This window comes from Hyla sarda, chromosome 4 (assembly GCF_029499605.1).
Source record: "Hyla sarda isolate aHylSar1 chromosome 4, aHylSar1.hap1, whole genome shotgun sequence".
Taxonomy (NCBI): Eukaryota; Metazoa; Chordata; class Amphibia; order Anura; family Hylidae; genus Hyla; species Hyla sarda.
In genome coordinates this window covers 65118921-65191009 of record NC_079192.1, presented here as the reverse complement: position 1 = coordinate 65191009, position 72089 = coordinate 65118921, and the positions used below count along the sequence as shown (strand labels likewise).

Here is a 72089-nt window from a genome sequence, read left to right as displayed (position 1 = left end):
CGAGCTGCTGCTGGCTGATGGTCCTGCTGTTGCCCTGGACCCGTTGGCCAATCCCCTGCTTCCCCTCGGGGTCGCAGGCACGGAGGTTAGCGGGGGCCGGAGTTCTTCCTGTGATGTTGCCGCTGTTGGGGGTGATTTGACCGGTGTTGCTGCAATCCGCATGGAGGGGGTTCTTCGGGTCCAGCCTCCTGTCGTCGATGTGAGCCAAGTCTGTGATGTCCGGAGCCGTCCCGCAGCTGGAGTTACGCCCGCTGGTCCAGAGCCGGTGAGGTCGGGTGAGTACACCACTGTCTCCACCGCTGCGGGTTCAGGGGGGGGGGGGGGGGGTTGGGGGGTTTGCAATATTTTGTAGATGGGTTGCAAGCGTTGCTGCGCAGTAGCGGGTTGTCTGCGGGTGGGTCGCCGGTACCTGTGTGGGGCGCAGCGTCCTTGTCCAAGGGGCTGGTGGATCGAAGGGGTGCCGTGGGGGTGGATATAGTCGGGGGTCCTGGGGTTGCTCGGGCGAGCTCACCCCCGGTGGTGGGGGCGTCGGGATCCGGTGGGGGGGGTTCGTTTGGCTGATTCTGCTCGGGGGGAGGTGTATGTGTGTTTCGAGGGCCCCTTGGGCGCGCACCTTAAGGCTGAGGTGCGGGAAAAGATTTGGAAGCGGGAGTATGTGGATATTTTTTCGCTACTCCCGCTTGAAAAATTTAATCTGGACAGGGTTAGGCCGGATGAGTCGAAGCGTCTGGAGAAGGTTGAGGAGGAGGAGCACCGGCGGTATCGGCTGATACCGCGGACTTTCTCCAACTGGCTCCAGGCGTTCGCTATTTTGGCCAGCGTAGTGGGGGAGAAGTCGCCGGAGCATTGCTCTGGTCTCTTTTGTTATTTGGACGCTGTGGCAGAGGCGTTTCGGGTGTATGGGGGTTCGGCGTGGCTTCGGTCCGACGAACAGTTTAGGCAGCGGATGGCGGTGCGCCCTGATTTGAGGTGGGACCATAAGGACATAGGGCTGTGGATGCGGCTTATGGCGGCTCCACGCAGTGGGGGTGGCCTGTAGTCCTTTCGGGACAGCGCCGGAAGTGCAGGGCCGGGGTCAGGGCGGTCCGGGGGGGCTGTTAAGGGTGTTTGCTGGCAATTCAATGAAGGGAATTGCAAGTTCGGAGCAGAGTGACGTTTTAAGCACGAATGCTCCGGGTGCGGAGTGGGAGGCCACGGGATGTCGCGCTGTTTCCGGCGGGGTAAAGGCAAATTGAGGGAGGTTGACGCGAAGAAGGGTGACCCCGGTACAGGTGGCAAGGATGGAGCCTTTCCTCGCCAAGTACCCAATAGGGCGGCGGCGGAATTTTTGAGGGCGGGGTTTACGGACGGATTCCGTATCCCCTTTGAAGGGGTTCTGGATGGGAATGGGGAGGTTAGGAATTTGGTCTCGGCTCTTGCCCGGCCGGATTTGGTGGAGGAGAAACTGATGAAAGAGGTGTCTTTGGGTCGGATGGCTGGTCCTTTTGACTCGCCTCCGTTGGTGGGCTTGAGGGTTTCCCCACTGGGTTTGGTTCCTAAAAAGGAGCCTAATAAGTTCCGCCTGATTCACCACCTTTCACATCCTTCTGGAGGGTCGGTGAATGACGGCATTGACCCAGCTATTTGTGCTGTGTCTTATACTTCTTTTGATGCAGCGTTGGCGTGGGTCCGGAGGTACGGCCAGGGGGCCTTGTTGGCCAAGACGGACATTGAGGCCGCTTTTCGTCTGTTGCCGGTACACCCGGACAGTTTTGCGTTATTGGGGTGCTGTTTGGGAGGGCGTTTTTTTGTAGACATGTGTTTGCCCATGGGCTGCTCAGTTTCATGTGCGTTTTTTGAGCAGTTTAGCTCCTTTTTGGAGTGGGTGGTGCAAGTAGAATCGGGTTTGGATTCGGTTTTGCACTACCTTGATGACTTCCTGTTTTTGGGCCCGGCGGGGTCTAGGGTGTGTGCTATTTTACTACAGGAAATGGAGAGGGTGTCGGGCTGGTTTGGCGTTCCGTTGGCGCCTGACAAGACTGAGGGCCCGTCTACGTCGGTGAAGTTTTTGGGCATAGTGATCGACACTGTGGCCATGGAGTGCCGGCTGCCTGAGGATAATCTCGGCGAGCTGAGGGAGGAGGTGGCAAGGGCGTGTCGGGTTCGGAAGCTGAAGCTGCGGGAGGTCCAGTCTTTGCTGGGGCATCTCAATTATGGGGAGGGTTTTTTGCAGACGTCTCGCGGCGGTCATGGTGGGTGTTTCTCGGCCTAATCACTATGTGCGGTTGCCGGTGGGGTTGCGTGAGGACCTGAGGGTGTGGCAGGATTTTTTGGGTCGGTATAATGGGAGCTCTGTGGTGATGGGGAGGCCGGTATCGAGCGTTGATCTGGATCTGTATACCGACGCGGCTGGGACCTGCGGGTTTGGGGCTTACCTTCGGGGTCAGTGGTGTGTGGGGCAATGGCCGGAGGTATGGCGGGAGTCGGGGCTGACTAGGAACCTTGCGTTCCTGGAATTGTTCCCGATCGTGGTTGCGGTGTTTGTATGGGGGGAGCTGTTTCGCAATAGGAAGGTGTGCTTCCATTGTGACAACCTGAGGGTGGTTTTGGCTATCAACAACCAGACGGCGAGTTCTCCGCCGGTGGTCACGTTGCTGAGGCGATTAGTGTTGAGGGTGCTAGAGCGTAATTCTCAGGTGGTGGCGTTGCATGTGCCGGGGGTGGACAATTCGGTGGCTGACGCTCTCTCTCGCTTACAGTGGGACCGTGTCCGGGAACTGGCGACGGAGGCCGAGGTGACCGGCCTTCCGTGTCCGGAATGGCTGTGGCGTCTGGTTTAGAGGTGGCGCTCGCTTTAGTCTATCGGTCAGTAAGCCAGGCTACTTGGGCTTCTTATCGACGCTGGTGGTCGGACTGGGAGACGCTACTGGGACAGTTGTCGTTTACGGGCGCCCCTGCTGATTGGGAGGCGGCCCTATTGTATTATGTGGGTAGGGCGTTTTGCAAGGGCGTGTCTCCGGGGGGGATTAGCCGTCGGATGTCGGCTTTTGCATTCTGTTCAAAGTTCGTGGTTTGCCAGACGTCTCTAAGTCGTTTTTGGTGCGTCAGGCACTGCGAGGGTTTCGGAGGGGGGGGGGTGTCCAGGGATTCGAGGCGTCCGGTGACTTTTCCGCTTTTGTGTCGGCTGGGGACGGCGTTGGTAGGGATTTGTTTTTCGGATTACGAGCGTTGGTTGTTTCGATTGGCGTTTGTTTTGGCGTTTTTTGGGGCATTTTGGATTTCGGAGTTGGTGGCCCCCAGTAGGCAGCGTGTTGGGGGCTTGCTTTTTTCGGATGTTAGTTTGGAAGGCGGGGTTTTGCGTTGTTTGCTGCGCCGTTCCAAAACTGATCAGGAGGGTCGTGGGGTTACTGTGCGTTTGGCGGCCTTACGGGATTCGGATATGTGTCCGTTTTTTTGCTATACGGCTTTTTTGGAGGTGAGGGTGGGGGTTATGGGTCCTTTATTGGTACATGCAGACGGGAGTTTTTTGTCGCGTTTTCAATTCGTGGGGGTTTTTCGGAAATGTTTGGCGGCGGTGGGTTGTGTGGCGCGGGATTATAGCTCGCATTCGTTCCGCATTGGGGCGGCTACCGAGGCGTCTCGTTGGGGCTTGGGACCCGAGATCATTAGGCGGATTGGGAGGTGGGAATCGGAAAGGTTTCAGTTGTATGTTCGTCCTCATTTGCTGTGATTGTTGTGTGTTGGGGGAGAGCGGTTTGTATTTTGTTATTGTTTTTTGTCTTTCAGGTGGCGGCCCGGGACTTGTGTGGATTATCGTCCACTCCTATGTGGTGAGGGGTGGGGTGCGGGCTGGTGTTCGTCCGGCGGGCCGGCAGTTGGGATTGGCGAGTTCGGCAGGTCAGGTCCACTGGTTGGGGAAGAGCGGAATGCGGTGGGCGGAATTGTTGGCCAGGGTTCAGTTTTTTCTACACTTGGACAGAGCCCCCAACGTCCTTGTCATACACCTAGGGGGGAATGATTTGGGTGTGAGGAGATCCCAGGATCTGACCCGGGACATCAAGCTGGACTTGATGCGATTGTGGTCGTCCTTTCCTGGCCTGATCATCGTGTGGTCTGAAATGGTGGCCAGGAGGAAATGGAGGCAGGCCAGGTCTGTGGTTGCCATAAATAGAGCACGGATTAAACTCAATAAGGTGGTGGGCAAGTTCGTGGCCCGTAATGGTGGCCTGGTGGTGCGTCATAGAGAATTGGAGGGGAGCTCTTCGGAGTTCTTGGATGATGATGGCGTTCATCTGAATATATTTGGTATGGATCTGTGGATCTTGGAGATTCTGGAGGTAGTGGAGCGAGCACTTAGTCTGTGGCGGAACGGGGACAAGTGAGGAGTCACTTGTCGCCGTTGTGGCGGTGGCAGGAGAGAGACCTGGAGGTACAAGAGGATGGCATGGAGGTGATGGGATACAGTGTGGAGGTGGGCTGGGAGCGGTCCCAGCCCGATGGAATATTCTGCAAGGGCACATGGGTTCCCAGGATGGTTGGGGGGCCTCACAAAATGGTGCTCCTGTGCAGGCGCTAACGGCTAGGAGCAAGTGAGGCCCCATTCTAGCTTGGGCTCGGCAACAGTGCCTTCAGGTCCTCCTCCTGTATTAGGGACATGTTAATTGGTTAACTTATGTTAAGAATGTTTTATTCAATGTTATGTATGATGTTCATACAAGGTTGCCTTACAATGTTTTATTGTTATTTATGGTTTGATATTTAATAAAGGGGCTGCTGTGGCATTGTTACCACCAACACTGTGTCTGTCATGTTTAAGGTAAGGGATTCCTCGTTAAAAGGGGGGTTTTGGGGGGTTGGTGGATGGTAGGCCTTAGCAGCTATAATATCCCCTAGTCAAGGGGTATCCAACGGGGTGCCTCGGCACACTGTGGTGCTGTGAAATCCCACCAGGGGGGGCTGTAGCAGTCCAGCGGGCAAAATGGTGACTGGACATGCTAGGACGGCTGCCTGTGGCCTAGAAAGTAGAAGTAGAAGATGGTGGTGACTGCAGAGAAGACAAGGGGGGGGGGGGGGGCTAGGGGTCTTTGCAAATTATCTTTATGGTGGTCCTCTCTACAGGAGGTTAAACTGCCTACAGGCAAAAAACTTCCTACTTACAGGGAGAAACCTACCTACAGGGGGCCTACCTACAGTGTGCAAGCTGCCTACAGTGGGAACAATACCTAATGGAGGATAACATATATATACTGTATATGTATATATATATATATATATATATATATATATATATATATATATATATATTCTGTTCTGTTTCCAAGCCAACACTGTGTCTGTTTGGTAATTGCGGCGGATAGCTGGTGAGTGGAGCGGTCCTCTCTCTTTTTTTTATTGTTTTTAATTTATTTAACACTGTTGCACATGATTTGGATTGTGGGATAATATAAAAATTACTGTATACAATGTTCACATGCAGCAATCGGCACTTTAGACAGGGCAGTATATATTATTATTTGTATGCCCTGTGATTGTTTTAATTAATTTTTGCACTATTTATATATTTATATAATGTTTTCATGAATTTTATCACTAATTACTTTATTGATGAATTAATTACTATGTGAAGTTTTGCACCATATAAATGTGTGGCACTTATATGCTTGAAAAAGCAGGTGAGAGACCGGTTAAACCCCCAATTGTAAAGGCAGCAACAGGACCAACTAAGACTGGATTCTCACTTTCTGAAAGGCCCCATAGCAGCTCTCTGGGCTTTTTTTTATCTAATTTCAGCTCATCACTGGGTTAGTGTGATGTATGGATTTATATAACTGTATACTGGGACACTGTGCAATTTACTATTAATATACTTTGTTTCAGTTCATCATACTATTTGACATATCTGCTTGCTGTGAGTGAACAGCAGAGCCCCTGTACTGACATATTAGAGTCTGTTGCAATTTAATCTAGGATATAGGGTGAGCCAAATAGTCTGGACTCCTGGCTAATACATTGTAGTTACATTGTTACATTGGATAACTCTCAAGACTGGAGAGAGCTTTAGCTGGCCAAACGTTGCCTAGACTTGATCCATTGTTGCAAACCTTGGTTTATTTGAAGTATTTTAGCCACTTAGCCATAGTTTTAGCCATTTGATGTAAATAATTATACTTCCATTTAGTGACAACATGGCCATAGAGACCAGTAGTCTAGTGATGATGAATGGACTTCTATAGGAGAGTTTTCTAGGCATGCTCTGTGAACTGTGCAGAAGAACATTGTGCAGGAAGGAGGATATAGGTATTACCTTTCATTGTAGTCCTGTCTGTGATGATAAAGAGGAGTCTGCTGAGATGTGATCAAACCAAGAATAAGGCAAAATCAAGAAAAATATTATATGTACTGAAAATAGAGAGGGAAAGTTATACAGTTCCCTCATTTGTTTCATAGATTAAAGGGTTACTATAATAAAAAAAAAACTTTTGACATGTTGCTCAGAAACAGTGGAGTCACCAAGGGGGGCCATGCCCCACCCCTACATCTTGCTGTGCCCCCCCCCCCCCCCCCAATTGAAAAGCAGGCATCCATACTATCCATCGTCAGGATGAGATAAAAAGGCCCACAGATTAAGAGATCTCCCCTGACAGGCCCTGCTACGATGTTTATACAGCAGCAGCTGCCTGAGTCCCAACATACATAGAGCAGCTGTCAGTGTGTCAGCCGGTCAGGACTGACAGCTGACACACTGACTCCTCCTTTCTGTGCTGGCTCCTGTTAACTGTCAAGTCAGCGTGGTCTGCATTCAATTGTCCAGTACTACTACAAGTTCCAGCAAGCCCTTAAGGTCTTTGCGTCACTGGCCACCTCCTTGGGCCCTGGCTGAACTGTATAGACTTTGCCAACTGTCTACCCTCAGTAAAGCTACCATCTGCCATGCACCACACACCCCGCTACCACATTATTATATCCTTGCAGCACAGAGTGGGGCACTATTATATCCTTGCAGCACAGTATAGGGCACTATTATATCCTTGCAGCACAGTATGTGGCATTATTGTATCCAAGCAGCACAATGTGTCAGCTTTCTTGGCAGAATTTCGCAATGTCTTTGAGGAACCTGCACGTGCCTCTTCTGCTGAGACAGCGTTGCTGAACCTCTGTCAGGGGAATTCTTCCGTTGGTGACTACGTGGTTCAATTCCGCACTCTAGCCTTGGAACTTGCATGGAAGGATGAGGCCTTGTGTGCCACATTCAAAAAAGGACTGTCAAGCAGGATTAAAGATGCCCTCGCAGCACATGGGAGAGGTATCCCTGGGTGTGAATACTACTTCTCCACGCTTAACTATCTCTAAACTATTTCTGTACAAGTCTTCCCCTTACTCGGCTTGCCAAGCTCTTGTTCATCTCCTCTGTTAATGGACAAAATCTGGACTGTAAGGTTCACTTCCGTACAGAATCTCTCATCATGCAAGTGGGAGTATTGCATACAGAAAAGATTGAATTCTATGTTCTCCGACACTGTACTTGTGAGATTCTTTTTGGCCTTCCTTGGCTGCAACGTCATTCTCCACAACTGGATTGTAAAACTGGAGAAATAATTCGCTGGAGACAATCCTGTCAAGATCTTTGCCTCCAACCAGTTCAGCCTAAAGTTGTTTCTCGTCTTTCTCCTTTACCTGGCCTGCCACCACCGTACCAAGATTTCTCTTACATATTCTGCAAGAAACAGGCTGAGTCTCTGCCTCCACATCGTCCTTACGACTTCCTCATTGATCTTCAGCCTGGTACCACTCCTCCTCGTGGAAGGATATACCCTCTATCGGTTCCTGAGACCAAAGCTATGGCTGAGTATATCCAGCAGAATCTCCAAAAGGTATTTATCCATAAGTCCTCTTCTCCTGCTGGAGCAGGTTTCTTCTTTGTAGGGAAGAAGGATGCCTCACTCTGTCCATGCATTGACAACAGGGGACTTAACAAAATCACAGTCAAGATCCGTTACCCACTACCTCTTATCTCAGAACTTTTTGACCGTCTACGTGGTGCCAAGGTCTTCTCCAAGTTGGAATATACTTGTGACGGACATTTTGAGTATCTCGTAATGCCTTTTGGTCTCTGCAATGCTCCAGCCGTTTTTGAAGAGTTTGTCAATGATATCTACCGTGATCTTCTCTACACCTGTGTTGTCATATACCTAGATGACATCCTGATCTTCTCTTCCAACTTAGAGGAACACCGTACTCATGTTCGTCTGGTTCTTCAGCGACTATGGAAGAATCATCTCTATGCCAAACTGGAGAAATGCATTGTCTGCAGTATTGGATTGGCCTTGTCCTTCGGGCCTACGTGCTATTCAATGCTTTCTGGGATTCGCTAACTATTATCGTCAGTTTATCCCACATTTTTCATCCTTTGTTGCTCCTATTCTGGCTCTCACTAAGAAGACTTCTAATCCTAAGTCTTGGCCTCAAGAGGCTGAAGAGGCCTTCTCCCGTTTAAAGTCTGTGTTTGCCTCTGCTCCCGTGCTTACAAGACCTGATCCGGAGAGGCCCTCTGCTTTGGAGGTTGATGCCTCATCTATTGGAGCGGGTGCCGTTCTTACTCAGAAAAACGCCAAGGGCAAGACTGTAACTTGTGGGTTCTTCTCCAAGACCTTCTCTCATGCTGAGAGGAATTACACCATTGGAGATCATGAACTGCTCGCTATCAAGCTAGCTTTGGAGGAATGGCGACATTTATTGGAAGGTTCTTCTCATCCAGTCAGCATCTACTCTGACCATAAGAATCTTCTATACCTTCAGTTTGCTCAGCGTTTGAACCTCTGCCAGGCAAGGTGGTAACTGTTCTTTTCTAGGTTCAACTTCTTCATTCACTTCCACCCAGCAGACAAGAACATCAGGGCTGATACTCTCTCCAGGTCCTCTGACATCATTGGTTTGGACTCCACCCCTAGGCATATTATTCCTCCAGAACATTTGATTCCTGCCGCTCCTGCTGAAATTCAGCAAGTTCCTCCGGGAAAATCCTTTGTGCCCGCCAGATTGAGATGCAAGGTACTGAAATGGGGTCATTCTTCCTTGACAGCAGGACATCCTGGTATACGCAAGACTCTACATTCGAATCTCCCGGCACTACTGGTGGCCCCATCTTGAACGTGATGTTTCTGATTTTGTTCGTCCCTGTGAAACTTGTGCCCATGACAAAACTCCTCGACAGAGACCTGCAGGACTCTTACAGCCTTTACCCATTCTGGAGACTCCCTGGTCCCATATTGCCATGGATTTCATCAACGATTTGCCACCATCTCATAATAACACTGTCATTTGGGTCGTTGTAGGCCGGTTTTCCAAGATGGCTCATTTCATTCCTCTACCAGGTCTTTCTTCTGCCCTACAGCTGACGAAGTACTTCTTGTTGCATGTCTTTCGTTTACATGGTCTTCCTCAGCATATCGTTTCAGATCGTGGTGTGCAGTTTGTCTCCAAGTTCTGGTGAGCCCTTTGTAACTCTCTGGACATTAATCTGGACTTCTCCTCGGCCTACCACCCTCAGTCCAAAGGTCAGGTGGAGAGGGTTAATCAAATTCTTGAGACTTATCTTCAGCATTTTGTTTCAGCTCGCCAAGACGATTGGGTCGACCTTCTTCCCTGGGCTGAATTCTCATATAATCATAAGAATTCCGAGTCCACAAGGTCGTCTCCCTTTTTTGTTGTCTACAGACTCCATCTCTGTTCTCCTCTTCCTCTCGCAGTTTCGTCCAGTGTACCTGCTGTTGATGAGCTGGTCTGTGACTTCTCCACCATGTGGCAAAGACCCAACAGTCGTTATTCCAAGCTACTTCACGCATGAAGGTACAAGCTGATAAGAGTAGAAGACCTCCTCCGACCTTCTCTCCTGGTGACATGGTGTGGCTTTCATCCAAGTACATCCACTTCAAGATACCCTGTTACAAGCTTGGTCCTCACTACCTTGGTCCCTTCCAGATTCTACAAAAAATGAATCCTGTCTCCTACAAACTCCATCTACCTGCTACATTACGTATTTCCAATTCCTTTTACGTCTCTCTCCTCAAGCCCCTTGTCATTAACCGGTTTTCTCAAAAGAATCTTGTCCCCACACCTGTCTCCAGCTCTTCTGACTTCTACAAAGTTAAAGAGATTCTTGCCAGTAAAACCGTGAGAGGTAAACAATTTTTCTGGTCAATGGGAGGGTTACGATCCTGAGGAGAGATCTTGGGAGCCTGAGGAGAATATCCTGGACCGTGACCTTCTCAGGAGTTTTCTGAATCGTAAAAGGAGGGAGAGACCAAAGGGGGGGGGGTACTGTTCTGTTATGCGCTCCAGCCGCACACACTGGCCGTGAGCACACGGTCCCGTTACCTGTTGCTGCCGGCAGGGCTGGGATTGGCATTGCGGGATGCGCCCGCATACGAATCCCAGCCCGTCACTCACCTGGTGCTTCCCCTGCCTCTTTGCTCCGGCACGCACTTCCCCGTCCCCTAGGGCTCCCTCGCCGGAGCTTTAAGATTTAAATGGCCAGTGCACCCATTAGTGAAGAAACACCTGTGGCTCATTGATAAATTCCTTCACCTCCCACACTTCCCTGCCGGATCTTTGTTGCCCTAGAGCCTTAGAGAAAGCATTCCTGTGTATTGCCTTACCGTGTATCATACCTTTTGCTCTATGACCTGACCTTGCTACTTTGCCACCTGCCTACTGACCATTTGCTACATTCCTGACTATGCTACTGTGCCGCCTGCCCTGACCTCCTGCTATCCAGACCACGCGTTCCCTAATCCCACCTGTGCTCGAATCTCCTCAGCCGCCTGTGTGATCGAGCCGTGCCAGGGGTAGCGACCTGGGTGCCGCCTGCCGCAGCAAGTCCGTCTAGCTTTGCGGCGGGCTCTGGTGAAAACTAGCGGCACCTTAGACTACGCTCCCTGGTACGGTCCGAGTCATCTGCCACACAGGTCCTGCGGATCCACTATCATCTGTGTTCCAGTCTACTGAAATGTGAGTGTTACATATATCCTTGCAGCACAGTGTATGGCATTATTATATCCAGGCAGCACAGTGTGGGGCATTATTATATCCATGCAGCACAGTGTGGGGCACTATCATATCCAGGCAGCACAGTGTGGGGCACTATTATATCCTTGCAACACAGTGTGTGGCACTATTATGTCATGGCAGCATAGTGTGTGACTTCATTATACCCTTGCAGCAAAGCGTGTGATATAATTATTTCCTGGCAGCACAGTGTGTGGCATAGTATGCAGCACTATTATACCCTGACGGGATATAAAGTACGTAGCGTTTTTTCATTGCCCAGGCAGCACAGTGTGGGGCACTATTATATCCTTGCAGCACAGTGTGTGGCACTATTATATTCTTGCAGCACAGTGTGGGGCACTATTATATCCTTGCAGCACAGTGTGAGACATTATTATATCCAGGCAGCACAGTGTGGGGCACTATTATATCCTTGCAGCACAGTGTGTGGCACTATTATGTCATGGCAGCACAATGTGTGACTTCACTATAGCCTTGCGGCAAAGGGTGTGACATTATTATATCCAGGCAGCCCATTGTGGGGCACTATTATGTCATGGCAGCACAGTGTGTGACTTCACTATAGCCTTGTGGCAATGCGTATGACTATTATATCCAGGCAGCCCAGTGTGTGACATTATTATATCCAGGCAGCACAATGTGGGGCACTATTATGTCATACAGGAGTAACAATAGAGAAAAAAGATCAGCTCACCCAGTCGTCTCCAAGGTATATGGAAAATAGCACAATACACCTGCACCAGCGGGAGCTTCGGATGGTCTCTGAGGCCAAGTCCTCAGGTGAAGCAATCAGGAAGGAGAAAAGGAAGTTCCGGCTCCCAAGGCTGGATAAAACATTCAAGTTTATTTCTTCATATTAAAATCCAGTGCATGAGCAAGCAATAAAAGCAATGTAAGGGAGAACAACACCAAAAGCACCGACGCGTTTCGACTTAACGCTAAGTCTTAGTCATGGCAACTACAAAGCCCAGTATGACTTCCTTTTATATCGTCATATCCCATAGGAGGGGAAGAAACACCCATGGGTGTGTACCCACAGGTGAGGAATACAATGCAATACAGTCCCATTAAATGTAACAACCGTAATCTAGTGTTAGAACATGAATGCAAAAATATATATATATATAAATATACATCTATACACACTTGACATCATGAGAGATGTATCATAACTAATATATATATGACAAATCATGTCTATAATTGAGTCCGGACGGGAAGCGTGAATCCATGCATGGATGCACTCAATTATAGACATGATTTGTCATATATATATTAGTTATGATACAGCTCTCATGATGTCAAGTGTGTATAGATGTATATTTATATATATATATATATTTTTGCATTCATGTTCTAACACTAGATTACGGTTGTTACATTTAATGGGACTGTATTGCATTGTATTCCTCACCTGTGGGTACACACCCATGGGTGTTTCTTCCCCTCCTATGGGATATGACGATATTAAAGGAAGTCATGCTGGGCTTTGTAGTTGCCATGACTAAGACTTAGCGTTAAGTCGAAACGCGTCGGTGCGTTTGGTGTTGTTCTCCCTTACATTGCTTTTATTGCTTGCTCATGCACTGGATTTTAATATGAAGAAATAAACTTGAATGTTTTATCCAGCCTTGGGAGCCGGAACTTCCTTTTCTCCTTCCTGACTATTATGTCATGGCAGCACAGTGTGTGACTTCACTATAGCCTTGTGGCAATGCGTGTGACTATTATATCCAGGCAGCCCAGTGTGTGACATTATTATATCCAGGCAGCACAATGTGGGGCACTATTATGTCATGGCAGCACAGTGTGGGGCACTGTTATGTCATGACAGCACAGTGTCGGGCACTATTATGTCACGGCAGCACAGTGTGTGGCACTATGATATCCTTGCAGCACAGTGTGTGGCATTGTTGTATCCAGGCAGCACAGTGTGGGGCACTATTATATCCAGGCAGCACAGTGTGGGGCACTATTATATCCAGGCAGCACAGTGTGGGGCACTATTATATCCAGGCAGCACAGTGTGGGGCACTATTATATCCTTGCAGCACAGTGTGGGGCACTGTTATGTCATGGCAGCACAGTGCCTGACATCACTATACCCTTTCGGCAAAGCGTGTGACGTTATTATATCCTGGCAGCACAGTGTGTGGCACAGTATGCAGCACTATTATATCCTGGAAGCATATACAGTATGTAGTGTTTTTTAATCCCCCCCCCCCCCCCTACTTTTGTCCTGGCTCCCCAAAATATATAAGCTGGAGACACCACTGCTCTGACATGTCAAAAGTTTTGAACGCCAACGGCTGTTCGGGCATGCTGGGAGTTGTAGTTTTGCAACAGCTGGAGGCAGCCTGGTTAGGAAGCACTGGCATATACCTATAAAACGAAAAGACCGGACTTGATTGACAGCCCTCCTGATCGCAGTTGAACTCAGGAGTGAGACCCAGAGCGATCATAACTTTTGTCTGAGCAACATGTCAACTGTTTAAACTTTGGGAGTAACCCTATAACCCTAGGACGTGTAGCAACACAACATGACCATATTGACTTTAATCATGATATTATCTGTATTCTCAGAATTTCATTGAACGATGGATAAACATGGAGATCTATGGCTTGTGGCTGACAATAGACAATAATGAGGGTATGGGAAATCCCTTTGGAGAGATATACAATCTTATACCTCGGGAAGAGGCTTACAATGTAGAAATAATAATATTAATAATGCTTTTCTTCTTGGTAATGCTGCCTTCATGGCCTTTCCAATACATGCTGTCATTGTGACCGGCTGTACATCTCACATCTACGTAGTAAACATATAAGGAACACAACAGCATCATGGATATATCATTATTTCAGCATTTTATTTATAAGTTTAAACATCAAATAAACATTAAATAAGAAAGAACCCTGAGATGGGTCTCCCAGACGTAAACAGTAGACTCGCAACGTATTGCTCCTCGTACGGCGAGAGGGAGGGAGTAAGAAGGCTATGGTGTTTCTTTAGCGACATGCTTGTATGTAAGTCCTATATGCAAATGCAGTCAAAACAATGAGGCGCTATTCACATTATATAAATGGTAGCCATTACACAGTGCCACATCAGTTACACAATAGACACCATGGCAACCGAAGGATGCAGTAACTGTGATGGATAAAATAGCGGCATATGCAGCACTTTTCTTCTCATCTGCGATGTAGCCTTCAGATGCAGATGTGAACATAGCCTAATAGATATGTAAATAAGCAAAGTAATGGGAGTATTGAATGACTACTATATGATGTGCTGCATTTTATTAAGGCTGCTATGGCTCTGAGCAGTAGGGGGCAGTAGTGGGTAATGCCATTGATAATGGTAAAGCTACAGTGTTCAGTAGAATGAGATAATAATGAGTTCAAGCCACATTAGGACACATGGCAACGAGAGGGGCATGTGTTGTTAAGAGGCACCATGGTCAGCTCTTTTACATGTCCAGGGCTACATGAGGTTCAATGGATGGTTGTTAAGCTGTGGGGGCCTCTTCTAGAACCCCACAATCAGCAATAACAATCTTCTTGCTGGTCTTTCCACTGTTGGAGCCATAACTTTCCATCTTCTTTACCACCTCCATCCCTTCCACTACGCTGCCAAACACCACATGTTTACCATTCAGCCTGCGGGCAAGAAGAGAAGGATGGATTAGGGCAAAAAATACCGGAACAAAATATGAGGAAGAAGTTAGAACAATCCACTTAATGTAAATCAGGTGGATCTAGTATTTCATTATGTTCTAGTCTTTTCTTTTTACCAGTCAGCTTTGATGGTTGAGATGAAGAATTGAGAGCCATTACAATTGGGTCCTGCGTTGGCCATGGAAAGCGTGCCTGGAGTGCTGTGCTTCAAGTTGAAGTTCTCATCTTCAAACTTACCGCCGTATATCGACTTGCCGCCTGTGCCATTATGATTGGTGAAGTCTCCACCCTGGAGTGTGGGGCAGAAGAAGAAAAGGGTGAGAGGGAGATATATGTAATGGCTGATCCTAAAATCAGAACTCTGGGAACCACATTTTGACCAACAATATATAACAAAATTAGTCTGTAACTGGGCACCCTGCTAACCATGTGCCATGTATAACACATCTTACAATGTGGGCTCCTTTGTACACCAGGGCTGGGTGCAGCTGCTACCTCTGTACCGATCAGCCATAACAATAAAGCCTAATACTATGTAGGTCACCTACATGCTACCAAAACAGTTCCAGATCATCGAGATATGGTATATGGCACCAAGACAATAGCAGCAGATCCTTTAAAGTGAGCCTGTCATTTATATGTCATATTTATATGTGTAATATACATTGGTTAAAAATTTGGGTAAAAAAAAATCCTCACTTGTCCCCACAGCTATTGTCTGTGTGTCTCTGTGCAGAGACAAAATACAGGAATTGTAGGTGGAGAAGCAGGGCTCTGTACACTGAGGACAAGCAGGGCTCTGTACACTGAGAACAAGCAGGGCTCTGTACACTGAGGACAAGCAGGGCTCTGTGCACTGAGGACAAGCAGGGCTCTGTACACTGAGGACAAGCGGGGCTCTGTACACTGATGACAAGCAGGGCTCTTTGCACTGAGGACAAGCAGGGCTTTGTACACTGAGAACAAGCAGGGCTCTGTACACTGAGGACAAGCAGGGATCTGTACACTGAGGACAAGCAGGGCTCTGTGCACTGAGGACAAGCAGGGCTCTGTATACTGAGGACAAGCAGGGTTCTGTACCCTGAGGACAAGCAGGGCTCTGTACACTGAGAACAAGCAGGGCTCTGTACACTGAGGAAAAGCGGGGCTCTGTACACTGAGGACAAGCAGGGCTCTGTGCACTGAGGACAAGCAGGGCTCTGTACACTCAGAACAAGCAGGGCTCTGTACACTGAGGACAAGCAGGGCTCTGTGCACTGAGGACAAGCAGGGCTCTGTGCACTGAGGACAAGCAGGGCTCTGTACACTTAGGACAAGCAGGGCTCTGTGCACCGAGGACAAGCAGGGCTCTGTACACTGAGGACAAGCAGGGCTCTGTACACTAAGGACAAGCAGGGCTCTGTGTACTGAGGCCAAGCAGGGCTCTGTGCACTGAGGACAAGCAGGGCTCTGTGTACTGAGGACAAGCTGGGCTCTGTGCACTGAGGACAAGCAGGGCTCTGTGTACTGAGGAAAAGCAGAGCTCTGTGTACTGAGGACAAGCAGGACTCTGTGCACTGAGGACAAGCAGGGCTCTGTGTACTGAGGACAAGCAGGGCTCTGTGTACTGAGGACATGCAGGGCTCTGTACACTGAGGACAAGAAGGGCTCTGTACACTGAGGACAAGCAGGGCTCTGTACACTGAGGACAAGCAGGGCTCTGTACACTGAGGATAAGCAGGGCTCTGTACACTGAGGACAAGTGGGGCTCTGTGTACTGAAGACAAGCAGGACTCTGTGTACTGAAGACAAGCAGGACTCTGTTCAGTGAGGCTCTGAGACACACCCCGGCTCACACAGCAGGATGAGCCAGGAGCCTACACAGAGCCCTGCTTGTCCTGCCCTCACTTTCTGCATTTTGTCTACAAACGAAACACACAGGCATTAGCTACAGGGACAGGATTTTTTTTTTGCCAAAAATATTACAAATACAGTGGTCCCTCAACATACGATGGTAATCCGTTCCAAATGAACCATCGTTAGTTGAAACCATCATATGTTGAGGGATCCCTGCAATGTAAAGTATAGGAAGTTGTACTCACCTCTCGCCACCGCTGCCCTGGATGTCACCATCCACCTCTGTCGTGGCATCCCCGTGGTGTCCCCGACGCTCCGGACGTCTCTGCTTCTCCGGGATCGTCGCTCTCACGTCACCGCCATCACGTCACTACGCACTCTGCTCCTATTGGATGACGGGACAGTGTGCGCGGTGACGTGATGATGACGATCGAGAGCGCCGGCGATGCAGGGAATCCCGAAGAGGAGCTCCGGAGCCCCGAGGACAGGTATGAGACCATCACCGGAGCACACGGTGCACCGTAAACGGCTATCCGGCGGCAGCTGAAGCAGTCTGCGCTGCCAGATATCCATTTATGCGATGGCCCTGACATACAAAAGCATCGTCTGTTGATGCTGCCTTCAACATGCGATGGTCTCTGAGAGGCCATCGTATGTTGAAATGATCGTATGTCGGGGATATCGTAGGTCGGGGGGGGGGTCACTGTATACATATAATGGTATTATGTTATTATCTACATTATTTAAAACTCTTTTGCAAAAAAACAGGCACACTTTAAAGGATACCTCTTATTTTTGACTGGTGAGGGTCTGGGCGCTAAGACCTATGCCATCACTAAAAGGAAGGGACATGTGCGCTCAGTGGAGTACTGTGCACCATCGTTTTTGATCAGCTTAGCTTTCCTCCTTGGGCATATTCCTGTTGTAAACTAGAGGATATCTTTTGGAGCTGTGCCCCTCCTGCTAAGTCCCACCTGCTCTTAAAGAAAGTGTTGTGAGTGGCACAAGTGTGAAAAAATTCACACATTTCATCCTGATCCTTACACTCCCATTTTTTCTGCTGCCAACACATCAACTTCAAGAACTGAATGTTCACTGACTGCTTTATATATCCTACCTCCGACAGGTGTCATTGCTACTAAAGAAAAAAATTATTTTAAAGGAGTATACCAAGATTTTTTTTTATTTGACTATGCTACAGGGGCTGTAAAGTTAGTGTAGTTCATAATATAGTGTCTGTACCTGTGTGTGACGGTGGTCTCGCAATTCTTATGTGATTTTCCATATTTATTTTTGACAGCATAAGAAATTACTCATGTCTCGGGATTTCCCAGGTTGCAGTGCGTCAAGACCTGACATCACTAGCCAGTTGTGCATAGGGAGCCTGTTCTGCTTCAATGGGTCGAGCGACAGAGAGATAATTTTGCAACAGCTGTAGGCACCTTGATTATGAAACATTGGGTCTTTTGAGTTTATTTGTGGTGCAATGGGTGGGGGTGGCTGATGTGTGGGAGGGAGGAATGTAACTTTACACTTACAAGCATGGAATTATGGGATGTGTAGTTTAAGAGTCCAACAGGAAATACTCAGATAGCCTGGCAGGTATGTACTAAAATCCCCTTATGATGTATAACCCCTTTAATTTAAAACATATCCCCTATCTGCAGGATATGGGAGCACTGGAGATACACTAGTAAAGCGCTTTTGTGTATTTGTGTATTTCTGGCGCACCCTTAGGCAGTGCATGGACCATGTGCACAGGGAGAGACAGGCCCTTGTTCTGGAGATTACGGGGGGTCTGGATGGGTGTTAGCATTTAAAGTTCTGAAGTACCCCTTTAAGGCTGATTGGTGTGTACAAACACTATAGGTAATATAGTAAAAACAAGGTAATATATGGAGGTTAAGACGTGGAAGAGACATACAAGTATAGAGAACCAGTAGAAATGGCTCAAAGACCATAAGCCAAGCCACTCAATTTCTATGGAAATGATGACTATTTCCCATGTGACGTTCCCCGGCCGGCAGCATTACCATTACAGACTATAGTGCTATCAGCCATGTGGGAGAAGAGGTAACAATGTAAGAAGGAAACCCCATTCTAATTTGGTTATGCTCAACGCTGCCGTCATCGATGTATGCCCCTTCGTATACACGGAAACTAAATATGGAAAAGGTCCATAATATAAGACGCATTAAGCCACAGTAAATACCTGGCACATGAAGTTAGGGATGATGCGGTGGAAAGTGCAGCCCTTGTACCCATAGCCAACTTCTCCTGTACAGAGTTTAAGGAAATTTTCTGCAAGGAAACACAACAAAATCAAATAAGAAAAACATACTACAACATATTGAAATGTGTACATCTTGTGAGTAGCATGGTGGCTCTGTGGCTAGCACTGAGGCTTAAAGGGGTATTCCAGGATATTTTTTTTATTTGACTATGCTACAGGGGCTGTAAAGTTAGTGTATTTCATAATATAGTGTCTGTACCTGTGTGTGACGGTTTTCTCACAATTCTTATGTGATTATTGCCCCAATATTTATTTTTAACAGCATACAAAATTACTCATGTCTCGGGATTTCCCAGGTTGCAGTGCGTCGAGACCTGACATCACTAGTCAGGTGAACAGAGGGAGCCTGTCCTGCTTCAATTTTGCAACAGCTGTAGGCCCCCTGGTTAAAAAACATTGGGGAGAATTTATCAAGGGATTTACACAGGATTTTTGGTGTATATTTGGCGCAAAAAAAGTCACATGTGCGACTTTTGTGTGACTTTTAGTGGTACACCGGGCTGCATGATTTCTCACAATCCAGTTGTTTTACACAAGATCTGTTTTTTACTTAGCTGTAGGCAGGGATTTACTTACTGCAACTTTTGTTAAAAAGTCACAAAAAAAATCACAAACGGACTAAAACGTCGCAAATCTACACCAAAAAAAAGTTGGCTCACAAAAAGTAGCAAAGTCCTAACACCCACTGCCCGCATCTATCACTGGCTCCCCGCATATACCACCCACTGTTGTAAGATTACAAATCCTAGCATGTCCTTACAGTAAGGACATGCTGGGAGTTGTAGTTGTGAGGTGCGCGCAGGTGACAAGTGCTCAGCTCCCCCGCCGGCTCCCAGGAATATGATACTACAGCACTGTAGTTTCATTTTTCCTTCCTAAAGCTGTGATTGGCCGAGACCCCTCAGCCAATCACAGCTCCAGGCGGGGAATATGAAATTACAGTGCTGTAGTATTATATTCAAGGTTCCCAGTCGGCTCCACTCCCCACTGCCCGCCCGCATCTATCACCCACCGCCCGCACACCACAAAACTACAACTTGTGGCATGCGGCATGCAGGTGGGAGATGTGCGAGTGGGTGACAAGCTTCCCTGTCACCCGACTGCACATTTCCCACCTGCCCGTGCCTCACAACTAAAACTCCAAGCATGCCTTTAGTGAGGACATGCTGGGAGCTGTAGTCAGGCAGTGGGAGATAAGCGGGCTTCCCTGGCTGTTGCTAAACTACATCTCCCATGATGGGAGTTGTAGTTTAGGAACAGGGTGCCTCCAGCTGTTGCTTAACTGGAGGCTCGCTGTTGCTAAATTACAACTCCAGTCATGGGATGGGGGTTGTAGTTTAGCAACCGTTGGAGGCACCATAAATGTATTAACATATTTTCCGTGTTTTTTTCTTCTCATTTCAGATCCGTGTATGCAGAGGACTTCTTCGGATTCTGTGGACAACGTCGATGACCAGCGTTTTTTTTTTTTGTTTAATATTCTTAAAATGGTTAAGGAGGGCTTGTGGGGGAGTGTTTTTTGGAATAAAACGTGTGGTGTTCTTTTTTTTTTGTTTTCTTAACAAGATTAGTAGTGTAAGCCATCTTATAGACAGAGTCCATTACTAAGCCGGGCTTAGCGTTAGCCACAAAAACAGCTAGCACTGACCTCCAATTATTACCTTGGTACCCACTGCCACAGGGGTACCGGGAAGAGCCGGTACTAACAGGCCTGGAGTGTCAGAAATGGCGCTCCTGGGCCTAGGCGGTAACAGGCTGGTGTTATTTAGGCTGGGGAGGGCCAGTAACAATTTTGCATTTTTAAAAAAAATTATTATTTATGCAAATTTATCAACCCCCCCTGTGATAGTATGATAAACGTGTCACACGTAAGAAACACTTACACCATGGAAAACAGCGTGTGTAAGTCGTGTACGTAACTAAGCACAGCTTGATGAATTCCCCCCACTGTATTTCAATGGGTGGGGTGGCTGATGTGTGGGAGGAAGGAAAGTGATCTCAAACTTTCAAGCATGGAACTATGGGATGTGTAGTTCAGAGAACAAAATCCAACAGGAAATACCCAATTCTGGCAGGTAAGTACTAAAATCACCTTATGGTGGATAATGCCTTTAAAGTTGTATCACCAACTTCAACTCTGTATATCATGAACTAGAACTGGGACTATGTGATCTGGAGACAGTATGCTTGGACAATGTACCGAGAGATCCATTCATGTCTGACCGAGCCATTTACCTGCAGTCTTGGGCACTACATCAAACCGGAGCTAAGGAAAGATAAGAACACATGTTATTTATGGCATACACAGATTTACAACTAGAAGAACACAGAAGACATTCTTTACGCATTGTTCTCTCTACAATGTGCAGCGCTAAAGAAAGTTACATGTTACTCTTACTACCCTTAAAGGGGTACTCCGTTGCTAGACATCTTATCACCTATCCCCCTTTGGATAGGGGATAAGATTTTTAGGGGCGTAGTACCCCTTTAAGGCCCTTTTACATGGGTAAATTATCAGGTGAATGAGTGTCCCTAGGAATGCTTGTACCCAATAATAGACTCATGTAAAAGCGCCAGCAATCAGCTGACAAATGATCAAATACTTGTTCACCATCTTTTGTGTAGTCAATAAAATTCTTATTATTATCAGCCGGCATATTGCTCTGTATAAAGGGCCACACAATTCATTCCCCCATATAAAGGCTCAGCAAATGAGCACCGATCACTGGCATGTGTAAAAGTGTCACAGTGTTTTGGCAATTACCACAACTGATCAAGACCAGTATATGGAGGGTTAATTTAGCATTTTAACCTAAAGATTCCCCTTGGGGTAATCCAAAAATACCCTTTCTTCCCATATACCCTATTTAAAAACTTCCCATGAACTTTATTTGATTTTTCTACACCCAATTTAAAAGCATCAGTGTATTATGCCCTTCTATATATTTGTGCACCCTGTATATGAGGGAGTCACTATCCTCAATGTGTTGCTGTTATTGATCGGTACCTGAGTGCGTCGATCTCCAACCTCATGATCGGGCCTTCTGTATGGATGGTCATTGATTGCTAGGACAGTCCTGTAATCAGATCCCCTCTTTGTTTTCTAAACACTCCTTTATTTCCGTTCATCCGCACTAATGTATGTCCGCCCAATCATCTGAATTGTTTACAACTGACGTCACCTGCGCATTCTCGGGTGCGCGAACACTTTACCTTCATGATGTAGATCTCGTCTGAGTACTCACATATGCTCTTAGATGGAGATGTCATCCAACATCTTCAGAGTAGGTGTTACGCCTAGCGCTCCGGGTCCCCGCTCCTCCCCGGAGCGCTCACGGCGTCCTTCTCCCTGCAGCTCCCCGGTCAGCGCTGACCGGGAGCGCTGCTCTGCCATGGCCGTTGGGGATGCGATTCGCACAGCGGGACGCGCCCGCTCGCGAATCGCATCCCAGGTCACTTACCCGTTCCCGTCTCCTGCGGTCATGTGCTGGCGCGCGCGGCTCCGCTCTCTAGGGCGCGCGCGCGTCAGCTCCCTGAGACTTAAAGGGCCAGTGCACCAATGATTGGTGCCTGGCCCAATTAGCTTAATTGGTTCCCACCTGTTCCCTGGCTATATCTAGTCTCCTCCCTTGCACTCCCTTGCCGGATCTTGTTGCCTTAGTGCCAGTGAAAGCGTTCCTTGTGTGTTCAATAGCCTGTGTACCAGTACCTTTGCTATCTCCCCTGACTACGAACCTTGCCGCCTGCCCCCGACCTTCTGCTACGTCCGACCTTGCTACTGCCTACTCCCTTGTACCTCGCCTATCTTCAGTATCTTCAGCAGCCAGAGAGGTGAGCCGTTGCTAGTGGATACGACCTGGTCACTACCGCCGCAGCAAGACCATCCCGCTTTGCGGCGGGCTCTGGTGAAAACCAGTAGTGGCTTAGAACCGGTCCACTAGCACGGTCCACGCCAATCCCTCTCTGGCACAGAGGGTCCACTACCTGCCAGCCGGCATCGTGACAGTAGATCCGGCCATGGATCCCGCTGAAGTTCCTCTGCCAGCTGCCGCCGACCTCCCTACATTGGTCGCCCGACAAGAGCACCAGCTGTCGTACTTGACCTCCATGACACAGCAACTCCAGTCGCAGCTACAGCAGCTCCAGTCACAGCAACAGCAGCAACAGTCGCAGCTACAGCAAGTTCAGTCTCAGCTACAGCAGCAACAACCATCTCCTCCGCCAGCTCCTGCACCCCTTCCGCAGCGAGTGGCCACTCCTAGCCTCCGCCTGTCTTTGCCGGACAAATTTAATGGGGACTCTAAGTTTTGCCGTGGCTTTCTTTCCCAATGTTCCCTGCATCTGGAGATGATGTCGGACCTGTTTCCCACTGAAAGGTCTAAGGTGGCTTTCGTAGTCAGCCTTCTGTCCGGAAAAGCCCTGTCATGGGCCACACCGCTCTGGGACCGCAATGACCCCGTCACTGCCTCTGTACACTCCTTCTTCTCGGAAATCCGAAGTGTCTTTGAGGAACCTGCCCGAGCCTCTTCTGCTGAGACTGCCCTGTTGAACCTGGTCCAGGGTAATTCTTCCGTTGGCGAGTATGCCGTACAATTCCGTACTCTTGCTTCAGAATTGTCCTGGAATAATGAGGCTCTCTGCGCGACCTTTAAAAAAGGCCTATCCAGCAACATTAAAGATGTTCTGGCCGCACGAGAGACTCCTGCTAACCTGCATGAACTCATTCATCTAGCCACTCGCATTGACATGCGTTTTTCTGAGAGGCATCAAGAGCTCCGCCAGGAAAAAGACTTAGATCTCTGGCCACCTCTCCCACAGTCTCCACTGCAATCTGCGCCTAGGCCTCCCGCCGAGGAGGCCATGCAAGTGGATCGGTCTCGCCTGACCCTGGAAGAGAGGAATCGCCGTAAGGAAGAGAATCTCTGTCTGTACTGTGCCAGTACTGAACATTTTTTGGTGGATTGCCCAATCCGTCCTCCACGTCTGGGAAACGCACGCTCGCACTCAGCTCTCGTGGGTGTGGCGTCTCTTGATGCCAAGTCGGCTTCTCCACGTCTCACGGTACCTGTTCGGATTTCCACTTCAGCCAGCTCTCCCCTCTCAGCCGTGGCCTGCCTGGACTCTGGAGCTTCTGGGAATTTTATTCGGGAGTCCTTTGTGAATAAATTCCGTATTCCGGTGACCCGTCTTGTCAAGCCACTCCACATTTCCGCGGTCAACGGAGCCAGGTTGGACTGTACCATACGTTTCCGCACGGAGCCCCTTCTTATGAGCATCGGATCTCATCACGAGAGGATTGAACTTTTGGTCCTCCCCAATTGCACCTCGGAAATTCTCCTTGGACTTCCCTGGCTTCAACTTCATTCCCCAATCCTGGATTGGTCCACTGGGGAGATCAAGAGTTGGGGGTCCTTTTGTGCCAAGAACTGTCTAAAACCGGTTCCCAGTAACCCTTGCCGTAACTCTGTGGTTCCTCCTGTATTCGGTCCCCCTAAGGTCTTTAAGGACTCTGCCTGCCACAGGAAATGCCCCTCCCCTCCTCCCAGTTCCATCAGGCAAGCTTCTGTGTCCCCTCATGGCCCTCGTCCTGGTGTCACACTGCCCCGTGCCAGGTCTCGCCCTCTGCCCTCTCTCCCCATTCCTACTCCTGCGGTTCTGCCTGCCGTTGAGGAATCCCTCCATCCTTTCCCGGTGTCCTCATCCCAGGGGAGGCAGTTACCCGATAAAGAGAAGGGGAGACCTAAGGGGGGGGGTACTGTTACGCCTAGCGCTCCGGGTCCCCGCTCCTCCCCGGAGCGCTCACGGCGTCCTTCTCCCTGCAGCTCCCCGGTCAGCGCTGACCGGGAGTGCTGCTCTGCCATGGCCGTTGGGGATGCGATTCGCACAGCGGGACGCGCCCGCTCGCGAATCGCATCCCAGGTCACTTACCCGTTCCCGTCTCCTGCGGTCATGTGCTGGCGCGCGCGGCTCCGCTCTCTAGGGCGCGCGCGCGTCAGCTCCCTGAGACTTAAAGGGCCAGTGCACCAATGATTGGTGCCTGGCCCAATTAGCTTAATTGGTTCCCACCTGTTCCCTGGCTATATCTAGTCTCCTCCCTTGCACTCCCTTGCCGGATCTTGTTGCCTTAGTGCCAGTGAAAGCGTTCCTTGTGTGTTCAATAGCCTGTGTACCAGTACCTTTGCTATCTCCCCTGACTACGAACCTTGCCGCCTGCCCCCGACCTTCTGCTACGTCCGACCTTGCTACTGCCTACTCCCTTGTACCTCGCCTATCTTCAGTATCTTCAGCAGCCAGAGAGGTGAGCCGTTGCTAGTGGATACGACCTGGTCACTACCGCCGCAGCAAGACCATCCCGCTTTGCGGCGGGCTCTGGTGAAAACCAGTAGTGGCTTAGAACCGGTCCACTAGCACGGTCCACGCCAATCCCTCTCTGGCACAGAGGGTCCACTACCTGCCAGCCGGCATCGTGACAGTAGATCCGGCCATGGATCCCGCTGAAGTTCCTCTGCCAGCTGCCGCCGACCTCCCTACATTGGTCGCCCGACAAGAGCACCAGCTGTCGTACTTGACCTCCATGACACAGCAACTCCAGTCGCAGCTACAGCAGCTCCAGTCACAGCAACAGCAGCAACAGTCGCAGCTACAGCAAGTTCAGTCTCAGCTACAGCAGCAACAACCATCTCCTCCGCCAGCTCCTGCACCCCTTCCGCAGCGAGTGGCCACTCCTAGCCTCCGCCTGTCTTTGCCGGACAAATTTAATGGGGACTCTAAGTTTTGCCGTGGCTTTCTTTCCCAATGTTCCCTGCATCTGGAGATGATGTCGGACCTGTTTCCCACTGAAAGGTCTAAGGTGGCTTTCGTAGTCAGCCTTCTGTCCGGAAAAGCCCTGTCATGGGCCACACCGCTCTGGGACCGCAATGACCCCGTCACTGCCTCTGTACACTCCTTCTTCTCGGAAATCCGAAGTGTCTTTGAGGAACCTGCCCGAGCCTCTTCTGCTGAGACTGCCCTGTTGAACCTGGTCCAGGGTAATTCTTCCGTTGGCGAGTATGCCGTACAATTCCGTACTCTTGCTTCAGAATTGTCCTGGAATAATGAGGCTCTCTGCGCGACCTTTAAAAAAGGCCTATCCAGCAACATTAAAGATGTTCTGGCCGCACGAGAGACTCCTGCTAACCTGCATGAACTCATTCATCTAGCCACTCGCATTGACATGCGTTTTTCTGAGAGGCATCAAGAGCTCCGCCAGGAAAAAGACTTAGATCTCTGGCCACCTCTCCCACAGTCTCCACTGCAATCTGCGCCTAGGCCTCCCGCCGAGGAGGCCATGCAAGTGGATCGGTCTCGCCTGACCCTGGAAGAGAGGAATCGCCGTAAGGAAGAGAATCTCTGTCTGTACTGTGCCAGTACTGAACATTTTTTGGTGGATTGCCCAATCCGTCCTCCACGTCTGGGAAACGCACGCTCGCACTCAGCTCTCGTGGGTGTGGCGTCTCTTGATGCCAAGTCGGCTTCTCCACGTCTCACGGTACCTGTTCGGATTTCCACTTCAGCCAGCTCTCCCCTCTCAGCCGTGGCCTGCCTGGACTCTGGAGCTTCTGGGAATTTTATTCGGGAGTCCTTTGTGAATAAATTCCGTATTCCGGTGACCCGTCTTGTCAAGCCACTCCACATTTCCGCGGTCAACGGAGCCAGGTTGGACTGTACCATACGTTTCCGCACGGAGCCCCTTCTTATGAGCATCGGATCTCATCACGAGAGGATTGAACTTTTGGTCCTCCCCAATTGCACCTCGGAAATTCTCCTTGGACTTCCCTGGCTTCAACTTCATTCCCCAATCCTGGATTGGTCCACTGGGGAGATCAAGAGTTGGGGGTCCTTTTGTGCCAAGAACTGTCTAAAACCGGTTCCCAGTAACCCTTGCCGTAACTCTGTGGTTCCTCCTGTATTCGGTCCCCCTAAGGTCTTTAAGGACTCTGCCTGCCACAGGAAATGCCCCTCCCCTCCTCCCAGTTCCATCAGGCAAGCTTCTGTGTCCCCTCATGGCCCTCGTCCTGGTGTCACACTGCCCCGTGCCAGGTCTCGCCCTCTGCCCTCTCTCCCCATTCCTACTCCTGCGGTTCTGCCTGCCGTTGAGGAATCCCTCCATCCTTTCCCGGTGTCCTCATCCCAGGGGAGGCAGTTACCCGATAAAGAGAAGGGGAGACCTAAGGGGGGGGGGGTACTGTTACGCCTAGCGCTCCGGGTCCCCGCTCCTCCCCGGAGCGCTCACGGCGTCCTTCTCCCTGCAGCTCCCCGGTCAGCGCTGACCGGGAGCGCTGCTCTGCCATGGCCGTTGGGGATGCGATTCGCACAGCGGGACGCGCCCGCTCGCGAATCGCATCCCAGGTCACTTACCCGTTCCCGTCTCCTGCGGTCATGTGCTGGCGCGCGCGGCTCCGCTCTCTAGGGCGCGCGCGCGTCAGCTCCCTGAGACTTAAAGGGCCAGTGCACCAATGATTGGTGCCTGGCCCAATTAGCTTAATTGGTTCCCACCTGTTCCCTGGCTATATCTAGTCTCCTCCCTTGCACTCCCTTGCCGGATCTTGTTGCCTTAGTGCCAGTGAAAGCGTTCCTTGTGTGTTCAATAGCCTGTGTACCAGTACCTTTGCTATCTCCCCTGACTACGAACCTTGCCGCCTGCCCCCGACCTTCTGCTACGTCCGACCTTGCTACTGCCTACTCCCTTGTACCTCGCCTATCTTCAGTATCTTCAGCAGCCAGAGAGGTGAGCCGTTGCTAGTGGATACGACCTGGTCACTACCGCCGCAGCAAGACCATCCCGCTTTGCGGCGGGCTCTGGTGAAAACCAGTAGTGGCTTAGAACCGGTCCACTAGCACGGTCCACGCCAATCCCTCTCTGGCACAGAGGGTCCACTACCTGCCAGCCGGCATCGTGACAGTAGGACCTAACCTATCTGCACATATGTATAAAGAACTTTGGAGGTATACAGGTATTCTCCCGGGGGTTATTGCCTCTACCTTTGTTGATTATTTCATTTATATTCCTGTGTCTTGGGGAGTTCATTACAAATACCCTACCTATGTTTTTGTTATTACTGATAGGAATATTTTGCCTCATATTTCTGTGGTGTCCCAGTACCGCATTTCATTCGGTACTTATTTATCTTGGGTCCCCATAGCCAGAGTCCCTAGGACTTAGTAGTCTTTATTGGTCAGTTCGCCCCTAGTCGCCTCCATTATAGTATATAGATTACTAATTTATCTATAAAATAATGTATATAGTGTTATTTCAGTATGTAAATGGTTAATTACTTGTTTCTACGGCATTGCAGGGCCTTCGGGTCATGTGGTGCGTTCCAAGCCTCACTCTGGATGCGTTCCAGGCCTCGTTCTGGTATCTGTAGCCTCGTTCTGGTTTTACAGTGTACATAGAGCCTGTGATGTAAGCAATCCCATCTCACCATGTAAAGTGAGTGGCAGACGTTCGGACCAATCAAAATCGCCATGTCCCCTGCCCATATAAGGGAGCGGCGGCCATCTTATCTCTCTCTTGATCCTGTGCAAGCAAACTAGCAACACCTCTCTTGTTCCCGGGATAGCAAGTAAGCAAGACCTGTATTACAGTAATCGCAGTGAGTTAGGCCTGAGCCTTGCGGCAACAGCCGAACGATATAAATTATAGTGTGTCATCCCCTAAGCACTCTGCAGCATCACCGGACTCAATATTTCCCCTAAATCCGGACGGATCTGCACATCATTCCCTAAATTCAGAGACTATAGGTCTTATGCAAGGTCCGCAACTTCTACCAATCGCTAAGCAACCAAAGAACTGTATTAAGAGACTGTTATTGCGTATTGGATATTGCAAGCACTGCAGTAAAGTTATTGAAGTTCAAGTTAAATCTGCTTGTGGACCTTCAGTCATTTCATTGCACCTATCGCTTCTGGGAAGGGCGGCGATAGGCCGGAACATAGATTCAGCATACCAGCCCTCACCCTGGCGTCATGAGTGACTGGGTTAATATTAACCCCTCATATACCAACATCCTACCATCCCTACCATACACCCCCCCAAGGGCTACCACATTTCTGCATGGGATATTACAAGGATGTAGATTTATCATGCCTTGTTTTTTTCATTTATCTTATTTGTTATTTTTATTATTAACTCTTATTTATCTTTTGTTGTTATTTCTCTCTTTTCTTTTCCTTTTTCTTTTACTCCTTTTTAGCTTTCTTTTGAATTTTTAACTTTTTTTTTTGGTATTTTGTTCTTCCATTTCCTTGATTCTTCTTCTTTCTAAGATCCTTTTTATTTATATTTTCCTATTTCAATATTTACCATTTTTTGTTGTTATTAGAGTATCAATGTCCCACTCCAGGGGCTCATCCCACCTCCATGGATCCATATCACACTCTGGTAAGTATTCCCATATTATTTGTAGACTTAAACCTATGCGCAGATTAATTATTATGTTTTATGCCTCTGCACAATTTCAGGGACGGATGGCGATTAGTATTCTTAGAGGGGTATACTATCAAAGGACTACATTTTTATGTTCTTAATGGTTCCATTTTGCCCAATTTTATATTGATTGTTTTTATCTCTTGTCACTATCATCTTATAAAACTTGACACACACGCCACTGTGTAGGTATATATTCATTCTGCCACAATTAATCATATTCCTGGCAGGCTTCAATGAAGGTAAATCCCTCATTTAGGCCTTGAGGTTTTAAGGTGTTTAACCTGTGTATCCATGTTGCTTCTTCCCTCAATAGTTTTTTGTCCAGGTTGCCTCCTCCTGGGCCAATGAACCCCCAAAATTTCAAGCTCATAGTTTCTCCTTTATGTGCATCACGGATGTGCCTCACCAACGAGGTATCTGACTCCGTCCTTATTGTGCTCAGCTGTTTCGACACTCTTCTTCTCAATTGATGGGTTGTCTTACCCACATACAATTTGGGACATCTGCAATCTGCAATGTAGACAGTGGCATCTCCAACATTCATATTTAGGGGGGGCACATGGGGGGCCAGTGACAAAAGTGGGGGGGGGGGGCAATTTTAAAACGTGTGTATGTGTGTGTGTGTATATATATATATATATATATATATATATATATTTTTTTTTTTAATATATATATATATATATATATATCATAAATAAATACACACACACTGTGCAGAACATGTTTGATTTAATAAAAAATGTAAAAAAAATTTAACTTAAAATCTTCATACATTCTTGTTGCACAATGATTTTTTATTTCCGTTTTTGCCGTAGATTTTTTGGTAAAATTACTGATGTCACTACAAAGTAGAATTGGTGGCGCAAAAAATAAGCTATCATATGGATTTTTAGGTGAAAAATTAAAAGGGTTATGATTTTTAAAAGGTGAGGAAAAAACAAAAGTGCAAAAACAGAAAAATGCTATGTCCTTAAGGCGTTAAAACTTTTGGACACTACCATCAACTTTGATAGCGGCATCTAAAGTGTTAATGTCAAACATCAGCCTAATTGGTGATGTCTGGCATTAGCCGAGGGTTCTAGCTAATGATTTATACAACACAGTGGGAGCAGGCACTGTGCGTACACACACGCCTTGTGTCCTCATTTACACGGATGGATCCCCAGCATATTTTACGTTGCGGATCCCCCGACAATGGACCCTACAGTGCTGCCTCCATCTGTGCCTGCTCATAACGGCAATCCTCTGTAGCGGACACGCTTTCATGTGTATACTCGCACACATCGCGGCTGCTCTCGGCCTAGCTCAGGGAGCAGGAGGACCGGCCATGATGTGTGCGAGTATACACATCAAAGCATGTCTGCTCGTAGCGGAGGATTGCTGTTATGATCAGGCACAGATGGAGGCAGCGCTGTAGGGTCCATTGTCGGTGGATCTGCAGCGTAAAATATGCTGGGGATCCACCCCTGAATGAGCCCTTAGGGTACGTTCACACGTACAGGATCTGCTGTATATTTTCTGCAGCTGATTTTGCTACCTATTAAAGCTAATGGGTTGCAAAATCAGCTGCACAAAATATGCAGCAAAAATATGCAGCTGATCCTGTACATGTGAATGTACCTTTAAGGAGGTTAATGATAAACGAGCAGCGTGTTCACATGTTCCTTCCAGTGGGGTCACTTTCCCTCCTCCAGTGTCCACAGGTCACCAACAGGTCACATTACCAGAACAATTTATGGAAAAATCGCGACAAAAAACGCGCAATTTTGCCACGATTTTTCCCAAAAATTGTTCTGATAATGTGACCTGTGGACACTGAAGGAGGGAAAGGGACCCCTCTGGACTGCTACTATACACATGACCCAGCCCCAGGATAGACTGCTGATCAGGGGGGAGAGAGGGAGGACACAGGACATCACTCACCTCACATGAAGCTGCTCTGTGTTCCGGAGGCCTGTCAGCTCTCACCCCGTCCTCTCCTGTGCTGGGGGCGGAGCCATCATCAGGTACCTTCATCCCTGCTCTGCCTGTCTCTGCTAATGATACGCAGACCAGGAGCAGCGCAGGGATATCCTCAGCAGCTGCAGCGGGCTCTTTACCCAGCCGGTCAGTCCGCCCATGGCCCCGGACATCACTATTTATTTTAAATTGGGAGGGCACAAGGGGGGGCACGGCCTGATCTGACCCCCCCCCCCCCCCCCCCCTAGCGATGCCACTCAATGTAGATAACTCCAGACGTCTGACAATTTATAAAGTCTCTTCAATTTTTAAGACATAAAAATTGATAAAAATAATCAATATAAAATCGGGCAAAATGGAACCATTAAGAACATTAAAATTCCTCTGATAGTAAATATAGTAGAATACTAAGAATACTAATCTCCATCCGTCCCTAAAAAAATGATTGTGCAGAGGCATAATACATAATAATAAATCTGTGCATAGGTTTTATTTATATCTACAAATAATATGGGAATACTTTCCAGAGTGTGATATGGATCCATGGAGGTGGGATGAGCCCCTGGAGTGGGACATTGATACTCTAATAACAACAACAAAATGCAAAATATTGAAATAGGAAAATATAAATAAAAGGGATCTTGGAAAGAAGAAGAATCAAGGAAAAGGAAGAACAAAATACCAAAAAGAGTTAAAAATTCAAAAGGAAGTTAAAAAGGAGTAAAAGGAAAAGAGAAGAGAGAAATAACAACAAAAGGAAAATTAGAGTTAATAACAAAAATAACAAATAAGAAATGAAAAAAACAAGGCATGATAAATATCAGCAATCTACATCCTTGTAATATCCCATGCAGGAATATGAGGCAAAATATTCTTATAAGTAGTAACAAAAACAAAAAATTGTGATGTCCCAGTACGGGATATAGTCCCGTACAGTACTTAAGCCCTGTCAGGTTGAGTCCCTCTGTGTCCTAGGGGCTCTCCTGCAGTGTCTCTCCCATTGTGTTATCTGTATATTAGGTGTATTAGGTATAAAAGACCTTTAAGGAGTTGAGTTAGTCACATGATGTTGTTGTCACATGTTTGTTACCCAGAGAGCACCAGCTAACCAGATGACCCGCAGCTTGACCTATGAGCTCCTTGCACAGCCCCCCTTTATAAGGAGGGGAGGAGCTGAAATCTGGTTCTTTTGCTCTTAGCTTCTGCTGGGGTCAAGTTCAGTCCAGATGTTTCAGTGTCCAGCACACCTGGAGGCCTCAAGCCTAACCTACAGCCACATGTCAGTAAGTCAAGTCATCTATGTCTGCTGTCACTACCCTCAGTCAAGTCAAGTCTATAGTCAAGTCTATTATAGTCAGCGTGGCTATCCTAAAGTCTGTCAAGTCATTGCAAGTCCCAGCAAGCTGCAAGGTCCCCTCCATGTTACTGGCCAGCTCTCTGGGATCCTGGCCTAGCTGTAAAGACTATTACCATCTGTATGCCCTGGCGTCACAAACATTTAGGGGTTAATACCATCTGCCCCATACACCTCACCTTCACACCCCATGGCTCACCACAAAATAAAATAATCAACATAGGTAGAGGCAATAACCCCGGGAGAAAACCTGTATAAAGTTCTTTATACATATGTGCAGATAGGTTAGGTCCTACTCTGAAGATGTTGGATCACATGTCCATCTAAGATATGTGAGTACACGTACACAGACGAGATCTACATCATGAAGTTAAAGTGTTAGCGCACCCGAGAATGCGCATGTGACGTCGGTGTCAACAATGGAGATGATATCTTCTTCTAAGAGTCCGCGCACACAGAATGCGCAGACGAGATCTGCGACTATTCGCATCACGAAGGTAAAGTGTTCACACATCCGAGAATGCGCAGGTGACGTCAGTTGTAAACAATTCAGATGATTGGGCGGACATACATTAGGGTGGATGAACGGAAATAAAGGAGTGTTTAGAAAACAAAGAGGGGATCTGATTACAGGACTGTCCTAGCAATCAAAAATGACCCTCCATACAGAAGGCCCGATCATGAGGTTGGAGATCTTTTTGGATAATGAGCATTCACGAGTTTTCAGTGATGTCACAAACAGAGTCTATATAACTTGTTCCAAGCTCCGATGCCGCTACCTCTTGATAAAGCTACTTACATAGCGAAACATGTTGAGAGGGGCAGAGTAGGAAGCTTTTACAATACAGGGCTGAGCCCTTACTTACACTGAGTATGAGCGGCAGACACACTCAGGTACCGATCAATAACAGCAACACATTGAGGATAGTGACTCCCTCATATACAGGGAGCACAAATATATAGAAGGGCATAATACACTGATGCTTTTAAATAGTGTGTAGAAAAACCAAATAAAGCTCATGGGAAGTTTTTAAATAGCGTATATGGGAAGAAAGGGTATTTTGGATTACCCCAAGAGGAATCTATAGGTTAAAAGTGTTTCGGCAATGACCCATGAAAGTGGTACTCCAGTTTATTTTTTTATATTTGGGCAGATTTGTTTAGACCAGGCCGTCTGATAATGCGCCAAAGTTATCAGGATTTATATTTATCACAGTGGCTCAAGTTGTTGTCTAATTTATACCATCCATTGGTTTGCTTACTTTTTGTCAATTTTTTTATTTGGTTACAAAGTGTCACATTTCCAGCCATGCCCCATTTGCTCTAAGCTAAACCCCTTATCAAGTAAGAGTCAAAAAGTGTCGAAAACACAAGATAAGTGTAACACAAGGGGGCTATGCTTATCCATTACCTGAGCACCTTTAAAATTTATTATTCAACTGCATATTAGTCTCTTGTGGAAGCAATAGGGATTATCCAGAATTGATGAGCTATTTTATTGATATTTTAATTATTTAGTGGCTTCATACATAATAAACTTAAAGGGGTATTCCATAATTTTTTTTATTTTTTTTTTATTTGACTATGCTACAGGGGCTGTAAAGTTAGTGTAGTTCATAATATAGTGTCTGTACCTGTGTGTGACGGTTTTCTCACAATTCTTATGTGATTTTCACCCCAATATTTATTTTTAACAGAATACAAAATGACTGTTGTCTCAGATTTTTCCCAGGTTGCAATGCGGCTGAGACCTGACTCGCTAGTCAGCTGATGACAGGGAGCCTGTCTGCTTCAATGGGTGGAGGGATCGCTTGGTGGGAGAGAGAGCAATCTGCAACTAATGCAACAGCTGTAGGCACCCTGATTGAAAACCACAGGTGTTTTGAATCGATGCAGCTCATTTATGTTTCAATGGGTGGGGTGGCTGATGTGTAGGAGGGAGGAAAATGAAATTATGGGATTTGTAGGCAAAAAGGAAACACAAACAGGAAATACCAGTTCACAAAAAGCTAGCTGCAGTATTATGGTAATCTCACAACATAGCCATTTAGCCCAAAGACAAGCACAGACCCTTCCCAAGCATGTCCAGAGCCCTGGTTGTCCTCAGTGTACAGAGCACTGCTTGTCCTCAGTGACGGCACCTAATGTGGGGGACTATACTGCACCTAATGTGGGGAACTATACTGCACCTAATATGGGGAACTATACTGCACCTAATGTGGGGGAACTATACTGCACCTAATGTGGGGGAACTATACTGCACCTAATGTGGGGGAACTATACTGCACCTAATGTGGGGAACTATACTGCACCTAATGTGGGGGAACTATACTGCACCTAATGTGGGGGAACTATACTGCACCTAATGTGGGGAAGCTTTACTGCACCTAATGTGGGAGGAACTATACTGCACCTAATGTGGGGGGGAACTATACTGCACCTAATGTGGGGGGAAACTATACTGCACCTAATGTGGGGGGGAACTATACTGCACCTAATGTGGGGGGAACTATACTGCACCTAATGTGGGGAAACTAATATGCTTTAAAATGCATGATTTTACCTTTTATGAACAAGAAAATGACGACGTGCTGGTATAATGACGCAACACTCTGGGGCTGGTATGTCATTTTTTCCAGGGCTGGTTTTCACACCCAGTCCGGCCCTGGTTATAGTCAGTGACCACATTCTGCTGGTGACTTGGGAAGAGCTGCAGTGAAGTATGTGGTTGTTGTGCGGCCTTGCAAGCTTCTTATTGGACTAAGGGGTCATCATTGGGTTATTGCATATAATGCAATTCCCCATTATAGTGTTTAATATGCTCCACTTTAATCTGACCCTGCGCACATGAAGGGTCTTGTTGTCTCCCTGGTGGTGATGACATATTCCGGGTGTCTCTTTTTTTTTTGTCTTAGTCAGACGCTCGCACATCTTGCAGTCCTGCGTTCTGCTCCCACACAGTGATGTCATATCTCCTCCCACCGACAGCTTTCGTGCTATGGCAGCAGCATCCCTGGGGCGACTGCTTAAATCCTGCAGTAAACTAAAGAGGCAGCAACCAGCTCACTGCAGAGATATTTCACACTGTCATTTATTTATTTCATTATTTCCTAGGATCTCGGTATATTCTGCAGCCCCCTTGGAGATACATTCCCTCTCACCGGTCCCTGCTGTGCCGCCATCACCCTTCCCACCAAGACCCCCCATAGGAAACCATAGGAAGCCAACTGACCTATCAGTATGTCTTTGAACTATAGGTGGAAACCGGAGAAACTCAGATTAAAGCTGCACAAACAGAGACGTATAGAAAAACGTATGCCGCCTAGCTACACGCAGCTGTAGGGAGTAGCTAGGATTTAACCCCTAATCGGCTAGCCCGCTAATCCTAGGATTGTAATGAGGCATGCTGAAGGCAGTAAGAGTTTAAAGCGGCTCCAATGCGGCTGGTTGAGGATTAGTCAGATTTGGGACGTACTTCTTTTGTCCCTGTTTTTTTATTAATCAGTTGACATCTGCTCCTATACGATTACGTGATATTGAGCAGAAAACACCAACAATAGGCTGCCGGTCCTCTTCTTGAAGCCTTCTAAAAAAAAATTATACATAATGGTAATACTTAAAGGGGTACTCCAGTGGAAAACAATTGTTTTCAGATCAATTGGTGCCAGAAAGTTAAACAGATTTGTAAATGACTTCTATTTAAAAATCGTAATCCTTCCAGTACTTATCAGCTGCTGTATACTCCAGAGGAAATTGTGTAGTTCTTTCCAGTCTGACCACAGTGCTCTCTGCTGCCACCTCTGCCCATGTCAGTTACTGTCTGAAGCAGGAGAGGTTTGCTATGGGGATTTTCTCCTGCTCTGGACAGTTCCTGACGTGGACAGAGGTGTCAGCAGAGAGCACTGTGGTCAGACTGGAAAGGACCACACAACTTCCTTTGGAGCATAGAGCAGATGATAAGTACTGGAAGGATTAAGATTTTTTAATAGAAGTTATTTACAAATCTGTTTAACTTTCTGGCACCAGTTGATTTTAAAAATAAAATTGTTTTCCACCGGAGTACCCCTGGGATCGTCTATAAATTGTGTCAGTCGAGACGAAGAAGTGTTCCTAATTCATTCTTTAAAGGGGTTATCAAGGAAAAAACTTTTTATATATATATATATATATATATATATATATATATATATATATATATCAACTGGCTCCAGAAAGTTAAACAGATTTGTAAATGACTTCTATTAAAAAAAAACGTAATCCTTTCAGTACTTATGAGCTTCTGAAGTAAAGGTTGTTCTTTTCTATCTAAGTGCTCTCTGATGACACCTGTCTCAGGAAACGCTCAGTTTAGAAGAGGTTTGCTATGAGGATTTGCTTCTAAACTGGGCAGTTCCCGAGAAACGTGTCATCAGAGAGCACTTAGACAGAAAAGAACAACCTTCACTTCAGAAGCTCATAAGTACTGAAAGGATTAAGATTTTTTAATAGAAGTCATTTACAAATCTGTTTAACTTTCTGGAGCCAGTTGATATATATAAAAAAAAAGTTTTTTCCTGGATAACCCCTTTAACCCCTTAAGGACGCAGGACGTAAATGTACGTCCTGGTGAGGTGGTACTTAACGCACCAGGACGTACATTTACGTCCTAAGCATAACCGCGGGCATCGGAGCGATGCCCGTGTCATGCGCGGCTGATCCCGGCTGCTAATCGCAGCCAGGGACCCGCCGGCAATGGCCGACGCCCGCGATCTCGCGGGCGTCCGTCATTAACCCCTCAGGTGCCGGGATCAATACAGATCCCGGCATCTGCGGGAGTTCGCGATTAAAATGAACGATCGGATCGCCCGCAGCGCTGCTGCGGGGATGCGATCATTCATAACGCCGCACGGAGGTCCCCTCACCTTCCTCCGTGCGGCTCCCGGCGTCTCCTGCTCTGGTCTGTGATCGAGCAGACCAGAGCAGGAGATGACCGATAATACTGATCTGTTCTATGTCCTATACATAGAACAGATCAGTATTAGCAATCATGGTATTGCTATGAATAGTCCCCTATGGGGACTATTCAAGTGTAAAAAAAAATGTAAAAAAATGTAAAAGTAAAAGTAAAAAAAAAGTGAAAAATCCCCTCCCCCAATAAAAAAGTAAAACGTCCGTTTTTTCCTATTTTACCCCCAAAAAGCGTAAAAAACATTTTTTATAGACATATTTGGTATCGCCGCGTGCGTAAATGTCCGAACTATTAAAATAAAATGTTAATGATCCCGTACGGTGAACGGCGTGAACGAAAAAAATTTTAAAAAGTCCAAAATTCCTACTTTTTTAATACATTTTATTAAAAAAAAAATTATAAAAAATTTATTAAAAGTTTTTTATATACAAATGTGGTATCAAAAAAAAGTACAGATCATGGCGCATAAAATGAGCCCCCATACCGCCGCTTATACTGAAAAATAAAAAAGTTATAGGTCATCAAAATAAAGGGATTATAAACGTACTAATTTGGTTAAAAAGTTTGTGATTTTTTTTAAGCGCAACAATAATATAAAAGTATATAATAATGGGTATCATTTTAATCGTATTGACCCTCAGAATAAAGAACACATGTCATTTTTACCATAAATTGTACGGCGTGAAAACAAAACCTTCCAAAATTAGCAAAATTGCGTTTTTCGTTTTAATTTCCCCACAAAAATAGTGTTTTTTGGTTGCGCCATACATTTTATGATATAATGAGTGATGTCATTACAAAGGACAACTGGTCACGCAAAAAATAAGCCCTCATACTAGTCTGTGGATGAAAATATAAAAGAGTTATGATTTTTAGAAGGCGAGGAGGAAAAAATGAAAACGTAAAAATTAAATTGTCTGAGTCCTTAAGGCCAAAATGGGCTGAGTCCTTAAGGGGTTAAATTGACATATACCCTGTACCCTATGCATTTCATGTAGCCACATATGTGACACAATCCTGTTGCGTCACGAGACAACACATGCCAGTGTTTCCCAACCAGTGTGCCTCCAGCTGTTGCAAAACTTGCTAAACTACAATTCTCAGCATGCCCGGACAGCCAAAGGCTGTCCGGGCATGCTGGGAGTTGTAGTTTTGCAACAGCTGGAGGCACACTGGTTGGAAAACAGTGACCTATACAGATCCCATCCAGTCGCTATTCTGCACCCACTTGCATTGTCTACAAATGCATAGAAGACACATTTAGATTAAAGGGTACCTCTCATCAAAAAAACTTTTGATATATTGTAGATTAATGTATGCAGAATAACTTTACAATTGCATGTTATTAAAAAATATGCTTCTTTCTATTTAATTTTCCACTTTGAAGAAATGACCACTAGGGGTCTCCCTACCAGTCCTGGCAGCAAGCATTTCAGACTCATGCTGGAGTCCTAAACACTACGAGCTGCCAGTCTGCTTTGTTCACAAAGGAGAACACTCAGAGCTGCCAGCCTGCTTTGTTCACAGCCTGTTTGGCTGTGAACAAAGCAGGCCGGCAGCTCAGAGTGTTTAGGACTCCAGCATGAGTCAGAAATGCTTGCTGACAGGACTGATCAGGAAAAATACAATAGAAAGAAGCATATTTTTCATTAACATGCTATTGGAAAGTTATTCAACATTCATTAATCTAAAATATATCAAAAAGTGTATTTGATGAGAGGTACCCTTTAAAAAGAGAGAGGGGTCGGATTCCTGTCCCCAGGAGCTTACAATTTATTAGCACCGTGTATATGACAGCAGAGGTGGAGGTATGCTGCAGCTCACACTGACATGCCTTTGATCCCTGAAAAGAATGTATTTCCATTATTTCAAGGCTTAACCCTCCGTGGGGATATCCCCGAGAAAGGTTAGCTGAGCCGAAAGGATGGAATTTATTTGTCTTCTGAAGCGTTATAGGAATTAGAGCACTGGCATTGTCTACATTACACATATGGCTCTGTAATAAGTCCTGCCGCTATGGATCACTGTCCCAGACACGGCAACTATTATTAGATAATGCCTCTATTGGCCTAGAACCTTGCCTAATTTCCTTTTTTTATATTTGGGTACCATGTGGTCTGGAGTCCCGTCGTCTACATGTGGAGTGAATACAATCCTATACTGCCATAGCGTGTTGAGGTACAGACATATTGGCTTTGTATATAAGACCTGTGGAGCTGTGAATGCTGAAATGACATCACAGTCATGGTTTATGAAGTCACATGTCCAGAACCGTTATAATTGGTCCATAAAGTACAGGTTCTCTATCAGGTAAGTTGATGCTACTAACTATAAAATATAAAAGTCCACCACTAAAATACAGTGATCCCTCAACTTACAATGGCCTCAACATACAATAGTTTCAACATACAATGGTCTTTTCTGGACCATTGTAACTTGAAACCAGACTCAACATACAATGTACAGACAGTGCAGATCTGCAAAATATGTCAATGGCTGGAAGAACTGGCCAATCAGAATGGGCATTCACTGGTAAAACCCCTGTATTACTGAAGTGTATGCACTGACTGGCTGTCTGGTAGCGCCCCCTACAGTACAGGGAGGTATTACATGTTCTGTACTCCTTACCTGTATTACTGAAGTGCATGCACTGATTTCCTGTCTGGTAGCGCCCCCTACAGTACTGGGAGGTATTACATGTTCTGTACACTTTACCTGTACCAGGGTTAGCTGCTCCTTCGGAAACCAGGTGAGGGTGGCTCCATTTTACTTTTTTAGGACATTGCGTGTCCTGTACAGGACCTTTCCTTTACTTAGACCAGCGTTTCCCAACCAGGGTGCCTTCAGCTGTTGCAAAACTACAACTCCCAGCATGCCCGGACAGCCAAAGGCTGTCCGGGCATGCTGGGAGTTGTAGTTTTGCAACAGCTGGAGGCACCCTGGTTGGGAAACACTGACATAGACAGTGATTTACAGCTCCCAGCAGATCTTTCTTACTTTTATATGTAAGGATTTGCTTTATCTATATTAATTATCTACTTCTTTTTCTTTTTCCTATTTCTGGCTGACATTTTGGTGGCTTCAGAACCAATTACCAGGTTTCCATAGAGTTCTGGTCTCAACATACAATGGTATCAAGATACAATGGCCGTCCCAGAACCAATTAATATTGTAACTTGAGGGACCACTGTATATCTGCCATTGCCAATTTTGTCTCCTTATGGTATGTTCCCACCTGGCGTATTTTGCTGCGTATTTGCTGCTGCGTATTTTCTAACCCATTGACTTCAATGGGGAAAAAAATACGCAGCAGCAAATACGCAGCAAAATACGCCAGGTGGGAATGCACCCTTATGGTGTATTCACACGTACAGTATCTTGCGCATATTTGATGCACACGATTTGAAGCTGCAGATTTCAATGTAAACTAATTGACTGAACGCAGCTTCAAATCCTGCGCATCAAATATGTGCAGGATACTGTACGTGTGAAAACATCCTTAGGGTAGGATCAAACGTGCCATATTTTGCTGTTGCGGATTTTTCTTACCCATTGAAGTGAGAGTAGCAAAATACGCAGCTGATTTTGCTACCCATTGGCAACAATGGGTAGAAAAATACGCCGCAGCAAATATGCAGCAATATAAGGCACGTGTGACCCTATCCTTAATTAAAGGGGTTCCTGGCATGCTGGAAAGAATATAGATGACTTGCAAATCAAATACAGTGGTCCCTCAAGTTAAAATATTAATTGGTTCCGGGACGACCATTGTATGTTGAAACCATTGTTTGTTGAGACCTGAACTCAATGGAAACCTGGTAATTGGTTCTAAAGGCACCAAAATGTCATCCGAAAAAGTGAGAATTAAAGAAAAATAAGTAGATAACTAATATAGATAAAGCAAATCCTTACATATAAAAGTAAGAAAGATCTGCTGGGAGCTGTAAATCCCTGTCTGTGTTAGTGTTTCCCAAGCATGGAGCCTCCAGCTGTTGCAAAACTACAACTCCCAGCATGCCCGGACAGCCAAAGGCTGTCCGGGCATGCTGGGAGTTGTAGTTTTGCAACAGCTGGGGGCACCCTGCTTGGGAAACACTGGTCTATGAAGAGGACAGGAGATTCTTCGGAGGCCTGTACCGTACACGCAATGTCCTAAAAAAGTAACATGGAGTCGCCCTCACCTGGTGTCCAGAGGAGCAGGTAACCCTGGTACAGGTAAAGTGTACAGAACATGTAATACCTCCCTGTACTGTAGGGGGCGCTACCAGACACCAGTCAGTGCATACCCTTCAGTAATACAGGGGTTTAACCAGGGAATGCCCATTCTGATTGGTCAGTTCTTCCGGCCATTGACACGTTTTACAGATCTGGACTGTCTGTAGCATTGTATGTAGAGTATAGTTTCAACTTACAATGGTCCAGAAAAGACCATTGTATGTTGAAACTATTGTATATTGAGGCCATTGTAAGTTGAGGGATTACTGTATATGCAAAAAGAGAAACCATTTAATGGTCCATGTACTCTATCTTCTGTATTGGGTGCCAAACAACCTTCACTTTGTGTGTACACCTCAAAAGATCAACATTTTTGCCAGTAGAGAAGGGACAGTCAGGAGTCCCTAACCTTTGCTGATGCGTATGGTGTCCTAATGGAGCTGACACATATCCCGGTAGTGAGCTGAACAAAGAAGTGTGGGATGGAATTTTTATTACTGTGTTGTATGCTGGTCTGGTATGCGATTACAGTTTTGGCCAATATTGGACACAGATTAGGGTGGGCAGCTACAGTGTCATCTGAGCCTAATAGTGAGATTTCCCCCATGGTATGTCATCTGTTACATTAGACATAGATTATAGTGGACTAAATGGTGCTGTGGAATGAGCAATGACGTGTGGTGAACTCAGTTACCTCAGTAGACCCAGTAATAGACCTTACTGGTTCTGCTGGCACATGGTAACATCCGAAATGTACCCAGGACCAGAATGTCTCCAGGCCATACTTAAATGCTCTTTCAGTACCTACCGTTGGCTGTCTGTCTATATGTTCATAGTGATATAGTTTTATGCATTGATAGGGTCGGTGCAGACATTATTCACGCCCGACTTTGACGTCTACACCGGGAAAAGCATCTGGTGTGTAAGGAAGACCATGTCCTCATTACATTTTCCCCGTATGTTCAGGCTATACATCAGCAGCCTGTCAAAAAAAGTTGCCAATGTATACCATGGTATATTGACAGTGGGACTATTAAAGAAGAGCTCTGACAAAAATTAACTTATCCCCTATTTACAGGATTGGGGATAAGTAGCTGATCGTGGGGGGGGGGGCGACCTCTGGAGCCCCCCTGTGATCCCCGGGACGGGACCCTGGCACTCTCAGTGAGGAGCGCATGTTGTCCGAGTCGTATGCCCGAGTGCTGTACTTGGGTCACTTTGGCACCCCCAGAGAGATGGGGTCGGATCCCCCACAATCAGCTGCTTATCTCTTATCCTGTGGATAGGGGTTAAGTTAATCTTTGCCAGAGATCTCCTTTAAAGGGGTTATCCAGTCATTTAAAAACTAAAATCATTTCTTAAAAGACCTCTCCCTCTCTGTCTCCAGGTTGGGTGTGGTTCTTCAGCTAAGTTCCATTGAAGAGAATGGAGCCAAGTTGTTAATACCACACCCAAAGTGGAGACAGACCGGGAGACGTCTTTGAAAGAAATTAAGCCTGCTTTTTGAATCCTTGATAACCCCTTTAAGTTTAATAGACTATAATGGTCAACTAGTAAGTCATTATCCATTATTCATATGTTATTTTGCAGGACTGAACAGCATAGTCAGCTGCACCCTGCAAAGTGAATGTATATGTTTAGAAACTGAACCTATGTATCAATAATGGTGTGGCAAAGTGTTATTTTATGTATGGTTTTTTTTTTTTTGCATCAAATGGAACGCAGTTGCGCCAAAATTATCAATTGTTGCATGCAAGTTTGTAATTTCGCCAAAAATGCAGCCCTACAAAAGGCGCAGACTCCTGCCCCAGAATTCCAGGCAGAACTTTCTGACTGTGAGGCAGTTAAATTTGACCTTGGGACTTTGTCTGGTTTACAGAGGTAAAGCCCGCACAGCCAGGGCCTTTTTTGTTGTTTTTGAATTGTGCATTAGGGGGGATATTCATCCAGACCTCTGCCTTAGATAAGTGTTTCCCCTAGCAACCAATCAGGTTGCTTCTTTTATTGTTCAGGGTCCTTTTTCCACTTCTTGTTTGGGCGTTGTTTAAATGTTCTACATTCTATTGTTGTAGCTATTTTCTCGGTCATTTTATTTTTGGTGTGGACTAGCGCCTTAATGAAGGTATTTGCACCAAAATTTGCGCCAAATTGAAAAGTTACAATTAACAAATTCCAAACCAATGCATGATTTTAAGTGAAATCACGACTAACACCGTCAATTCAGTGATAATGTTCTAAACCATTTGGCGCAACTGTTTGTTACAAAGAGTAACATATGAACTAAATAGCAACAAAACACAGTATAAAAAATAAAATAAAATAAAAAACTGTGTAAAAGCCTTCATACATACCCTTCATAGTGACTAGTTGACTACATTCAGTGTATAAAACTTAGTGGAACCACTGTCAGTACAATGTGGTATATGTCAGTAACCTTTTCTGACAAATTGCCAACATACAGCCTGAGCATACAGGGAAAAAATTGTGAGAACATAACCTTAAATGGGCACTCAATGGTGCGGAGAGGTGTGCACCCCTCGCTGGTGTGGATCGCAGTTCAGCGCTGCAGGGTGGCTGCTTGTTACAGATGCACAGAAGGCAGCAGAGGTAAAACCAAATGGGTTTTATTGGGTAAAATACACATACAGAGACAACACGTTTCGCAAGGCTCCCCTTGCTTCGTCAGCTCTCGCGACCTGACGAAGCAAGGGGAGCCTTGCAAAACGCGTTGTCTCTGTATGTGTATTTTACTCAATAAAACCTGTTTGGTTTTACCTCTGCTGCCTTCTGTGCATCTGTGACAAGCAGCCACCCTGCAGCACTGAACTGCGATCCACACCAGCGAGGGGTGCACACCTCTCCGCACCATTGATTCCCCAGACCGCCATCCTCGATGACCGGGACCAGGACGCAAGGCCGCCACAAGCTTCTACTTTGAGTATATATACTCATATATGCACATAACAGTGTTGTACCTGCAGCATAACACTGAAAGGTGAGTGTGCACCCTCACCGTGTATCTGCTAACTCAGATCAGCCATTCCTGCATTATTCTGACAACCATTGAAAACTGTTCCACTTAGAGAGCGCCTCTCTTTTTTCTGTTCCCTTTCTATACATGTATTCCTTAAATGGGCACTGTCACTTTAAAAAAGATATATCAAAAGTTTTGATCAGTTGGGGTCAGACTGAGTCTATCTATAATCTGGTTTAAAATATAGTGAGTGGGGCATTGTACAACAATATAAAACAGTATACCAACCAACAGAACACTGTTTTGGCTTCCATTGGGTGAATAGAGCCCTAAAGGGCTCCATTCACCCAATGGAAACTAAACAGTGTTCTTTTGGCCTCCATGAGGCTGATGTATTTCAGTATACTGTTTTATATTGTTGTCCACAGCTCCACACACTATATTTTAAACCAGATTATAGATAGACTCAGTAGAGAGACTTGCACTCAGTATAAAGACTACATTGTGCTTATAATCAGAACCAAACAAGCTGCCTCTATGAGCCTTTCCTCCCTTTACTGCTTATGCATTCCACATGGGATGCTTTCACAATGAGTCGTAGCACAGGGGGATGGACAATCCGGCTCTGGACAGCTGCTTCATGAGTTAACATGGGCCAAGAAGCTATCCCTGTTATCCCCTGTCACTTATGATGGGATCACCCAACGTCTTTCCTATGTAAACAGTAAAGCTCTATTGGTACTGCAGCCAGACTCCACGAGATCCGGGGACAGTGTCCATTGGTGATCTGTCTTATTTGTGATATTGGATAGCAGGTGAAGGCAAATGTGTATGTATCATTAGCATCCTAGTGTAGACCATGTGGCTAGAGGTGAGGGAATCGATTTGTTGGGAATTGATTGATTCTATTCTGTAAAATCCTAAACTTTTCAGGTTATATTCCATACTGAACTATACTACTTATACTACTATTACGACTACTAGTCCTACAGAGCCCCACATCTCCAGCCTTGTCCATCATGTTCCCTACTGTACTACTACTACTACTACTACTACTACTACTAGTCCTACACAGCCGCACATCTCCTGCCTTGTCCATCATATTCCATACTGTACTACTACTACTAGTTCTACACAGCCACACATCTCCAGCCTTGTCCATTAAGTTCCATACTGTACTACTACTACTACTACTACTCCTACACAGCCACACATCTCCTGCCTTGTCCATCATATTCCATACTGTACTACTACTACTACTACTAGTCCTACACAGCCACACATCTCCAGCCTTGTCCATTAAGTTCCATACTGTACTACTATTACTACTACTACTACTACTACTACTACTTCTACTACTAGTCCTACACAGCCACACATCTCCAGCCTTGTCCATTAAGTTCCATACTGTACTACTACTACTACTACTACTAATCCTACACAGCCGCACATCTCCTGCCTTGTCCATCATATTCCATACTGTACTACTACTACTACTACTACTACTACTAGTCCTACACAGCCACACATCTCCAGCCTTGTCCATTAAGTTCCATACTGTACTACTATTACTACTACTACTACTACTACTACTACTACTACTAGTCCTACACAGCCACACATCTCCAGTCTTGTCCATTAAGTTCCATACTGTACTACTACTACTACTACTACTACTCCTCCTACACAGCCACACATCTCCTGCCTTGTCCATCATGTTCCATACTGTACTACTACTACTACTACTAGTCCTACACAGCCACACATCTGCTGCCTTGTCCATCATGTTCCATACTGTACTACTACTACTACTACTACTACTAGTCCTACACAGCCCCACATCTCCAGCCTTGTCCATCATGTTCCATACTGTATACCGTACTACTACTACTACTACTACTAGTTCTACACAGCCACACATCTCCAGCCTTGTCCATTAAGTTCCATACTGTACTACTACTACTACTCCTACACAGCCACACATCTCCTGCCTTGTCCATGTTCCATACTGTACTACTACTACTACTACTACTACTACTACTACTAGTCCTACACAGCCGCACATCTCCTGCCTTGTCCATCATATTCCATACTGTACTACTACTACTACTACTACTAGTCCTACACAGCCACACATCTCCAGCCTTGTCCATTAAGTTCCATACTGTACTACTATTACTACTACTACTACTACTACTCCTACACAGCCACACATCTCCTGCCTTGTCCATCATGTTCCATACTGTACTACTACTACTAGTTCTACACAGCCACACATCTCCAGCCTTGTCCATCATGTTCCATACTGTACTACTACTACTACTACTACTACTAGTCCTACACAGCCCCACATCTCCAGCCTTGTCCATCATGTTCCATACTGTACTGCTGCTGTAGTGACCCATTGTGACTTTTGGAAAATGTGCTCATCTCTCCATGTGGCAGCTATAGGGATCAAAGGAAGGAACTGCATATAGGAAGGCCATATGGCAAATGATAGGCCTGAAGGGAAAAAGCTTCAGTTCATGCAAGCTCCATTATTCAGGGAGCAGTAAATGGAAAGGTAGGCCCTCCAGTCCTTGGGTTGTTGTGATGTAAAACAGCACAAGTATGTGTTCCCTCACTTACTTGTTGAGATCTGTAACATTATAGAAGTTTGTTTAGATGGAACATAGTAACATAGTTCATAAGGTTGAAAAAAGACCAGAGTCCATCAAGTTCAACCTATATCCCTAATGAGTCCCTACTGAGTTGATCCAGAGGAAGGCAAAAAACCCTCATACTAGAGGTAAAAATTCCTTCCTGACTCAGAATATGGCATCAGAATAAATCCCTGGATCAACGTTCTGTCCCTATAAATCTAGTATACATAACCAGCAATGTTATTATTCTCCAAAAATGCATCCAGACCCCTTTTACAGAGTTCCCCATGACCACCTCCTCCGGGAGAGAATTCCACAGTCTCACTGCTCTTACAGTAAAGAACCCCCGTTTTTGCTGGTGTACAAACCTTCTTTCCTCTAGACATAGAGGATGCCCCCTTGTTATAGATACAGTCCTGGGTATAAATAGATCATGGGAGAGATCTCTGTACGATCCCCTGATATATTTATACATAGTTATTAGGTCGCCCCTAAGCCTTCTTTTTTTCTAAACTAAATAACCCTAATTCTGATAATCTTTCTGGGTACTGTAGTCCTCCCATTCCCCGTATTGCCCTGGTTGCCTGTCTTTGAACCCTCTCCAGCTCCACTATATCTTTCTTGTACACTGGTGCCCAGTCCTGTGCACAGTATTCTATGTGTGGTCTGACTAGTGATTTCTACAGCGGTAGAATAATTTCCTTGTTGTGGGCATCTATGCCCCTATTGATGCACCCCATGATTTTATTTGCCTTGGCAGCAGCTGCCCGACACTGGTCACTACAGCTAAATTTACTGTTAACTAAAACTCCTTTTCCACGTCAGTCGTCCCAAGTGTTCTCCCATTTAATACATAATCCCAGCCCGGATTTTTGTACCTTACATTTATCAGTGTTGAACCTCATCTACCACTTCCCAGCCCAAACCTCCAACCTATCGAGATCCATTTGTAACAGTGCACTGTCCTCTATTGTGTTTACCACTTTACAGAGTTTAGTATCATCTGCAAAGATTGCAAATTATACTAAACCCCTTTTTACATGAACATAAATATATGACCTTAAAATTGCTATACTTCTATATGGAATAAAAGGATATTGGAAGGTACAGATGATCTATGCCCACAACATATAGTATCTATAAATATATACATGATACATATTCTGTATATGTAGTTAGCATTCATCTGATTTTAGGTATTTTGCTGGTTTCACACATTTTGGTCAGTATTTTCACCAAAACCAGGGGTGGGTCCAAAACACAGATAAAGGTGCTCCTGGCTAAACTGACCAAATGCTATGTGGCTTAGAAGCTAATGCCTGGTGTAGATTTCTCTTGTCAATAATATTAACAGTATAATTCAAATATGTTTATAATTGTTGGATGTGAAATAAATTTTGGCGCAGAGTTCTATTGAAATATGCATCCGAGCAAATGGGGGGAGGACTGCCACAGATATAAGTAAAATGCTACATATTTGCAGTGATTTTAAATCCCAAGGATTAGCGCCATTGAATAACAGTATGTCAAAATGTTGTGCAAATCTGCAGCACTCCAAACTACAATCCTGTTGACAGAAATCCAAAGCCTCAAGTTTCTGCTGTGGAAATATTGGATTTGAAAGCGAGGTGTGAACATACCCTAAAGCGCAGAAGTAGTGTAATCCTTAAAGGGGTTATCCAGGAAAAAAACTTATATATATATATATCTCAATATCAACTGGCTCCAGAAAGTTAAACAGATATGTAGATTACTTCTATAAAAAAAATCTTAATCCTTTCAGTACCATAGCAAACCTCTTCTAAACTGGGCGGTTCCCGAGACACGTGTCATTAGAGAGCACTTAGACAGAAAACAACAAACTTAACTTCAGAAGCTCATAAGTACTGAAAGGATTAAGATTTTTTAATAGAAGTAATTTACAAATCTGTTTAACTTTCTGGAGCCAGTTGATATATATATATATATATATATATATAAAAAGTTTTTTCCTGGATAACCCCTTTAAAGAAGTGCCAAGGCTATGCAAGGCAGGCAGATAAGCTGATGAAGAATGTATGTAGTACATACCTGCTTTTAAATGAGTATTGCTTACTTCATACTAAGGACGCCAGGAGTTTTTAGAAAAATACTACATGCAGAACCGCAGACTGAGTATACAAAACATATACAAAACACAGTAAAATATACAGAGCGGTATCCACACTTTCAAGTGAACAGCACTACAAAGCATATCCAGACTTATTGGATCTATGTCCGACTTGCCCTACATAGTATATACACACATCGTACCTCCATCACCACTCGGCCCAGGGGGATCTCATCTGCCGTTATATCAAAGAATACCCGTTTATTCTCCATTATGAGGTCTGGCACCTGGTGAAGTCTCTAAGACGCTGAATTGAGGTCTGAGCGTCCACTGCCTTATATACATAGACATACTAGTGCCGGCATTGTCAATCACACACAATAACATGTAATACCTCCCTCCCCTCCCCCTGGAGCAATGATCCCAGGAATATTTGATACGCGCCCAGTATATTCCCCTTCTAATCCTTTTGGATATATTGTGGGTAGCACCAAATGCTGTGTGATTAGGACAGGGGGGAGCAAACACAATGAACACAGAGCTATTTCAGTAACCTCAGAAGCATCTGACACATAAACTTGCATTGTTCAAGCTCCAAATAGCCCCCCAGAGTCCATTGTTTCAAGGGGCAACCCCTGATTCCACTCAATCCCTATCCCTCTTGTATTACACATTTGCCGTCTGCAATACAAAGTTTTAATGGGTTTACATTTTGACTGTGTAGACCCTGCAAATTTTGGAACTTTATTATGCTATAGCATGTTTCGTGTTGGCCGGGTTCTGCATGGATTTGGGTAAGATAACCTAAATGTAAATGTCTGCCAAGATCTTTTCTACATCTCTATATATAGATTCAATCCTCCAGGAAGGGAGACATGGCCATTTTTCTTGCCTAATGTTTTTGATACCCATAATCCAAGATTATGTGCTTCCTTAGACAAGTCCCATGAAATGTCCCCCATCCAACACTAATAAATCTGTCATCTAAACTAGTAAAGAGCTCCCACCATAAAAAGCAACACCTCCTCTCAAAAGAGTTAGAAGTCTTATAAAGGTATTGTACTTCCACCACTAGGAAACCATTATCTAAGTAACACAGAACCCCCTAAAAATATATATTTTTTAAACCAGATAACCTCTTAAACAGGAACTGTATCATTTGAACAAACTTTGCAAAGATCAACAGTACAAGCAAATATAAGAAACTTTGTAATACAGTCATTGCCGTAAATGTTGGCACCCCTGAAACATTTTTTGCTATACACACATTTATTCCCTCTGTGTGTTTTGGAACTAAACCAAAAATGGGAGGAAAAAAAAGCAAATTGGACATAATGTCACACCAAACTCCAAAAATGGGCTGGACAAAATTATAGGCACCCTTTCAAAATTGTGGAAAAATAAGATTGTTTCTAGCATGTGATGCTCCTTTAAATGAGCAATATAAAAATCACACTTGAAAGCAGATAAAAAGGAGAGAAGTTCACTTAGTCTTTGCATGGTGTATCTATGTGTGTCACACTAAGCATGGACAACAGAAAGAGGAGAAGAGAACTGTCTGAAGACCTGAGAACCAAAATTGTGGAAAAATATCAATAATCTCAAGGTTACAAGTCCATCTCCAGAGATCTAGATTTGTCTTTGTTCACAGTGGGCAACATTATCAAGAAGTTTGCAACCCATGGCACTGTAGCTAATCTCCCTGGGCGTGGACGGAAGAGAAAAATTTATGAAAGGTGTCAACGCAGGATAATCCGGATGGTGGATAAGCAGCCCCAAACAAGTTCCAAAGATATTCTAGCTGTCCTGCAGGCTCAGGGAGCATCAGTGTCAACGCAAACTATCCGTCGACATTTAAATGAAATGAAATGCTATGGCAGGAGACCCAGGAGGACCCATCTGCTGACACAGAGACAAGCAATACAAGTCTATAGAGGGGGGTGGAGGGAGCTCCGCCTACCAGCTCTGCAAATTATAGATAAAGTCTGCAGAGCAGAAATCTTCAGAAAAAATACCATATACATGTTATATAATGGCCAGAAATAGTGCGGCTCCTCATGTACACACACAGGGCAGCTTATCCTAAAAAGTCATCTGAAATGACAATTAGGCTTTAAAGCTCAGTACACACTATCATTGGTGGCTCCTCAGGGTGCCTCTGTTACAGGTTCCATACAAAATACCGACAACCCCAACAGATCCCATTAATATTGGATAATGTGGATTATGGCATACCATTTTGGAAACTACACCCCTCAAGGAACGTAACAAGGGGTACAGTGAGCCTTAACACCCGACAGGTGTTTGACGACTTTGGATGTGTTAATTAATTTTTTTTAACAAAAATGCTGGTTTTTCCCCAAATTTTACATTTTTACAAGGGGAAATAGGAGAAAATGCCCCCCGACAATTTGTAAATTCATTTCTTTGGAGTAAGGACATACCTCATATTGGAATGTAAACAGCTCTGAGGGTGCACACCAGGTCTCGGAAGAGCAGGAGCACAGTCAGGGACCTTGAACATTTACATAGCTGCCTATGGAGCCGGAACAGCGGGACCCCCCCCTCAAGGAGCCTTACATGGGTTACACTGAGTTAATAAGGTGGGGTACAGTGGGACGTAAAATAATAAAATAGGTTATGTTCCCAAAATGGTGACCCAGAGCATAGCCAAAACTAAAAAATATGCCCACCCCAAACCCTATGCTCTGAATCATCATTCTGGGAATGTGATGTGTGTGGCCGTCCCTAACCTGTTGCCTCAAATGCGCACCCCGCTCAGGTGGAGAGAGAGCGCTGCGCATCTGAGGCAACATAAAAAGTCCCCGATGATAGTGACTCAGTGACCCATGACCCAGAGAAAAAAATACCCCCAGAGGTCTTATCATTTTTTTTTGTCCAGGTTTTTGGGGGCAATTTAGTGGTTTATGGGGTTAAAATTTGGAATGTAAACAACTACATTCATGTGGTCCAAAATGGCAGATGATCCTCAACCCCAAGTGCAGTTGTGCACTTAAGCTGGGGTGGAGGTCCTGCATTTGTGGACCACAATATAGAATTAAAGGGGTTCTCCGGTGCTTACACATCTTATCCCCTATCCAAAGTATAGGGGATAAGATGCCTGATCGCCAGGGGCGTACCTAGAGCATTTGGCACCCGGGGCGGACCCTTTGTTTGGCACCCCCCCCCCCCCCACACACACACACACATACACACGCACCCCCCCTTAATTACACCCCCTCCCTCCCCTCCCCCCAGGGGAGAACTGACAACACTCGGGCCCCCGGACCAAAAAAAGGCAAGGGCCCCTGCTAGGCTCTGCAGCTCGTCAATCTTCTGCCACGCCCCTATTCCACCGAAATCCCACACACAATAAACTAAAATTTATATATGTTAGAAACACTTTAACGTAGGTAAATTTCCATGACCAATAATACTGGTATACAAGGAGTAAAAATATACCACCACACAATAATTGGATAATACCGCCATACTGTACTGAATAAAACCACTATATACAGACCAGTATACTATAAAGAATCTGTATACAATATAAGTGATTATATACAGGATCATATGGCGGTAGATATCAGCTGTACACAGGATGTGTATACCATATAAGTGATTACAGTTACAATTTGGGACTCACAATTACGTATTTTCTGATCAGTGGCGTCCTCTTTCCTTTTCTTCTCCGTCCGGATAAGACCGCCATGTGGATCTCTTAACATCTGCAGGAAAAACATGTCAGACTCTGCATATTTTCAGTGCCCTCCCCTCCTCTACACAATCTTTCCATCTATAGGCCCACAAACTGTAATAATGCCCTCCTTGGTGTCCTGCCCAGTAAAAGGGCAGGTAGGTAGGTAGCCAGGTAACCCCCTCTTTCCCATAGGTATATGCAGTTACACCCCCCCCCCTCTTTCCCACAGGTATATGCAAAGTTACACCTCCCTCTCTTTCCCATTGGTATATGCAGAGATACGCTACACCCCCCTCTTTCCCATAGGTATATGCAGAGGTACACCCCCCTCTTTCCATTAGGTATATGCAGAGCTAAACCCCCCACCCTCTCTTCCCCATAGGTATATGCAGAGCTACACCCCCCCCCCTCTTTCCCATAGGTATATGCATAGCTACTCCCCCCCCCCCCTCTTTCCCATAGGTATATCTAGGGCTGGGCGGTATACCGGTTCATACCGAATAACAAATTTTTTCGGCTGCACAATATGAATTTTCCCCCATACCACAATACCGGTTGGGCCCCTCCCCCTCGGGAATGTATTATCAGCCTAGCACAGCGCTGTCCCCACATCGGGGAACTAATCCTATGTTACCCGCCAGCACTGTTCTGCTCCCCCCAATTAATGATCAGCCCAGCGGGGTACTACTCATATGTGTCAAGCACTGCCCTCCTCCTCCGGGCGCTGGAACTCTATACTGTACGCCAGTGGTCTCCAACCTGCAGACCTCCAGATGTTGCAAAACTACAACTCCCAGCATGCCCGGACAGCCAACGGCTGTCTGGGCATGCTGGGAGTTGTAGTTCTGCAACTGCTGGAGGTCCACAGGTTTGAGACCACTGCTGTCCGCTGTATACCTATGCCCGGGCTGCAAAAGATACAGAAAATAAACTTTGAACTCACCCACCTCGGCTGCACGCTGGGGACAGGAACGCCGGACAGCCGTCAGCCTATCACCGGCCGGAGCGATGCGATGCCCCGCCCAGGCCAGTGATAGGCTGAGCCCACTGTCATGTATGAAGCCGGCTTCTTACCTGACAGCGGGCTCAGCCTATCACTGGCTGGGGCGGGGCATCGCTCTGGCCGGTGATAGGCTGACGGCTGTCTGTCCGGGCATGCTGGGAGTTGTATTTTGGCAACAACTGGAGGTCCGCAGGTTGGAGACCACTGGCGTACAGTGAGTTTCATCGCCGGTGGCCCCCAACAAAGAGGAGGAGGGCAGTGCTTGACATATGTGAGTAGTACCCCACTGGGCTGATCATTAATTGGGGGGAGCAGAACAGTGCTGGCGGGTCACATGATTTTTTTTTTTGGGGGGGGGAGCCGAACACCGTGCGCGGGTCACATGATTGGGGCGGGGGGGGGGGGGGGTTGAACAGCGCTGGCTGGTCACATGATTTTGGGGGGAGGGGGGAAATATTGTTATATACCATGGAACTGCCGTAAGTTAAAAAAATACCGTGACACACATATTTGGTCATACCGCCCAGCCCTAGGTATATGCAGAGCACCCCCCCCTCTCCCCCCCCCCTTCCCTGTAGGTATAGGCAGGGTTAAAAAGATAAAATAAAAGGATGCTCACCTGATATCTCACGCAGCGATCTCCTCAGCTGCAGGGCCCGGTCTTCTCCCCTCCACAGTACAGGCGCCGGATGAGTGAAGTCACCGGCGCCTGTACTTCGTGCTGCGTGGGGGCGGAGGTCATGTCTCCTCTGTGTAGCTGCAGATGCGGCTCACACAGAGGAGACACCTTCTCCTGTATGTGCGTGTATCGCGCATACAGGAGAATGTAGCGCTGTCTGCTGGGGATCTGGGACGAGTGTCCCGGACCTCGGCGGCGGGTCAATCCGCCCCTGGCACCCCCCTTGAGAGTGGCACCCGGGGCTGGCCGACAAAAGAGTTGTACATGGCAACCTGTACCAAGTAGACCACAACTTTTTTGTACCATGTTTTCCGCATGGCCATGTATGGCTTGAGGACTTGATCAGAAAGATCAACTCCCCCCATATACCGATTGTAGTCCAGAATACAATCAGGCTTGAGGACCGTTGTTGTGGTACCTCGCACAGGGACAGGTGAGCTGCCGTTACCATGAATAGTGGTCAGCATAAGGACATCCCTCTTATCCTTATGCCTGACCAGCAACATGTTTTCATGGGTAAGGGCACGGGACTCACCCTTGGGCATAGGTGTCTGAAATAAATTTAGAGGGAGTCCTTCCGCACGGTCCCACAAGCGGACAGCAAGGGATGTGAACCGAGGGATGCTGGTATAAAAGTTGTCCACACATACGTGGTAACCCTTATCCAGCAATGGATGCACAAGGTCCCAAACGATTTTCCAGCTAACACCCAGAGTGGGGGAACATTCTGGGGGTTCAATACGGGAATCTTGTCCCTCATATACTCTAAACTTGTAAGTGTACCCGGAGGTACTCTCACAAAGTTTACAACAAAGAAAGGTGTCCAGTGCTGCTCCCGTTTAAAAGAATCAGCTTTATTTCATGTGCACCCAGGTACAAAAAGGTAGACAGAGGTGATGCGTTTCGGCTCGTCACAGAGCCTTAGTCATGACTAAGGCTCTGTGACAAGCCAAAACGTGTCACCTCTGTCTACTCTACCTTTTTGTACCTTGGTGCACATGAAATAAAGCCGATTCTTTTAAACGGGAGCAGCACTGGACACCTTTCTTTGTTGTACATATTTGCATCGGTGTAGTCCTCACCAGTCCGGGCACTGCAGGACATAGAGGAGGGGAGCTGAACGTTTGTGCACAGCTCTCACAAAGTTTATAGAGCTTCACACCATACCGCGCCCGCTTCGAGGGAATGTACTGGCGGAAGATGGGTCTCCCCTTAAAACTGATAAGAGACTCATCTACCGAGAGCTCCCTCCCTGAGCGGTACGTAGGCCTCCAAAAATTTGGCCCCAAAGTGAGCTATGACTTTGTAAAGCCGGTCATAGGTGGGATCACTTCGGGGTGGAACATGCCACATAATCATTTTTATTTTTTTTTTTTAAACTCTTTCACCTACCTTTCCCACACTTTAGCTGTCCCTGCACTAAGGGTGGCAGGAGGCCACTTTATCTGCCCTGAGGGGCACAGATCTTGGCAGAGGGGGGGTCCCTGGCTTCTTCTCTCTGTCCTGCCCGCTGAGATCAGTGGGCAAGCAGAGCTGAGAGGTGACATTAACCCCTCCCCTGCCGGCTGCTATTGGTCGGACGATCCAACCAATAGCAGGATTGCCACCTCCCCCCTAGCTACAGGAGGTGATTGGCAGTGTATAGTACACCGCCAATCAACTTCTATTTCCAGGTCATCGAGTCACACGTGACCTGTATGACCGGAATCACTGCTAATCGCCTGTGTGAATTCACATGGGGATGTCTCAGGACCCCCCCCCCCCCCTCTCAGGCATTGTATTGGGATGCCTGCTGAATGATTTCAGCAGGCATCCCGGTCTGGCTCACACAGTCCCCACAGGTGTACAGGTACTCCCTGGGTCCTTAAGTGGTTAATGAGTCCCCAGATACGCACACTGAGTTGTATCATAACAAGACAGATTTATAGTTTTTTCTTGCAGTATAAAGGTACAATCTTGATGTCTCACTGCGTTCCATCTATGCATAGGGTGTGGTTGTGTCTCATCTTTTATGTGGGATGTTGACACCAATTCACACCATGCAGATTTGATACTGTTTGTGCGCATCTCTATATTCCCGCTATATGTTTAGGGCATTACACATGTATAGATTTACATTTGTGTTCTTATATATTGCCCTGTGACTTTTGAAATTACCTTAACTCACTGTGTATTAAGAGTATGTAAAGAGTTAAGCTGGCCGGGTTCTACAGATTTTTGGAATCAAGCCAGCTTCCTCTCCTTATATAGGGTTCTGGTTTTTAATCCATTGGCGTCACCATTCTCCTGTCCTGTGTGTTGGATTATTTATATTGGAATAAAGCTGGAAAATTATAAGAGAAGCTGCTGTGCTGGAAATTCTTATTCCCTTTTTGCTGGGTGCATCCACCGGACATGAAGGTGAGCTGGCTGACCACACCCGCTGCAGTCAATAAATATGTTCCATTGTACCAGGCTCTGTATCTCAACAGAAAATGCCCCAAGATGTTTGACAAGGTCTGGAGGCCTCGACAGTCTCCCCTGAGAAGTTGCAGTCCGACAAGGGTTTCTTCCTATTTTTTGTAACAGTGGGGGAAGCTCTGGAGAATGGTGCGTTTGTAGTAGGGCCAGTTTTCCTCTGGGAGTTCCTTCATACTTACCTGCATGTTTGAAGCGGTACTCCTGCCCTAATACATCTTATCCCCTATCCAAAAGGATAGGGGGATGTCTGACTGCTGGGGACCCCTGCAATCTGTCATTCAGTACCCACCTGCAGTGCTGTGGAGGCTCAGAGTGTGCAGTGTGATGACCACGGGGGTCAGAGTATCCCGAGGTCATGACTCCACCTGTGTGATGTCATACCCCCTCATTGGGAAGGGGCATGATGTTCAAGTGCAGTCCTCAAGACCCCCCTTTTTTGGGGTGGGGGGTCCTCAAGGACAGCATTTGAGTAACACTGCTCTAAATCATAGATTGGGGATAAATTCTTACAGCCAAATCTTAGTTACAAAAAAAAAATAAAAAATAAGTGTTCCCATTGATCTTTGCATGAAGTGTTTACCTCTCTAATCTACTTGCACTATTAAGCTGTCTGCTCCAGACTAATCCTACGGGACAAGCCTCTGACCACACCGTCTGGTAAACATGAAGACCCTGCGTTCACTTTTACCAGCGTGCGAATACTGCTTTGGGACCGCTCATGTTCTTAATCTCAGGTGATTTACTTTGTCTCCACAACTGGGGTGCATTTTGGTCATGTGCTTTTAATGTAAAAACTGCATAAAGCCACAGCAAGTCATGTACAATATTGCTGGACACAAGTGTACGTCAGCAGACTAGGAGCTGGAGGCTGTGATGACCTTACACCCCTCTATTTATGTCTATGGAGGGGCTTGTCAGCTGCAGAAACTCTGCATTTTAGAATGACAGGTGCTGTGGAGTATTGTGGGGGCCCCAGCAGAGGGTCAGCCAGTGATCAGACATCTTATCCCCCATCATTTATAAATATTTGTCTAGCAGGGAAGTACCCCTTTATTCAGCAGACTTTCATTGCTAACCAGGCAAAGAACTTTCTTGGCCCATAGACCTTAAAGGGTTTTTCCAACATAAGGCAGCTAACTACCTGCCACAGTGCAAGGGACATGCTTACCAAGGATGTGCACTTTTGGTAAACCTTGCTGGCTTGTTTGAAATGAACTTCGATATTTCCTGTTTCTGTATTCTCCCTCCAACTACTGTCCCCAGGATCTCATTTCTAGATGGCTTCACCCTTAGCAGCACAGCTAGGCTCCCTTCCATACTGTGCTGGAAACTACAATTTTCAGCAGTCAATTTGCCCATTGAAGCAGACCTGCTCCCCTTAAACACATGAATAGTGAGAAATTATCTTTGTCTGCAATGCAACCTAGTAAAGGCCTAACATTGTATGCTGCTAAAATAGGGCAAAGATCAGCATTTCAAGTAGACCAGCCAAACACAGGGACAGACATTTATGAACTACACTAATGTTACAACCACTGTATCATGGTCAAATACCCCTTTAAACACTGGGATAGGGTTTAGAAGACCATCTCTAGATGTTGACAGTTCAATTCTTTGTCCTGTACATGTAATACTAGAACTAAGTGTACCCCAACCTGACTGCAGAACCCCAAATCTGTTGGTCAGCAGCTATATAGTCTAATGGCAGATAATATCCCTCAATTGAAGGTAGTAGAGTTCAGAGGAATGCCAATGGTCATGTACCTTGTGTCCAAGCCTTAAGTGTTTGTCAAAACTTTATACACTAGACTATTTTTTTTAGTTTTGTCTATGTCTTTGTTCTGAGAATCCCTCTAACTCGTCTGTTAAGTGCACAGCAGCCCCCTGCACTCCCTGGCCCCTCAGTCTGACTGCAGGGGATAGGCGTCTCTGCACCCGCCAATAGCTTGTCTGAGAATGTAAGCCTTGTTCGTGGCCACAACTAAGACCTGACAGGGGGTGTACTCGGGTGACCAGGTCACAATGCAAGCTGTACAAGTGCCTGTACTGTTGTGCAGCTAAGAGTTAATACCAAGTCACTTTCTTCCACATTCTTTCAATCCTATATAAAACTTAAGCCCGCTCTGGCCATTGAAGTCCTGGTGTCTACATAAACCTAGACAGCTGCAGCCCAACATTTGTCTCTGCCCTGGACAGCTGGGCCATGACCTTAGAGGAGGAGTAGTCACTGGCGTTCGCTCACAGTAGGGACCTGAGCCCAGACAACAAGTCTCACAAGGATTTCAGTATTTTTTTTTTTATTTAATCTGATGGTGATCTGCAGACCACGACTTATGGAAAAATGAACAAAAAAAAAAAATCAAAAGATGTTACAGTGTGTAATGTTATGCTCCAGCAGTCCACAAAGCCTCATTTTATAACCGAATGAATCCGAAGCAGTCAAGAATAAGGAATGCTTGTAATGTTAAGACAAGTGACAAGAAGTTCCTTTAAAGTCTACCACAGTTGGCAATGATGACTTTCTTTGTTGTTTTCCCACTGTTGTGGCCGTAAGTCTCCATTTTCTTTACAACTTCGTAGCCTTCAACGACTTTGCCGAACACCACGTGCTTTCCGTCCAGCCTGAACAATAAAAGACATGGATAAATACTTTGCCTGAAGGATCCTTACAGCCTGCTGGGCAGAGGGGGCCCATTCACACTAGATATTTCCTCCACAGAGGGCACCACTAAAACCTATTGGCACTAGGACTGTGTGGACATGTGCTATCCTATGGCAATGCAGCCTGTACAGCAGAATTAATCCCTAAAGTTCAACTTCCAAACACTTAACAAGGCATCTGAAAAAAAAAATGCAAGCAGCAATGATTGGTTGCTCTGGGCAACTTTGCCTCTGCACAGGTTGATAAATCACCCCCAATAGGAGGCTGCTGCACTGGAATTTCAGTAGTGCAAATGGGCCCTTAAAGGGGGTACTCTGCTGGAAAACAGTTTCAACTGGTGCCAGAAAGTTAGATTTGTAAATTACTTCCATTTAAAAAAAGTCTTAATCCTTCCAGTACTTATAAGCTGCTGTATTATCCAGACTTTGATTTTCCTTTCCGTTCCCGTCTATCTCAGGAACTGTCAGGAGCAGGATAGGTTTGCTATGGGGATTTTCTCCTACTCTGGACAGTTCCTGACATGGACAGAGGTGTCAGCAGAGAGCACTGTGGTCAGAGAAGAAATTCAAAAAACTTCCCAGAGCATACAGCAGCTAATAATCCTTCCAGTACTTAAACAGATTTGTACATGACTTCTATTTAAAAAAAAAAATCTTAACTTTCTGGCACCAGTTGATTTAACAAAAACGTTCCAGTGGAGTACCCCTTTAAACCACATGCAGTGGGCATTCAGAGACCTTCAGTTATACCGGCTCAAAATACTACATTTCAGTATGGAAATGGACTGACATAGTTGGTCTATTATGTCGATAAGACTAAAGACACCAGCTAATCTAGTATACCATGTGGGATACAGATTGATCTTATAGAATCATGGGATAGCCATTTATTGTAAAGGACCCCCAAACCAAGTAAGAACCCCTAAAAAATATGCACTGCCTACTGCCATCAGTAGAAGCCACTCACCATTCAGTTTTAGCAGTGCAGACGAAGAACTGGGAACCATTTGTGTTAGGTCCAGCATTGGCCATAGACAAGATACCAGGTCCGGTGTGCTTCAGGGTGAAGTTCTCATCAGGAAACTTGGCTCCAAAGATGGACTTTCCTCCGGTTCCATTGTGATGAGTGAAGTCTCCTCCCTGCAGACAAAGCGCACATTAAGACAAAAAAATAAATAAATTTAGGAGGGTTGTCTGAGGAATGACAGACATCTTAGCAATATGCACCCCGTGACTCCCACCAGCTAGTAGAGCAGTGTTTGCCAACCAGTGTGCCTCCAGCTGTTGCAAAACTACAACTCCCAGCATGCCCGGACAGTCGAAGGCTGTCTGGGCATGCTGGGAGTTGTAGTTTTGCAAGGCTGTCTGGGCATGCTGGGAGTTGTAGTTTGCAACAGCTGGAGGCACACTGGTTGGGAAAGGACAATGCTCATTGGCCATTATCTTTCACAGTTTCCTATTTGAGGGATTATATACACCTGCTGTACAATAAGTCATACATACCTGGCACATGAAGTTTGGGATGATTCTGTGGAAGGTGGATCCCTTGTAGCCAAATCCTTTTTCCCCAGTGCACAACTGAATGAAGTTATCTATACAAAAACATAAGTATAGATTTTAGGACACTGCTACTGATCTAAATACACAGGATGGAAGCAGTTACTACATTACAGGGTGCTTTTATCCAAAAAAAACAAACACTACAGCTATAGATTAACATTCCTTATCTAGATATGGAGACCTGGCACGCACATATTCTCAGGCTATGTAGAAACTGTGACCCAGAAGCATTAATACAGTGGTCTCTGAAGTGAAGCCCTCTGGAGGTTGCAAAACTACAACTCCCAGCATGCCTGGAAAGCCAACAAGCTAGCGAGGCCAGTATTTCCCAAACCATGTGTCTCCAGCTGTTGCAAAACTACAACTCCCAGCATGTCCAGCCTTTGGCTGTCTGGGACTTGTAGTTTTGCAAAATCTGTAGGCAGCCTGTTTGGGAAATACTGGCCTAGCTAGCTGTTGGCTTTCCAGGCATGCTGGGAGTTGTAGTTTTGCAACATCTGGAGGGCCACCCCCAAGAACAACTTTGCTAAACTCCTGCCTGGTAAGTAAACCCGTGTCCATCCAATCCAGGTATGAGCAACAATGCACTGCAGCTAGAAAACCAGACACTACAGAACACTGTAGACCAGCATTTCCCCAAAACAGGGTGCCTTCAGCTGCTTCAAAACTACAACCTCCAGCATGCTGGAAGTTGTAGTTTTTGCAAAAGAAAGGGAGGCTCCCTGGTTGGGAAATCCTGATCAATGTAGAGAGCATAACAATTCAATTCTACAATGTCTACATATATATACAGTTTACACTTTGCCATGTGAATATGCACAGAGCTGCCCCAATTGAACAACTATCTCTGCTATTCATCAGCCAGGTACAGGTACATCTGCCAAATCCAACATGATGAATATGATGTGTCCCACATGTATATGGAGACCAGGTGGATCAGGGTACTGGGTTTCACCACCCCCAATATAGCACTCAATGCTTGTGTAACTATGATCCCTTCACTATGAAGCAGTTTTTCCTTCATACACCGGCTGTACAGAAACGTATCTGCATCTATAGGGGATGGATATCCTGTAACAAGCCTTTGTCAGCTTCTGAAGATTACCTGGGTTATCACCTGCCTATAGATGCAAATACACCCACTGCAGCATCCGGCATATCCATTGCTCATAAAACCTTAAATACAAGGCAAGCCCTTACCTGCTGTCTTAGGGACGACATCTGATCTCACCTGTAAAGAAGCAGATGGAAGACTTTATTACAACAAGTTCTAGAAGAGCAGACAGCCTGGAGGAGAAAAGACGACTAAGCTATTTGATAAGTCTGGGGCGGTCAGTCAATGCCCAGGGTCTACAGCAGTGTTTCACCAACCTCGGTGCCTCCAGCTGTTGCAAAACTACAACTCCCAGCATGCCTGGACAGCCGAAGGCTGTCCAGGCATGCTGGGAGTTGTAGTTTTGCAAAGCTCGAGGCATCCTACATGGTCAAACACTGGTCTACAGGTTTAACAACCTCAGATGTTATGGTAAATTCCTGTTTAATGTGATTTTTCAAGGAACATAGCAAAAATGAATTTGGAATATAATAGAGAACAAATATGTATTTGTCCATTAAAAGACAGTTAATACACGTGTTGCAATATATAAAATGATCGTTAATATCATAAGGCTAATTGATGACAAAGTGTTTAAATAAATTCCTATTCTGCATTTAGCATTTTCTTTAACTTTAGTTTGTGAAGGATGGGGGTGGCCATGTTTAACAGCATTTACAGATATGCTTACAGCAAACCCTACAGACAGACAATAGACGGAGATGTCCCACTGACATGAATGGGAAGCTACTGGGCGTTCCCTGTGACCTTCACAAGTGTCATTCCACATGGAGGGGGAAGGCTGATCTGTCAGCTTCATCTATTGTCTTTCTATACTGGTGTCACCTTTCAGTGTAATGCTTTGCAGGTTTAACGCCTTCATTTCACAGGAAGTCAGCCTAGCTTTGGGCCGAGGATGAGAAGATTAAAAGATCTCAGCATTTTATAATAGAGCATTAGAAAAATTCTATATTTCATGTAGTGTATCATTTTCCCTTATATACATTAAAGGGCACTGTCAGATACAAAAACTTTTGATATGTTGTAAAGCATGTATAACCAATAGGTTTTGCAATTGCTTTCTTTAGAAAATTTTCAGTATTTCATATCGTAAAATCCAGTCAAACAACTGCCCCCCCTGCCTGCTTGGAGACATACTAGTCCTGCTGTGTCCATGAGTCATCACCTATGTCATGGACACTTCCTTGACTGACAGCTGTGAGCGCAGGGCTCTTGGCTGGAGGAAAAATCCTCCCACTTGTGTCCCGCTACTGTCAGTGAGGACAAGCTGGGAGTTGTAGTTTTGCTAATGCTAGGGGAGATGTGAGCAGACAGCATACTGAGGGAGGGGGCGGAGACCTGTACAGTGAGGCCACGCCCCCTCCCTTTGAGAGGAATTCAGACTAATAAAAAAAATAAAGGTGCTAGACACAAAAATGAGATGTACATGGTCAGGATTAGGTACTGAGTGATATATTAGAAAGGTTTGTTGAGTCTGACGGGTACACTTTCAGACACATGTGAGGATGGCGCCAGTATAGAGAGTCAGCAAGAATGGACACTACATGGTGAAGTTACACTAGAAGAACATTCTGGAATATTTGCAGTGGGTGTCTGATTCTCACTACACTTCAGCAGCAAGAAGTGTACCCCCCCCCCCCCATCTGCAGGAAAAGGGATAAATGTCTCATTGCAGGGGTCCGATTGCTTGTCCTCCCACCAATGGTTGGATAGGCGGAGACATGTAAACATTGCATCTCCGCCTCTTGCATAGAGATGAATGGAGGGGCAGGTGTAGACCAGATGGGTACAAATCACTTCCTTGATCAGAGCCTGTATGGAAGATAGCAGGGGTCCCAGTGGTCATTTACCCCCTAACCTGCAGATACAGGATACATTTCTTACCACTGGAACACTTTTTTTTTATCAACTGGTGCCAGAAAGAAACAGATTTGTAGATTTCTTCTATTAAAAATCTTAATCCTTCCAGTACTTAGCTGCTGTATAATACAGAGGGCGTTCTTTTCTTTTTGAATTTATTTTCTGTCTGACCACATTGCTCTCTGCTGACACCTCTGTCCATATCAGGAGAAAATCCCCATAGCAAACCTCTCCTGCTCTGGACAGTTCCTAAATTGGACAGAGGTGTCAGTAGTGAGCACTGGTCAGACAGAAAAGAAAGCCAAGAAGAAAAGAACTTCCTCTGTAACAGCTGCCGATAAGTACTGGAAGGATTAATATTTTTAAAATAGAAGTAATTTACAGATCTGTTTAGCTTTCTGGCACCAGTTGATTTATAAAAAAAAAAAAAGTTTTCCATAAGAAAGCCAAATCTGTTTTTTTTTGCCAACCAGTGCACTTCCTCTAGCTTCATTAAGATTCCCCTCCAGATTCAGCTTTCTTATGGAAAACCTTGAATCACAGAGAATCCTCAGTGTAACAGTTCTCCAGCACAAAGGGAGGTCATCTAGAGACATCCCAGCTGGAGGACCCATGTTTACAGGATTCACACTGATTTTGGCAGTCTGCACTAGGACCCAGTAGTCCAACATCTACTGCAGTAAGTGGCTATATACCACTCACTAATGCCATTTATTGCAATACCACCACTATGGAATCGGCATCGAATTCCACGGCATGAACCTACACATGTGATGGTCTTCTGCCGACCCATTCACAGCGGAGTTGTAGCAGTGGCAATTGATCCGCTGAACTTGTTCATTCATACGGCAATCACCCACAGTCTCCTTAAAGGACAAGTATGGGGAAAAAACAACATCCTTTGTATAGGGGATATGTTTTAAGATTTCTGGGGTCCAGGCACTGGCCCCAGCTCCCCTTCACAGCTGTGTCTCAAGACGCCGTCCAAAGCTGTGGCCCTCCATGCCCCCCTCTACAGGGCTCTATGGGAGAGCTGAAGATTGACGGCTCTTCCATAGAGCCATGAGGAGTGGACATTGGGCGCCGCCGCTGTGAAGAAGAGCCGAGGCTCCAGTGCTCAGACACCCCTTTGGATAGAGCAGTGGTCTTTAACCTACAGACGTTGCAAAACTTCAACTCCCAGCATGCCCGGACAGCCAACGGCTGTCCGGGCATGCTGGGAGTAGTAGTTTTGCAACATCTGGAGGTCTCTAGGTTAAACACCACTGGGATAGAGGATAAGTTCCTCCACACTATGATACTTGTCCTTTAGGAGTAACACCATATAAACCAGGGATTTATTCTGATGCCATATTTGGAGTTGGGAAGAATTTTTTACCTCTAGTATAAGTTTTTTTTTCCTTCCTCTGGATCAACTCTGTAGGGATAAGGGTGAACTTGGACTCTGGTCATTTCTCAGCCATATGAACTATACACCGTGCAATGCTTATTCTGTAAGCCAATCCATTGGTGCACTGTGGGGGTCACCCCCAGACCCCTTCTGTCATTTCCAGTTGCCCCAACCTGACCACCGAGTCGGCTCAGTGATGTAAAGCCAAGACCGATGCCGGATCTCATATGCACAGTGCCACATGGGACTATGTTAATGCTGAGGGGCAATTCTGGCTGTGGCCAGTAGGGGGCAGCACTACAGGAGATTCCAATCTTAGATTAACCATGGCTACATCTGTAGGAGGGCAGTATAAGTAGTGTCCCTTCCCCTTTATTATACACTTATTTCCACAGACGTAACAATCCATTTTCCCTCGCACCCAAAACTGTAGCCTACCACGGTTTTTCAACCGGATGAAAAACTGTATTGAAAAGTAAACATGGGAGTCAATGGGAACCATGCGTACGTTCCATCCAGTTTTTGACTTTGCCGTTTATTTCTTGGAATTTCAATCAAACGAGTGAAACTTTATTCATAATGAAATTAAAAGTTAGACGTGTACGTTTTATCTTAAAGGGTACCTTTCATCAAAAAAATCTTGATACATTATAGATGTATGCAGAATAACTTTCCAATAGCATGTTAATGATAAATATTCTTTCTATTTAATTTCCCACTTTGAAAAAAATGACCACTAGGGGTCTCCCTACCAGTCTTTTTTTTTTATAGATTTCAGACTCATGCAGGAGTCCTAAATCTCAATCTGCAGCCGGGACACAGACAAGCACAGCACCCTGGCAGTGAATAGTGCCAAGTTTGTCTGTGTCCCGGCTACAGTCTGAGATTTAGGACTCCTGCATGAGTCTGAAATCTATTAAAAAAAAAGGACTGGTAGGGAGACCCCTAGTGGTCATTTTTTTCAAAGTGGAAAATTAAATAGAAAGAAGCATATGTTAATAACATGCAATTGTAAAGTTATTCTGCATACATTAATCTATAATATATCAAAAGCTTTTTTTTGATGAAAGGTACCCTTTATCGGATGCAACTGGACATTTTTTAAAACCGTTAACAAATTAAAATGTGTACACGTTTTGACAGATTAGTCAGGTTTTGAGGAATCTGTGTTATCAAAAACCTGATACAGGAACTGAATTGCAAAAACGTAGTGTGAACCCAACCTAAGTCAGTGTATATCAACCAGGGTGCCTCCAGCTATTGCTAAACTACAACTCCCAGCATGTCCGGACAGCCAACGGCTGTCCGGGCATGCTGGGAGTTGTAGTTTGGCAACAGCTGGAGGGACACAATAAAGATATACATGTTGAACTTAAGCGTTCACGCTAAAGTGAAAAACCATCACTTCATAGTCTGTATTGGGTGGTCCCATGCTGTGTGCCTCCAGCTGTTGCAAAACTTTAGCTGTCAGGCATGCTGGGAGATGTAGTTTTGCAGCAGTCAGAGCGAAATAGGATGCAGCTCAATACACAATTGCACAGTGGAACTAATTTTAATGTGTATTTATCTTTGACCTCAGTATTGAGCTTTAACCTCTAAAGAAAAAAAAAAAAAACATAAAAAAATATAAATAAAACCACCAGCAAAGTCCTTAATACACTGGCAGGCGACATGGCTGCAGCAGAGAAGATGGCGCCCCTTCTCTATGGCGGGGGCAGCAGACATCTTACACAAGCACGCGCTGCCCAAAATGGACTCCTCTCCCGGGAGGCCACGCCCATCCGCGCGCTGACAGGAGGCGGACCCGTCAGACCACGCCCCCTCATACAACTGTCGTCCTATGCAGTTCTGCGTTCGCTCCTCCCCTCAGCTGTACGTAGATTTCCTAACATATAGCAGAGCGGGACGCGTCCAGCCCTGCCTTCCCCCGTTATATATTCGGAAATAGCCGAACAGCTGAAGGGAAAGAGCGACGCAGAACTGCATAGGACGCAGTTCTGCACCTCACTGGAAATGCCGGCAGTGCTGCGGTACCGCAAATGCGGAAGGGAGGAGGGAAGCCATGCGATAGTCGTGACAGCATGCAAGGTAGAGATCTGTGCGTGCATATTAAGGTTACACGGAGATGGTGGAGCGTAGAAGGGACATACACTGTATAGAGCTACAATCGTGCACGGTAAAGCCAACCCGGTACTTAACGAGGGATCACAGAGCAAATGCCGCACACCACGTGACCCTGCAGCCATCATCACCCGCCCTCCGAGTGAATGAATAACCGGGAGTGAAAGGGTGGAGGGGTAAAGGAAAAAAAAAAGCAGCTTTATTGTTACCTCTATAATAATGCGGCCAATAGGCTCGTCGTTCACGGCGACATCGAAGAAAACCTTAGGAAGTGCCATGATGCGGTATCGAAGAGCGGCCCGGTATAGACTAGTGGCAGAAGCAAAGCCCTTTCGGTGAGAGAGAACAACCGAAAAGAACGTAAAGAGGGCGGCACGGCGGCTCTTATATGCAGCGCTGGCTCCGCCCACAGACACGCCCACGTCTGGGCATCAGGAGCGCGAAATCAAAGATCTATCAACCAATCAGAGAAGAGTAGCGGGGAACAGGGCGTGGTTCTCTTTAGGTAAGTGGGCGTGGTCTGGATAGGCGCGGTAGTTGGGTCCGTGACGCATAGCGGGGCTGAGCGCCTTGTTTTGCCTGGGGCGGGATGGGCTGTGTATTGTGAGGGAGGACATGATATGGATGTGTGGGGAGGTTAAGGGGGGAGACGTGTAATGTATAGACTGGAGATAAGGTGAACTATAGGCGGACATGTATGAGGGCGCTGTCATATAGAGCAGTATAGGAAACCGCAATGTGAGAACCACAACAACATAAAGCAGTGGTCGTAAACTGTGGCCCTCCAGATGTTGCAAAACTTCAACTCCCAGCATGCCCGGACAGCCGTTGGCTGTCCGGGCATGCTGGGAGTTGAAGTTTTGCAACATCTGGAGGGCCACAGTTTACGACCACTGACATAGAGGGTCTTTTTGTAAAGTCTCATTCAGGGTACGTTCGATCGCGGTGGAAATTCCGCGTGCAGATTTTTAACTGTAGACTTCCGCAAGCGGATTATGTATGTGTACACGTATAAAAAATACTGCCCATTACCATAATATGCAGGATTTATTTATTCTTGTAAGGGCCCCAAATCCATCAAAATAATAGGCCAGGTCACATAGAGGACATTTTCGCTTTTTGGCTAAGACCTATGTATGGTTGGCAGTGGGGTAGACCTCCAGGGCAGGATGGAGTGTCCCAAGACATACTGCAATACCTAGTGGTTGCCCTGAGGCGACGACCCCTCTGGCCTTATCCAGTTCCCGCCGGACGGGAATGTCGATCAGCAGGCACCCCGCGCAAATGTCCAGGGGGAGTAATCAGACCCCCCCCCCATGTCAGCGGTCGCCGGTGAATTCACACCGGCGATCTGCGACAATTCCAGGTCATATGGGCACCGGCAATCTGCAGCAATTCCGGGTCATACGGCTCCGAGACACCCACGATCCCCCTTAAGGGATAGGAGTGAGGTGGCAAGGGTCCTACCCCTCCTATCCTTGCTATTGGTCATCTAGAAGCGACAACCAATAGCAGATCGGGGGGGGGGTTAACTTTCGGTTTCCCCGTTCTGTCCACTCACAGTAGGCCAGGCAAACGGGGAAACCGACGAGGACCAGCGCCGAAGGTCCACTTACCTGGCGGCAGCAGGTGACAATCGGTGACAGAAAAGGACGGCAATGCGGCTCCCTGGATCCTACAGAAGCCGGTGAGTTGCCTAGCAACATCTAGAGGGCTACAGTTTGAGACCACTATACAGTGGTCTCTAAACTGTAGCCCTCCAGATGTTGCAAAACTACAGCTCCCAGCATGCCCAAACAGCTGTCTCGGTTGTAGTTGTGTACCACCAGCTGTTGCATCACTACATCTCTCAGCATGCCCTTCAGCGATCAGTACTTGCTGGGAGTTGTAGTTTTGCAACAGCTGGAGGCACACTGGTTGGAAAATACAGAGTTAGGTAACAGATGTTACCTCCAGCTGTTGCAAAAGTACAACTCCCAGCATGTATGGTCTGTCAGTGCATGCTGGGAGTAGTAATTTTGAAACAGCTGAAGGTTTGCGCCCCCCCCCCCCTCATATGTGAATGTACAGGGTACTTTCACATGGGCGGGTTTTCAGTGAGTTTACTGCTTGAAGTTTGAGCAGCGGCAAATTTTTCGCCACAGCACAAACTTCTAGCGGGAAACTCACTGTAAACCTCTGCCAGTGCGAATGTACCCTAGAAACACTACACATATACACCCCCTTACACTGTCCCCCCCCCCCCCCAATAAAAATGAAAAATGTATTGTACGGCAGTGTTTCCAAAACGGAGCCTCCAGCTGTTGCAAAACAACAACTCCCAGCATTTCCGAACACCACTGACTGTTCAGGCATGCTGGGAGTTTAGCAACAGCTGGAGGCACCCTGTTTGGGAATCACTGGCGTAGAATACCCCTATGTCCTCCCCTATGCAATCGCTAATTTAGTCCTCAAATGCGCATGGAGCCCTGTCGTATTTCAAGGAAACAGTTTAGGGCCACATATGGGGTATTTCCGTACTCGGGAGAAATTGCACTACAAATTTTGGGGGGCTTTTTCTCCTTTTACCCCTTATGAAAAGAAAAAGTTGGAGTCTACTCCTGCCTGTTAGTGTAAAAAAATAAAAGTTTTACACTAACATGCTGGTGTTGCCCCATACTTTTTATTTTCACAAGAGGTAAAAGGAAAAAAAGACCCCCCCAAAAAAAATTGTTATGCAATTTCTCCTGAGTACGGAAATACCCCATATGTGGACGTAAAATGCTCTGTGGACGCACAACAAGGCTCAGGAATGAGAGCGCACTATGTACATTTGAGGCCTAAATTGCTGATTTGCACAGGGGTGGCTGATTTTACAGCAGTTCTGACACTTGGAAACTACACCCCTCACGGAACGTAACAAGGGGTATAGTGAGCCTTTACACCCCACAGGTGTTTAACGAATTTTCATTAAAGTTGGACGGGAAAATGAAAAAAAAAATGTTTTCACTAAAATGCCAGTGTTACCCTAAATTTTTCATTTTCATAAGGGAAAATAGGAAAAAAGCCCCCCAAAATTTGTAACCCCATTTCTTCAGTGTAAGAAAATATGCCAAATGTGGATGTAAAGTGCTCTGCGGGTGCACAACAATGCTCAGAAGAGAAGGTGCGCCATTGGGCTTTTGAAGAGAAAATTTGTCTGGAATTGAAGGCCACGTGTGTTTACAAAGCCCCCATAGTGCCAGAACAATGGCCCCCCACAAGTGACCCCCATTTTGGAAACTGAACCCTTCACGTAATGTAATAAGGGGTACAGTGAGCATTTACGCCCCACAGGTGTCTGACTGATTTCTGGAACAGTGGTCCGTGAAAATGAAAAATGTAATTTTTCATTTGCTCAGCCCACTGTTCCAAAGATCTGTCAAATGCCAGTGGGGTGTAAATACTCACTGCACTCCTTATAAAATTCTGTGAGGGGTGTAGTTTCCAAAATGGGGTCACATGTGGAGGGGGGTCCACTGTTCTGGCTCTACGGGGGCTTTGTAAACGCACATGGCCCCTGACTTCCATTCCAAACAAATTCTCTTTCCAAAAGCTCAATGGTGCTCCTCCTCTTCTGAGCATTGTAGTGCGCCCGCAGTGCACTTGACGTCCACACATGGGGTACTTACATTATTACCCCTTGTAAAAATTTTAAATATGGGGAAAAAACTGCAGTTTAGTGTAAACATTTTTTTTTTCATTTACACATCCAACTTTAACAAAATGTCATCAAACACCTGTGAAGTGTTAAGGCTCACTGTACCCCTTGTTACGTTCCTTGAGGGGTGTAGTTTCCAAAATAGTATGCCATGTTTTTGTTTTTTTGTTGTTGTTTTTTCCTTGCTGTTCTGGCACCATATGGGCTTCCTAAATGCGACACGCCCCCCAAAAAGCATTTCAGCAAAATTTGATTTCCAAAAGCCAAATGTGACTCCTTCTCTTCTGAGCATTGTAGTGCACCAGCAGAGCACTTGATGTCCACACATGGGGTATTTCCATCCTCAGAAGA

At 46.1% G+C, this 72089-nt stretch overlaps 2 protein-coding genes across 8 annotated transcripts; both read right to left on the bottom strand.

The window, feature by feature from the left end:
• Window positions 1-13900: 13900 nt before the first annotated feature.
• LOC130368042 (peptidyl-prolyl cis-trans isomerase-like) lies at window positions 13901-56391 on the bottom strand. 7 transcript variants are annotated; one of them, XM_056571252.1, is made up of 5 exons: window positions 56286-56391; window positions 21089-21119; window positions 18773-18861; window positions 14841-15013; window positions 13901-14706 (listed from the first exon to the last, which is right to left on the bottom strand). In XM_056571252.1, the coding sequence occupies exons 3-5, from the start codon at window positions 18779-18781 to the stop codon at window positions 14556-14558; spliced, it is 333 nt and encodes a 110-aa protein (XP_056427227.1). In that variant the 5' UTR covers window positions 18782-18861; window positions 21089-21119; window positions 56286-56391; the 3' UTR covers window positions 13901-14555. The 7 variants fall into 7 exon arrangements, with proteins under 7 accessions (XP_056427227.1, XP_056427223.1, XP_056427222.1 ...); XM_056571248.1 differs by lacking the exon at window positions 56286-56391 and adding an exon at window positions 53158-53226; XM_056571247.1 differs by lacking the exon at window positions 56286-56391 and adding an exon at window positions 49712-49780.
• A 3242-nt stretch (window positions 56392-59633) lies between these two features.
• LOC130368041 (peptidyl-prolyl cis-trans isomerase-like) lies at window positions 59634-68422 on the bottom strand. Its single transcript, XM_056571246.1, has 5 exons — window positions 68269-68422; window positions 62775-62805; window positions 61518-61606; window positions 60982-61154; window positions 59634-59975 (listed from the first exon to the last, which is right to left on the bottom strand). Exons 1-5 carry the CDS (start codon window positions 68335-68337, stop codon window positions 59843-59845), a joined length of 495 nt encoding a protein of 164 aa, XP_056427221.1. The 5' UTR covers window positions 68338-68422; the 3' UTR covers window positions 59634-59842.
• Between the last annotated feature and the right edge of the window lie 3667 nt (window positions 68423-72089).

Excerpts from the sequence above, each read along its gene's own strand:
- LOC130368042 (XM_056571247.1), bottom strand. The coding sequence starts at position 49,780 with ATGGAGAATAAACGGGTATTCTTTGATATAACGGCAGATGAGATCCCC. Across the intron at positions 21,120-49,711 it reads TGGGCCGAGTGGTGATGGAG|CTCCGGTTTGATGTAGTGCC; the intron begins GTACGATGTGTG and ends ATCTTTCCTTAG. Across the intron at positions 18,862-21,088 it reads TGTAGTGCCCAAGACTGCAG|AAAATTTCCTTAAACTCTGT; the intron begins GTAAATGGCTCG and ends GTTTCCTTGCAG.
- LOC130368041 (XM_056571246.1), bottom strand. The coding sequence starts at position 68,337 with ATGGCACTTCCTAAGGTTTTCTTCGATGTCGCCGTGAACGACGAGCCT. Across the intron at positions 61,607-62,774 it reads TGTCGTCCCTAAGACAGCAG|ATAACTTCATTCAGTTGTGC; the intron begins GTAAGGGCTTGC and ends GTTTTTGTATAG. Across the intron at positions 61,155-61,517 it reads TCCCAAACTTCATGTGCCAG|GGAGGAGACTTCACTCATCA; the intron begins GTATGTATGACT and ends CTTTGTCTGCAG.